Source organism: Rhipicephalus sanguineus, chromosome 11 (genome assembly GCF_013339695.2).
Source record: "Rhipicephalus sanguineus isolate Rsan-2018 chromosome 11, BIME_Rsan_1.4, whole genome shotgun sequence".
Lineage (NCBI taxonomy): Eukaryota > Metazoa > Arthropoda > Arachnida > Ixodida > Ixodidae > Rhipicephalus > Rhipicephalus sanguineus.
In genome coordinates this window covers 51,862,150-51,934,238 of record NC_051186.1, presented here as the reverse complement: position 1 = coordinate 51,934,238, position 72,089 = coordinate 51,862,150, and the positions used below count along the sequence as shown (strand labels likewise).

Below are 72,089 nucleotides of genomic sequence, written 5' to 3'. Positions count from 1 at the left end.
TGGAAGCATTCAACAACTCACTCGTTGCGCAATTCGCATTGAGTGACACTTGGTTGTTATTTTACTCTTCTACCACGCTACATTACATATGTTAATGTGGTTCCTTCCCGATATGAAGACTGTATAGGGTCTTTTTGCAAGGCAGTTTCAAGCACCGGCATGGCTCAAAGGTTGAATACTGGGCTCCCACGCAGAGGGCCCAGGTTCGAACCTTGTTCCATCGTGGAATTTTTTTCTTATTTCGTTTTTTTTTCTTATTTCGAGCGATAGTGGTTACGGACACCGGCGGCGGCGGACAACTACGGCGCCAAAAACGGCCGGTGAAATGATCTCATAACAGCTTTCGCTGTAATATAACCGACTAAGTGTCGGAAACAATTCGAAGGAAAAAAGGGGCAGTTACGCACTAATGGTGCCAAACATGAGGAAAGGGCAGCTGGTGACGTTGCCCTCCTCCTCTCCCCCTCCTGACCCTCAGATTCCTTTCCCACAAAACTACGCTATGCTTTACCCTCTAAACACCTTTCCCTCCTCCTCACTTCTCTTTCCGACACTTTGCTATGCTGTACTATACAAGGCTATGCTTGTCCTCTCTTTTTTCTGTCCCTTGTTGCGTCTCTCTATCTCTGTCTCTTTTTCTCTTTCTTTCTCTCTTTCTGTACTCATTATCTTGCACGTCAAAGTCATTGCATCCCACGACAGACAAATCGGTGTACGTGTTATGGGCATAGGCGTGCGCAGAGTTCCCCCATCAGGGGGGGCGAAGGTTCATCGAGCGCCCCCCCCCCTACTAAGTCAATGTATGGGGCAGATTCTGCGATCCCCCCCCCGCCCTCTTAGGTGACTAGAAAGGTCAATGTACGGGGCAGATTTTGCGCCCCCTCTCTTAGGGGATTAGGGGGGGGCGGCCCCCCCCCCCCTGTGCGCACGCCTATGGTTATGGGAGCGAAGCAGAATATGAATAAGGGGACGAAGAGGAAGGAGAGGGACGAGGAGAGCGCGTGTGGCTTCATGATGATGATAGTTATGCTACGCCACGCGGCGTAATGAAAAGCTGAACAGCTCCGTGTATAGTGACTATAGCTCCGTGTAAAAAACACGGGGGCCGCCATTTTCTCAGCAGGAACCCTGTATACAGACGGAGCAGACGGAAGAGTCGGAAGGAGACGGACGCTCCCCTGAAGACGCAGACGCCATCTGGTTCTTGAGGTACACGTAAGCGGCGCGAATTTCTCATGATCGCTGTAACGCAAAATGACAACGGATAAGGTAAAAACAAATATAAATATCTCACCGGTGTGTGCGGCGTCGCGTCTCGAAGCTTGTGCTTCCCGTAGAAAATGAAGTAGCTTTTTTTACAGCTTAGCTGTTAGGGTTTTCGTTATGCCGTTACGCGTTCGCATAAACTATCATAATCATGGATGGCCTCTACTTTTCCAGCGCGTGCAGCGCAATAACTCGGCCGGCGTGCTCTCTTTTCGTCCTTTTCTTGATTTTCTGCCGCACTCCCCGAACATGCGCGCCCGGCGAGCGCTCTTCCACTTTGCCGGTTTGCCGGCGTGGGACGCAATAACTGGGATGGGCGAGAGAACGAGTTGAGAGAGAGAGAGAAAGAAATATTCTGGGCGAAAACATTTTCTTGACGAGGCGGGATTTCAACCCGCGTTCCCACGATCAGAAGGCGAGCATCGTAACCACTTTGTTATCCAGGCACGCTAGCAGAGCAAAACATAGCCTTGTATAGTATAGTATAGTATAGTATAGTATAGTATAGTATAGTATAGTATAGTATAGTATAGTGTAGTATAGTATAGTATAGTATAGTATAGTATAGTATAGTATAGTATAGTACAGTATGGTATAGCAAGGGGTGGGAAATATAAGTGAGAGTGAGGAGGACAGATGTGAGGGTGAAGACGAGGAAAAGGAGGGGACGAGAGTAACGCGTTGCATGTAAAGAGAAAAGATAAAAACAGAGATAAAGAAAGGGAAGAACAGATAGAAAGATGGATATACACAGAAAGAAAGAGAAAGTGAGAAAGAGAAACGTGAGCATAGAGAGTGCGTGAAAACCTTATTGAACGTGTCCGGTGGTATTGGGTGGAGTGGGGCCGCAACTACCCCGGCCACGGTGGTAGAATAACAGGTGGCACGACGCGCCGCTCCGCCAATGCGCCGCACGTGTCACTGAGGTGCTCGAGTTGCCGCCGCTTTTCCGCAAGGTGGCAGCAGGTATACTCTGGACCGATATCTCCGCTCCGGCGCATTTGAAAGCATGTGGCCAGCGTGCGTCGCGAGCATTTAAACTGCAATTTACATCTTTAACTTTTGAGAAAGAGATCCGCGGTGTATTTATTGCACCAGAGAGGCCTTGAGCAACACTGAAGAGTTGCCTTCGCTTAGAACGGACGCGCCACTAATGAAAGCATGCAACGCAACCAGCGTTGCAGCGGCGTCTCTTCCTTTCTGCTTGGTTTAGTAAGAAACGGAGAATCTTTAATTAGAGAATCCTTAATTAGAGAATTAGAGAACAGCGAATTAAAGTGTCCTCGTAAGAAACGTCACGCAAGACGCGTAGAGAGAGTGCCACTAGAGAGCCCTAAGCATCAAATGCTTCCACCTCCCGTTGTCGGCGGCCTTGAAGTGACGTTGAGCGAAATACCAGCGCCGTTATCCGGACACTTCAAACGAGACATCCTGGCAATCACACGAGAGCCTACGGGTCGTCAAACAAGACATGATGAGACCAGCCGGGCATTTAGCCAAAAGTTAAAATAGCGTGGTCTCTGGCTTATTGCAGGCCACATCGGAGCGTAGAGTAGTGGGATCTGCCCACCCAAATTCTGTGGCAAACACTCGTTCATGATGATGACAGTTTTTTGCGGAGCGGGGACGTTTTCATGCCGTGCCAGGGGCGTAGCCAGAAATTTTTTTCGGGGGGGCACCTCCTTGATCTGAAATGGGGGTCCGGCAGGCAGAAGTGATCGAGTGTCATTTATCTAAACCACTCGAAGGCGATAGCCATCTTCTTTTTCTTCTCAGCCGATGTACTGATCTGCCCCCCGCCACCCCCCGAAAGCTTTCTACACCTAACGTGGTATTACATTGCCTCCAGGATCGGAGGCACCTCACCTGGTTGTGAACTGCCTCCGTGATCGGTCCAGCTTTGACCAAGCTGGATGTCACGTGATGACGCAATCAGGTCACGTGACGCCACAGTGACGTCACAGCGACGTCACAAATTTTGGCGATATACGACGTCATAGCGACGTCATCACGTGATAATGGTTGTTTGCATCACTAGTATTGTCCCCGACGCCGCGGGACACCGACGCCGACGGTCAATTTTCGCGTTTGACGAGGCATCTAAGGCTTTCGCCTTAATAAAAAGTGAACATACGATTGGTCACTATGGCAGAGTCGAAGGTTCATCGCAGCGCCCCCCCCCCCCCCCACGCCCTACTAAGTCAATGTATGGGGCAGATTTTGCCCCCACCCCCGCTTAGATGACTAGAAGGGTCAATGTACGGGGCATATTTTGCGCCCCCTTCTTAGGTGATTAGGGGGGGGCGCCCCCCTCCCCCCCCCCTCTTTGCGCACGCCTATGTGTGCAGGAACTTTGTGTAAAAGGTGTACACTGTCCGTGCTGCGTTCTTCCTGTTGCCGTTTTCATCTTCCTCAACACTGCAACCGCCTTTCTTCATCTTTGTTCCTTCTCCGGTGAGAATCTTTTCTGCTAGAAGTGTAGTGCAGAGTCCCTGCACTAACGTCTTTGATATTCTCTTCCTGTGTGTCCAACAGTCAACGGCATCTGACGCGGAAATAAACTCTCACAGAAATTCGTCGCGTCGGAAAGAGAAACTGTGGACGCGGCTCATGCCACCCAAGACTTACAGGCGGCAGCAGCTTCCGTGTTCTTGCCGGATTACCTGAGGTTATTGCATCCTGTTCGCGCTGCTGGATGTTCATCCTACTGCATGAACTTGGAATGATAGTGCCTGGAAGCTTACACGAGTTAGTCTCATTGTACGCGCACACAAAACGCATTAGAAGCGCAAAGATCTTCAACGCTGTCCTCTTTGCCCAAGCACAATATTGGGAACGTACATTAAAAGCTCACCCATATATCAATCCTTTAAGGGACACTAAAGTGAGACAAGAAATTAGTTTAGACTGATAAATTATGCTCTGTAGACTGTAGTGTCGTTAATTTCACCACCATACGTTTATTTATAGATGAGAAAATCAATGCCAAAAGATTCACTTTTAAATTTCCAGCCGAAATCTCGGATGTTGACGTCACGGATTTCACAACGTCCTTTTTCTTTTTTCACTTTGTCTACATTGGCTCGACGAAATTTCCTGAAACTTGATATGTTAAGTCATGACTTTCTTGTGCTTAGATAGCAACTTACAAGCTAGTCGGCAAACAGAGCAGCGACTCCCGTCGATCACAAAAGCGAAAAGCAAAAGCAGCTGACAGCACAGCGTGTAAAGAATTGTCATGTTAACCAGTCAAAGCAATCCCAATAATTGTTTCTGAATAAAAGTAATATACTTTGACCAAGAAAGAAAAAAACTTTTGAGATACTAACAGGCATTTCATTCCAATGAAACAAAGTTAGTTACAGTTAGTTAAGTCGGGTTTTTTGGCAGTTAAGAAGTTAAGAAGCATACATTTTTGTGCATAGGCGAAATAGGCGAAACATTATAAAGATCTATATTAACAAATTCGCGAATGTATGGAAATATCTTAACATACATTTGAAAATATCGTATCGGATGCAATTATTGCCGTACTACCTTGTATGTGTATCTCAAATACTTCTCGCCTAAATACTTCTCGCAATCGTCACGGAACAGGCGTCAGTCGTGAAGCACAATCTTACTGCAATTGCCGCAACGACTTGTGCTTTCACCGCAAAGTTTGCTTTGAAGTTACAGAGCGTACAAAGGTCACTTCGGTCGCTGCAGCGGCCGCGTTTGCGAAAGGAGTGAGCTGCTAGCTAGGAGCTAGTTGGTTGTGCATAGTCGACACTTGCAGCGCGCTGCTCAAACACAAAGCAACAACTGTGACATTTGTTACTTCGCGCTTGTCCTGTGTACACCTGTGCGTTCTTTTCGAGCGTCCTCCTTTGCGTTTGAGCAGCGCGCCGCAAGCGTCGAGCTCTGGCAGTTGTTAGTTCGCGCTCGTCCTGTACGTGTTCTTTTCGTGCGTCCTTTCTGCTTGAGCAGCGCGCTGCAAGTTTCGAGCTGCTTGCCGTTCTTCGTGTTACATCGCAATTATTTGCTACCGCATTCATTTCAACGCCCTTGTGGCGAAACTGGGACCTTCTTTTTTTTATTCATTGCGGAGATCGTTTTCTGTCGGACCCGACCAACGGAGATGGGTGGGGAGGGGTGGGGGAGAGGAGGGCGCTGCCATGAAACTCCCCCCCCCCACTAGCAATTGAAAGAGGTGTTGCTTTTCAATGTCCGCGTTCTGCGCTGTTTCGGTAGTGCATTGACCAGATGAGCACTAGTTCCTCTGACCAGGTGGTGAGGCTGAAGAACGCTGATTTTGCGATGCTGTCATCCGTTAAATAGTCCAGAAGTTGAATAAGAGAGTGAAGATAAAGACAGACAATCAATTTTTTCATCAAGTATACCGGAGCAGAAAAAAATGCAGCTGTGCTTCTTAATGCATGTACACAAATTGCCGCATTACCCAAAAATTGTGGCCATCCGGTTTGCTGTTAGAGTGGTTTTTACAGCGAAAGCTGTTATGATATCATTTCACCGGCCGTTTTTGGCGCCGTAGTTGTCCGCCGCCGCCGCCGCCGGTGTCCGTAACCACTATCGCTCGAAATAAGAAAAAAAAACGAAAAAAGAAACAAATTTTAGGATGGAACGAGGTTCGAACCTGGGCCTTCTGCTTGGGAGCCCAGTATTCAACCTCTCAGCCATGCCGGTGCTTTAAATTGCCTTGCAAAAAGACTCTATGCAGTCTTCATGTCGGGAAGGGACCACATTACCATATGTAATGTAGCGTGGTAGAAGAGTAAAATAACAACCAAGTGTCACACAATGCGAATTCTGTAACCAGGCGTCACACAATGCGAATTGCGCAACGAGTGAGTTGTTGAATGCTTCCAACCCATTACAAAGAGCTCTGCCATAATTCTTCATCGTCATTAGCCACAGCATCAACAAAGTGCACATAATGCCTTACAGGTGTTTAGCAGATACTATGGTTCTGCGCAGAATGACGAAAAATTGCGCAGTGGCTGCTTCCTTCCTTCACAAAAATTATGATTTATAGCGTAGTGGGTTCCGCGCAAGTGCACTTCTATTGGTTGCCAAGGAAGCCCATAAGACTCCCATGATCCATTTCCTCAGGGTAAAGTTAATTCCCTTTCTCTATCTCTTTCTCACGTTAGCGTATGTTATAAAGTGTGGTGGGAGAATGAAATAACGACCGGGCGTCACACAATGCGAAGTAGGTAACTAGTGGGTCATTTAAAGCTTCCAACCCATTACAAAAGGCTCAGTCATAATTCTTCATCGTCATCAGTCGTCCCATCAAGAAACTGCACATAATACCTTAAAGATGGTACCTCGCTCCTCCGCATAATGACGAGTAATGTCGTGGTGGGTGCTTCCAACTTCACCAAAAATTATCGTTTGTGGCGTAGTGGGTACGCTGCTAGTGTAGCTGTATTAGTAGCCACAAGCGAGTTTATAACGGGCTCTAGAAATGCCGCTATTCGAGCTTTCGCTGTGACTGTGCTGCGCTTTCCGCGCAGGCCTGGCGTTTTTTTTTTTTTTTTACGCCCATTTGGTTATGATCTGTGGGAACGTAGAGGGGAAGCTTTAAAAAAATTGTGTGGCATGAGTTGTCAAAAGAGAGAGTGGGGTCCGGCATGGGCCTTGTGCCTTTTTCACATTGTCATGTTTACATAGGTCAGACAAATACATGTATTAATAGGGACTTTTAGCTTGTACGTATACTTCTTTACGTTACCGTGTTACCGGATGGAATCTGTGCATGCACGAACCTTTACGGAACGTAAACTACTCTCCGGACAGGCTTTACGTTTACGGCCCTATCTCGCAAATCCACCTTCGTTCGTGGCTACTCGCGATATCCACTTTGCGGAGACTCCAGCCGCCGAGCCAAAATAAGCCGAATTTGTGCGAGCGCCACTCACCTTGTTTCAGCCGGATTACCGAGGCTAGAGCGACCTAGAATACCGAATTCGTAAACGTGAGGGGCCTAAAGCCCCCGACCGGCTGGATAGGCGGCGCCATCTAGCGGGGCCTAGGTGAACCAGGCAACCACAAAATTGTTATTACAGTAACATCGGGCATTCTGCTTCCAATGTAAATGCCTTGCAGCGGCATAATTACGAATGAGTTGCCTTTTCACTCATTTTTCCCTCAAGAACACTAGCGAAAACAAACGTGTCCATGACTGTGGTTACTGGCTGATCCGTGCCTAGTGTGGATTGCTCCCTGCGTCGTCTGGCAGCTGCGGCGTGTTTGCATGTGCGCGTACGTCATGCATGTCCTCAAAGGGTGGTTTGTTCCGCTCTGGTAGCGCAATTTCAACTGATTGTACATATTCCTAGCACGATGTACAGAAGCATTTGGCCTTGCTCGGCTGTATATGCACAGTAATAAGATCAGTGAGTGCACTTGTCGAAAATGCGGTTCATTGCGTCGTATCCTCCGTTCGCCAGAATCATTTCTGTGTGAATGCCGCTTTCTGCTTCAAACACATATAGTAAAGTGCACTTGACGTCGTCCCAAACACGAGGTGTATTAAACGCCGAGTGAATGCAGGGTTTTAGCAACTCGGTGGTAAACAAAATTAGGCCACGCACTTGCGCCTCACACTTGTCAGGTGTATAATTGCGTGACTGTCTTTTATCGGTTACGCGACGAGCTTTGGATGTCCTTAAGATGCCATTTTATGGTACGGTAGTGGTTCACTACAGAGTAATATTTCGGACAAGTGAAGTCTGACTTTTCGGTATACATAAATATTCCCCTAAAAACAATTTAACAGAAAATGGAATGACTCGAAAGTAACTGAGTTGCCGGGCGTTGTTTTAACTTGGGGCGAAATGCATGAAAAAACACCGGTGTACTTTTATTTACGCTCGCGTTAAAGAACCCGGAGGGTAAAAAATTAATCCAGATGGTGTGCCTTAGAATTATATCGTGCTATTTCACAAACCTCATCTTTTTTTTTACATTACCTTTGCTGTTGTGTGGCGTTATTATAGATTGATGGAATGCAGTGGACATCATTGACTTGAAAAAAAAAGACTTTTGTCTCATAAATAAACCACACCTTTGTTGTATGCAGGTAATCAATCGAAAAAAAAGAGCTCTGTGCTGGACTGTTACCGGAATAAAAACAAGCACGTACGTGTGAAACATATTCATAGTGCTGAAGCTCTGTCAGCCACTTAGCTTTTCTGACGAAATTTCTTATCAACTGTCCTGCACATCGCGGATAACTGAGTAAGAAAAAATACGTATTCGTGCACGCAGTGCACAAAATGTATTCGGTCAACAGATGAGCAAGAAGTAAGTACGTAATTAGCTAAGTCGTGCAACAGCAGTGCGCAGTAGGCGAAACACAAGCTAAGCACGTGCAAATAAAACAGCAAAAAACGCCATATAGTGCAAAAACGCAGAATGTCGCCGAGGACGACCGTCCCGTTCATTAGCCCGTTGCGCTTCTCTAATTAATAGTAACGGCCGGCGGGCTTCGTGCATCTATTTGGCAATGGAGAATGTACATACTACCAGTAGGCTACACTCAACGCGTTTTATTCGCTGATAATCAGTTCAAACTGCCCACAACAAAGCGCTAGTGTGGCGGCCGCCTATCCACACTAGCGCGGCGACAGTGCTGCCGCCTGTAGCCTGATCTGATTTTTCTTAGCCTCGTAGCGCGAGTGCCAGCCGCGCCGCTACCAGGAACGCGATATTCGCTCGCAGCGCTGGACGAACACCTGGTGTTTGGGGGCGGTACTAAAACATGGCGGCGCATTGCAGACACGCACTGGGGGACGCCATCTTAATGAGGAGTGAGGATCCGAGTGGCGGGGGGGGGGGGGGGACGCTTTAGCGCCAAATACAATTGGGATGCACCAGAAAGCGAAATTGAGCGAGTGGAAGGTATTCAGATGGCGAGCGCGCGACCTTCTTACTGTTGCGCAACCTGCCACATGATCAAAACGGCAATCGTTGCGTTCTGATTGATGAAGGTTTGCCCATCCACCTATTTCTGCATCACTTATTCTAGGTAAGACTTTGTTTTTGTTTACGTGTACACATAAATTAGACAAGAATAAAGAGCAGAGTTTGTTTGAATGTTTATTGCCTAAGCGTACCATTCATAAAGTAAAAACAGAACTTGAATATCTTACGTTTTTAGTCGCATACAAAAGTCGCATCCTGATACGCCGTGCAAGCGCAGAAAAACCAAACGAGCAGCATGCAGATCGTACCTTTCGTCCGCCGGGATCCGAAAGACTTTTATGCCGGTGTGGCGGGATGAATTTCGACACCACTCAGCACAGCACGATTTGTGATGGTGACGCGAATCCATTCATGCGTCTGATTCGGTGAAGCTTGCAAGGGTTTTGCTGAAACAAACTTTACGGTGGTAAAAGCGGTCTTTGGGACACCGTAGGGCGTAGCATACATGGGCGCGCGACGAGAAACGCCCCTTTTTCGCCGTGAGAGAGAGGACGGCGCAGTTCCCGTTTTCCACTCCGGGTGGCGCTCGTATTTTCGCAATCTCGAACTGCAACCTTTAGGTTCACTTGCGTATTAAAAACTCCGGAGTTATTAAGTAACCTGCTAATAAATATAAAATGGAACAACAACGTTCATTTATGCTCGATGGTAGTACAGCCCCCAAACATTAGAATCGCTGCGGTCACGGGACAGAAAAACCGCGAAGTTTCATCCCCGTGCCACTACTAGGGTGGCCACCCTACCCTACTCTACTAGGGTAGCCCCCCTACCGCTACTCTCGACACCAGGCACCGCCTCGTGGTGCAGAAGACGGCGGGGGCTGTTGATGGCGGGAGGTGATAGCCGTGCTTGCGTGGCGTGTTTGCTTGTGTCAGTGCTTTCAGAGCTGTTAGAAAGTAGCGGTCTCAGCTGCTTGCTTGCCGCATACTCGGAGCGGCAGGGCAATGTATAAAAATTCGTCCGGGTGGCACTGCGCCGTCGTTGGGTGCCCGAACAAAGATCGAAAAAGGAAGCGGCTGATGCAACAGACGTGCGCGATGTTCACGGGAACACGAGAGGCTTCTGTTTGTGCAGCGTGTATTCTAGACGTTTTCAAGGCACTTGATTTCGACAAGTATAATAAGTGAGCTGGTGCTCTTGCTCAGGAGGCCATATTTTCTACCTATTCAAACGGCTGCACTGCAAGCGCATGGGTTAAAACAGGACCGCCTGCCGGATGAAAAAAAAAAAGAATTGAATTACTAGAACGGCAACGACGAATCTTGAAATGAGAAAGACAGTATCCATGCACATCACCAGATATTTTCTCAAACTGCGAAGCCAATTAACAAATCTTTCTCAATTTCGTCTGAAGACTTACAGGCGCCACCGCAGCTGCTGAGTGGAAAGAAGCTTCAGTTATTAACATGCACGGAAATTTCAACGCGCGGGTGTTTAAACTTGCTTCCGAAATCTAAAATGCGGCCACCTTGGCTATAAATTTGTTCAAAAAGGCACAGGTAAACCTCGATGTAACGAACTGTTTCAGTTTTTACAACTTCATGTTCATAGAACGTATGTATTTTGAACCTCACAGCCGCGAGGCATGCCTACCTATGGTTTCATAACGACGAAGTTTTACTGTGACAGCAAAGGAAGGCCGAGACGATAAATCCTGATTCGGCTCAATCGTGATCGAAAGTGCCCGTGTGACAGGGATCTTGTCATTGTAGGGGCGGTCTTTTAATTGCAGTTAAGTATATCCTGACCGAGGCATATCGGGACAGAAAGTGCACGCGTGTGCTCCGTTCGGTCAGGATCGAACCTAATCAATACCAGACTCAAACGTAATCTTCGTCGGTTTTGATCGTGATTCAAAGCACCTGTGCGACGGGGTGATTTTGCAGACTCTGCTCTTTAAGAAAACAGAGGTTGGGGGCCGGCATGAAAGCTACGTCTAGCTTTGCTACAAGAGGCTTCGGACGTACTACGCCGGGCCACGATTTCGCAGTAATCTCGCTTAGAAACCGCACGTAATCTCAGCTACAGCGTTCTGCGTTAAAAAGTGAAATAATCGCCGAATTAAATTCATTCCGTTGCGTTTTGACAGAGAGCACCAAACAGCCATCGTGCAGCACAAAGTCGGACGGTAGCGCGGCACGAAAATATCTCGCTCCTGCCTTTCAGAAAAAAAAAAGAAGATACAGCTTACTAAGTTTCATCTGGCCGTTAGCATACGCAAATGCGTAAGTTTAATACGTTTCTTGATATGATACAGTTCTAAAAAAATTTCACCATCTCCCACTAAAGGGAATCATGTGGGAATGCGAAGGAGCGCATAGGTCGACTTAAAGTTACGTTCATCACAGGCACCTTGCCCGATGTTAACGCGTCCTTGCATGCGGAGCACACCATGAATTCACTGTAGTTGCTGTTGCTGTTACTCGTCCCGAACTCTTGTTGGAGCACGCCACGCGGGTTCACCGCGCGTCTGCAGAATCTCGTTCCCGGACGCCATCTGATGGCTCAGAGAGTGTAAGGGGGTGAGGCCACAGCGTCTTACCCAGCCCCTTGCACAGGCCCGAACGCGCTAGCGCGTGCCAGCACGCGCGGTTTTGTCTGCGTTACGCCAAGCTAGGGCAGCATACGGAGCCCGGACCCCTAAAGTGCTCTGCACGTGTCATCATCAAGGTGGTCGAAGAACAAGACGAAGAAGACTTCTCCATGGCGCGAGCGCACACTCTGCACGTATCAGCATCAAGTCGGTCGAAGAACAAGACGAAGAAGACTTCTCCTTGGCGCGAGCGCGCGCTCAATGTGTTACAGATGGCTATGGTAGGTTTTAGAAAGCGGACGGTCGCCAATGGAGCTACGAACAAAGCGCAGCGCAAAAGCTGCTTCGCATCTACAAAAAAAAAAAAGAATGGACAACTGCACGGTGTTGCAACTAGTCAACCCTTCGTGACGATGTTGCTGGACGTTCTCGCGATGTTTGGCAAGCTCCCTGGAACAATTCCACGGTTCCAAAATGTCGACGCATGAAAGAAGATGCACGTTCCGACATTCAGAGACGACTGAGCGGCTGCAGCGATTGCGAATCTGCCATCGCCCGCTACTGAGAGCCACAAGCGTGGTGCACCGTGCTGTGTGCCAGCGCGTTTCATCAGCCCCCAAGCAAACGCTCGCACCGCGGCGCCTCGGTCGGCCAAACATGGCGGCCGCCTACGAGCGCTGGAAATTCTGGTCTATACCGGGATACTGCACACGCTAAAAACTTCTCTTATGATTTTGCCGCAGCGTAATTCAATATTATCTAAATTAAATTTAGTTTAAGTGCAGTTATCATCACTAGAGTTACTGTATATGCTAACCTATACAGTAGCTCTAATCATCACCATTTAGTGGTTTGCGCAAACGTAAAGGTATACGTTTACGTACTTACGTAAACGTTTACTTATGGCGAGCTACAACTTTTCTAAAACATGCGTTCCGGTAACACGGTAAACGCAATCCGGTATTCCGGTAACACGGTAACGTTAAAGAGTATACGTGCAAGCTAAAAGTCCCCAGTGTCAGATTGGAACGCATAAGCGTTCTTTGCAGGGGAATGCGCACTTGCATGTATCCCAAAACGTTTTGCGATGCCATTGCTCCCCTGTTTTAACAGCAAAGCTGTTCTTGGTCGAGCCTTTCATGTCCGGGATCCGTGGTAACGCTTGCGGGCATCATAAACGGGTATGCGCCACCGACATTGGGTAAATCCCACTACTCACCGCTGCTTCACTAAAAAAATGAAGGCAACAGTTAGCCCGACAAACGGGTATGTGCCACAGAAATCTGTGCGGCCTATCAGAAAACTATAACCATCATAAACGCATTTGTGCCACAGAAATTGCGTAAGTACCACTACTCACAACTTCCGCTGAAAAGGAAGAAGGCAACAGTTAGCCCAAACAAATGGCGTGCGCGTTACCACAGTCAGACAACGGTCACGTGATACTTCGTGGTTATAAAAGGTGGTGACTATGCTGTCACCTCAAAGCTTAACCGAGAGTGTTTAATAAAGAGCGGTGATACAACATATTGGAGCATCTTAAGCGAAGGCTTCTTTGTAAACCTTTGTATATGAGTGATACGGTCAAGATGCAATAAAACTATATCACCACCTCAAAGCTTAACAAAGAGTGTTTAATAAAGAGCAGTGATACAATATATCTGAAAGACTTGCAAAACATCGAAATGTGCTAGCCTAACGAAATGAATACCACCAGCTTTACTGTTTGATCGGTGTCCACGAAGCGGAGCAGGTTGAATTTTTTTGATGAACCTGATCTCGATGTCTACGCATCGAGATCAGGTCACGAAATAAATAACTGAGGCTTTTAACAATAATAAAAGGGGCGAGTAATGTGTCAGTGTGCCCTCTGCCGGTTTGCACAACAGCGAGTATGCATTTTCGGAAAGCGCGCTATCTTCACATTTCCGTATTGGGATGTACACGTGCTTTTGCCTGTAATTTTTTGAAATCAAGATGGGTGGTGATGTCGTCTTTGGTGTTTTCTGGTCACATGGGTAAGTGGGTGGCAGTATTTATCTGAACATGTTTTCCAATGAACCTTCAGTTGCGAGTTCAGCAGTTGCAAGCACCTAGTGCCAGCCTCACAAATGTCCGCTGATATTTGAAGTGCAGTCGAGACTAGAGATAAGGTCTATAGTCTCGAGTTCACTTCAAATCTCATGCCCAACGTCGACTTAGCAAATGTTAGTCCTGAAGCCGTTAGTGTTTTCCCAATTCCCATTACTTGTTTCAACTTATTAGTTATGTATGCTTCATTGCTAGGTTCATTGCTATAATGCATAGTGCTCTATGCTTTATTCTGACCGTGTTTTTCTCGACGTTCGCTTTGATTTCCTCTTGATGTTATTCCAAGTACCTCTTTTCTTTGATCCGTACTCCTAGATATTTCTGCTGATCTACCCCTGGCATTTCATTCCCCGGTATTCCAACTGACTTGTCCGTTGTAACAAAAGAGCAAAACGTTTTTTTCTCGTATTAGTAAACTACTCGTTCACGATACCAAGAACACCACGCTTGCTGCGAGAAGACACTTAGTAAGCGAGAAAACTTGCAAGAAAAAATGTGGGTGGCGACCCCGTCTTCAAATTTCCGCACCATTCGCCGTCACGTCACATAATTTGACGGCGCCTACTAGGGCCTACGTAGTTCCTAATCGGTAAAAATGAAGTACGTTGGCCTCTGAGGGGGGCATAGACTTAACGTAGCAAGTTTGAAGAAATTTTGTTGAGCCAATGGCGCCAAAATACGATAACTACACTTTGAAATCCCTGACGTCACGCACGGAGATGTCGGCGCCATATTTAAAAATAAAACTTTGAACTTGATTTTATCGTCCAATATAAACCTATGATGGTGAAACTGACGACATTAGAGTTCTCAAAGAACAATTTATCAATCTAAACCAATTCATTGTTTCTCTTTAGTGTCCCTTTAAACACCATGAAACCAGATTTCTTAACGCTAAAATGAAATTCGCACTCTCCACTTCTCTCCACATAAATCCTCGAGGAGCTGGTTCATCTCCTTACTAGATATCCACTGAAGTGTCATTAGTTAGTCTTTTCAATTATATATTAAATCAGTTATTTGAATATATTATTTCTAGGAACTGAGCGGCGCTTTCTCCGAGGCCTTCATCTATTATGATGATCCACAGAATATCCCTTTTCACGTTATCGTATGCGCCGCTGATACGTAGAAAAGCGAAATATAGTGGCCTCTTCTCCTCCTTGGTTATTTTCATACACTTTGTGCCTACAAGCAGGTTATCATCTATGCATCTAGTCACTCTAACACCTTTCCGATATGAGCCGATCACGCGCTATGCGTGTAGGCTGTGGAATCGGGAGTACATGTGGCCGCCTGTGACTATAGGTAGCAGGGAAATGGCGGCGAGGGTCTTGGGACAACGCGAGCGCTAGAGTCCGAGAGTGTCTTGCGTACTGCGCATGCCTCCTGGCGGCTCGCAAATTTCTTGGGTCCCCAATTCTAAAACTCTCTAGTGTTTCACCGGAGTTGGGCTGCGCGCCTCCGACTTGTAGTACTTTGACATACAGGGCGTGGTCGACCGTGCTTGTGCGATTATCTCTTGAGGGGGCATTTTGTACGTCTTGTGCTTTCACCGCAAAGTTCGCGCTGAACCTACTACAGACCGCACGAAGGTCACTTTGCTCGCTGCACCGGCCGCGTTTGTGAAAGGAGTGAGCTGCTAGCTCGGAGAGCCAAGGTAGGGGCTAGTTGAAGAAACTACCGTGACAGGTCGCGCTAGTCCTGTGTGTACATGTGCGTCCTTTTCGTGCGTCCTTCTTTGTGTTTGACCAGCACACTGCAAGTGTCGAGCTGCGAGAGTTAGTTCGTACTCGCCTTGTGTGTTTTCTTTTCCTGCGTCCTTTGTGCTTGAGCAGCGCGCAACAAGTTTCTAGCTGCTTGCCTTCCCTCCTGTGACATACCAATTTCTTGCTACCGCATTCATGGCTTCGCCATTGAGGCGAAACTGCATCGCGCGCTTCGGAATTTTTTCTTTGAATTATTTTTATTTGTGGATTTTATTCATATATACGTACATATACATATACGGGACATGACGGCGACGGCAAAAATCCTCCGAATGTCCATGTAATTGCTATCGCAATAAAAAAATATGCGCAGGTTTCTGTCGAACAATTAACCAATATGTCAAAGAGAATCTTCGTGGTACAGTTTTTCAATATTGAGCTGTTTATGGTTCTCATTGGCCAAGAAAACTCACTGCGATAATAAAAGCGTACTCTAGGTGCTTTAACGCACGTAATTGTACGTTTAAGCGGCGACGCGAAATACCGCCCTCATTCGGCTGTTAAAGCAGCTGCTAGGTTGCCTGGTGTAACACTTTCCACAGCTGAGCGGAATCTCATATACCAAAGGAGAGAAGGAGAGGGGAGGGGGAGGAGGAGAGGGAGGGAGAGGAGAGGCCTGCTGCCGGCACGAGACGAGCCGAGCATGCGAGGGAGGGAGAGGAGAGGCTTGCTGCCGGCACGAGACGAGCCGAGCATGCGCAGTGGGGGTGTGGACGGCGCCGCCGACGCCGCAGGTGCGACTAAGAAATGCTCCGCATTTAAAATCGATGCCGCTTCAAAGGAAGCTACTGTCGTCAGTAGCAAGTGCAAAATAAAAAAAAAAAGCTACAAGGCTGTTACGGGTGATGCAATAACAGCCAACCCTCACGGAATGGCGTTGATCTCCTTTGAAATGAAGGGCGCAAGAATGCGATGGAGACACATACGGATAAATTAATTCGTTGGGCGTATTTCTAGCTCTTTCTATAAGTGATGGGATGGAATATTTCAATTGGCGCACACTTCTTAGAACTGCGAGCTGTTTTCTTCAAACACTGCAAAGCATATTCAGAGAAGCTAGCCTTGAATATGCATAAAAAAGTCACAGCTTCGTCGCAAAGGCGAATCAATGAATGCGATAGCGACAAATTACAAAGTCACAAGAAGGACACCAAGCAGCTCGGTACTTGCAGCGCGCCCATCAAGCGCAAAGGACTCACGAAAAGAACACGCACAGGATGACCATGAACTCACAACGACAGCAGCTCGACACTTGCAGCACGCTGCGCTGCTCAAACACAACGAACGACGCTCGAAAAGAACGTACAGGTATACACAGGACGAACGCGAACTAACTGTCTCAGTTACTTATTCGTGTTTGAGCGTCACACTACAACCCTACGCTCTTAGATATTTTAGGGGCGAAGCTCCTTAAAGCGGCACCCGTTCGTCCCTCGTAGTAGTGCGTAACCAGTCGTAACGCTAGTACCAGATCTTGACCTCCAAGGTGGTGCCGGTGGGAGATTTTTCCTGTGCGTTGTTGAACAATAAAAAATTCGCAGCGTGCGGGTTAACTAAAAGCCGAATTCTTCTGTCTCTCATTCCCCATTAGCAGCGATTGGCATGTTCCAGTAGGAAACGTTAGTAGAAGTAGAAGTGTAAGTGTTAGCTAAAAGCCGACTTCTGTCTTTCATTCCCATTAGCAGCCATTGTTTACCTCCAAGGTAGTGCCTGGTGAGATTTCTCCTGTGCGTGATTAAACAATAAAAATTTTGTTCAAAACGCCGTTGATTGATGAAATAAACCAACGAAAGACGTCAGATGTTTTCTAAAAGCAAAACGAAAAGACGTCAGATGTTTCTAAAGCAAAACGAAAAGACGCCAGCTGCTTAACGAAAGACGCCAGATGTTTTCTAAAGCAATGGTTTTTTAAACAATGAAAATTCACAGCGTACATGTAAAATTAAAGTGAGCTGCAAGTCGTCATAACTCTCATCGAACCTTTAGTATAAACGCGCCCGATCCCACGTCGGTGATGATGTACTGGGCTGAATTCACGGAAGATTCACGGTTTACCGATGAACCTCCGCAGCTTCGCCCACTCATCATCATTCACTCCGTGGATATGCTGCGATTTTTTTGTTTTATTGAAAACTGCGGCGCATCAAGTGGCACCTCCGCGTCTCTTGCCGCGGGGTGGCGTTCGACGCATTGTTTAGCAGGCGTTCCACATCGCGTGTGGGTGCAGAAATGGGCCACTTTTAGTGCGCGTCTCAAGGGCAGTTTTTTTTTTTCAAACAGAAGCAAAAGCTAGGAGCATTAAAGCCCAGGAGCATTGCTTTCAAGCGCGCCTTGCGGGCAATCTCGCAGGTGATACCGCACAAGCGCAAGCACCCCCGAGATCTTCATACCGCCAGCGTTGAATGGGGTATATAAATAGCTCGCCGTTAGTATTTTACACAACCGGTGGCGCGTGGCGGAGTTGTTTAGAGCAGCGCGCTTAAGAGCGAAGGGTCGCAGCAGGGGCGTAGCCAGAAATTTTTTTCGGGGGGGGGGGGGTTCAACCATACCATACTTTATGTATGTTCGTGCGTGCGTTTGTATGTGTGCGTGTACATACACACAAGCAAAATTGAAAAATTTCGGGGGGGTTTGAACCTCCCCCCCCTTGGCTACGCCCCTAGGCCCTGGGTCGCAGGTTCGAATCCCGGTGGCGCATTTAAGAAATTTCGTTCTTCTGATTTAGTTTTCTTTGTTGGTTTTATTTGTATATACATACATATAATATCCGGAACATGACGGCGACGGCAAAAATCAGCCGAGAGTGTTCATATAATTGCTATCTCAATAATAATGTAACGTTGATTGAATGAACTATACATACACCACTTCCCGTGATGAGAAAAATTGCGTCGTTTCCCTGATATTGAGGATAGTGGTAAATACACAGTCGTGAGAGGTGTGGCAAGAAAGTTTCTTCTAAGTTGACGAGTACCCGATGGGCTGTAATGACATATAAGTTTAGCAATATTGATTCACCTGCCCGATTTGGTGAAGATGAGAGCTACGCTGCGTATGAGAAACTCTGCACTCATGACGAGGTTACATATGGTACCTTGCGCGGTAGTTGTACTACTCAGCTCTTTTTGGACGGCTTTGGTGATTCTGCGCAACTGTACTCTGTCAAGGGAACTTTCGATTGTGACATGTTTGCGTTATAAACGATATTTCCGGTGTACGCAAACTCGATAATATGATTGTTCACGCTGTCCGCACATTGGCGTATCAACCAGTGGCCACCTTCTGGGTAGTACACAACCGAGGATGTCTTCAGGTGCTCTCGGTTGAACTCGGCTATGGGCGTCGTAAGATAGCGGTCTTTTTCGCTCCACATGATGAGCGTAGGCACCCTGATTTTGTGGTAATTCAGCTTCATGAACTGGTCGCTGTCGTTATTAAATGCCCGGTAGTAGCTCAGCACGCCCGTCAAGGCCCCTGCGAAAAGTCGAGAACAAAAAAAAAAAAAAAAACCACAGCATAAAACAGGAGAAACTTACGCAGGTTTTTTTTTACGTTTTCACAATGTCTACGACATCAAAGATTTTCTTAGCTCAAAAATCTGTCTAGATTCACAAAACTGCAACTATACGCAAAATGTTATTTTAGCTCCTTTGTTCCAGCATTTCAGGGTCGCCAAACTTGGTGCATGGGTCTACCATAGGCGTGCGCGGGGTTCTCCGTCAGAAGGGGGGGGGGTGGAGGCATGTTTCACCGCAACGACCCCCGCCCCCTCTCAGTCGGTCGAGTCCGAAAGAAACCGAACTAATAAATAGATTTTAAAAAAGGATAATGAAGCGGCCACGTGCTTCTTACAAAGGCTTGCCATCGGTTTCTGGCTTTCCGGGGTGAAGATGGGAAGTGAACAGCTCTTCGAATGCAACATCAGAGGTGCCTCGTCGCCATTATCGTAAAAAAAAACATGTGTAGCCATAACCCTCCGCGTTAAAAATGACGTGAAAGAACCGACTGCGTCAAGATATGGAGCAGACTTGGCGCTCCCCTTTAGATGATTGGGGCGGGTGACGGCCGCGCCCCCTGGATACGGGCAGAGTGGGCGGAAAGAACGTCCTTGCCGAGGGTAAGTTCATGGGAGGATTTCACGAGCACGGCAAGTAGAATGATTGTGGAACGGTGAACAACATTTATACGCCCAGGGCACATCCCAAGCACGGGAGAAGTTCCACCTTCGGTGACCTGGATTAGCGCACCGTGTGCGGTGTTAAAGCTTTCCTAAGGCGGCGACGAAGCTCCTAATTAATCACGGATACGTGGGCTCCTGTGTCTGCAAGAGCGACAACGATTGCGTCGTCTACTTTGACATTAATAAGGTTACGTCTATCTGCAATGTGGTCAAAGGATTTGGCAGGCAAGTGGCCGGTGCAGTATCACCTCCGGGAGCCGCATCATGTGGTATTGCCGAGGCAGGTGCTCAGTCGGCGACATTAAGCGCGGCCAAATCGGTGCGAGCGAGATGATGGGGGCGGGAGAGCGGCGAACGGGACTGGTGACCATGCGGGGATGGAGAATGGTGACACCACAGCATGGAAGGAACGTCGTCATTGGTCATAGGTCAGCAAAAACTGTGGAGCTCACCCGGACTCACTCGTGAAATATATTTTGCCCTTAGAGCTCACTCCGACTCATACTAAGCAAAATTTTCCTCGCACTCACTCGGACTCAGACTCACTAAAATTTTTCTCAGCCGGACTCACTCGGACTCAAACTCACCAAAATATTACTCACTCGGACTCAGACTCACGGCTCTATCTGAGTCTGAGTGAGTCGACTCATGAGTACGTTAGCACATTATTAGCTTTTTCAACCTTTGGGACGTTAAACCCCAGATATTATTATTATAGCTTTTTCAACCATGATGTCAGTGCCAATATCTCGCATAAATGGTGCTCTACTTAGCGCCGTTCAATCTCGCACCTTCAAATATAAGTTATCAGTGGTTGCAATCCAGTAAGGACATGTTTATTGAAATAGATTACCCTGACGAGATATTTTTATCAAGAACTACCTGTGAAAGAGCTGGAGGGGAGTGTCACCTGTTCTCCCCCCACCCCTCCGTAATCACGCATCTAATCAATAAATATTGAGCTGGGGCATGAACACTAGTGCTTTGAAGTATGTGTGAGTCGACGGGAGTATAAACGTGAGCCGACATAAGGCTGATATTAATGCTGAAGTTGTTGAGAAAGAACCATAGGCCGGCAAAAAAGTGCGGAGCTCACTCAGACTCACTCAAGAAATATATTTTGCGCTTAGGGCTCACTCGGACTCAGACTCACTGAAATTTTTCACAACCGGACTCACTCGGACTCAAACTCACCAACATATTACTCACCCGGGCTCATTCAGACTCAGACTCACGGCTCGATCTCAGTCTAAATGAGTCTGAGTGAGTCGATTCATGAGTGAATTTGCCGACCTATATCATTGATGGCCTTGGTGGTCCGCGGTAATCTTTGAGGCGTTCATGATCAACCTCTGGGCGAGGGTTGTACTGATAGGATGCCTGATTCCAACACCACCGGCTGGTGCAATGTCCGGCCACGTGACCAATACGTCAGTTAAAGAAAACGGGACGGTCATCAGGAATCCTCCACGCGACTGGATTGCGAGTGCGCACCGGAAGGCTCTGACCTGAGGCATATGAAAGTGGGCACGATGGCGGTCCATCGGCCGTGAGGGAGCCGTGGTGCACACAGAATAAAGGTCAGCATTGAAAACCTCTTGATGAATGATAGCGTGCATCAGTGACACCATCTGGGACCTAGTCACACGCACGGGAGCACGTGGAAGCAGGAAACATAGCTTCAAGCTCAAGTCGGATTATTTTCATCACTTGCTCGGCAGTTGCCTGCAAGGCACGTACGTCTTCGCACGACCATGTCGCTGCTGTGGTCGGAAGTCGAGCGCATGATGGGCGATACGCCGACTTTCTGCGGCCTCAAAACTCTGGCACTCCTTGATGATGGCGTCCACAGTGTCACAGTGCTTGCATATGAGAAGAATGAATGCATCATCTGCTAAACATTTTACTATGTGCCCCACTTTCTTGGTCTCATCTATACCGTTTTCTGCTTTGCGGCAATGGGCGAGCACGTCCTGTATATAGGTCAGGTACAATTCTGTCGATCTTTGCGCACGAGGTGCCAAATCCTTTATGGCCGCTGCCTTTCTACAAGCAGACTAGCCGAACAGGGAGAGCATCTTTTCCGCAGAAAAGCGGACTCCTTTTTCTGCCATTGCGGAAAAAGCCAAGCGTCGACTGCTGTGGAGCTCCGTTGTATCGTGTTGTTACCTCGCACCTCCACCAACAGTCGCGGGGGTGATATCATAAAAAAAAGAAATGTATTTACAAAATATACACCGAGAGAGACAGAAGCAGCTGCACTCAAGGTGGAGGAACAGCAACAAAACGAGCACTGCTGCATTCGCCGTCTTCATCGCCTTTCTGTAACATTCTTGTTCCTGATGGCTTGCAAAAATAAAATAACTTTAGGCGCTAAGAACACACAGACGTGAAGGGAGCACAACGGCACAGTGTGCCAGCTCGCGCGTGCGCAGCAAACACATACTCAAGCATGCAGTACGACGTGATAATGCGTGCGAGGTTAACCTTTTTGTGGTCGTATGCAGTGCTATGAAAATATCATTCACGCAAGAGCTACCGTATGTCTATGAAAGCCAGTGGCCCGCTCTCTCGCCGTCTTCTCGTGCGGGGTTTGTGTTCTCAGCGCCTACAGGGTATATAATATGACATTTTACAGCTGCACATTCTTTTTGTTTTTTTTTTTTTCGTAAAAAGCTCTTAGGGAAGAAAAACGTCATCGCTTACCAGGCTGAGAATACACGTATTTTGTTGCATTCACTTCTTCCTCAGTCGAAGAATCCCAGAGTATGTAGTCGAAGAATGAGAAGTCCTTGATGGTCATGTACTGCTCCGGCAACGAGGGAACTCGGAACGCGACCGTGTACCTGCGAATATGCCGAAAACGCGACATCATGTCCTGTTCAATTCGTACCAATTAAGGTACAAGTTAGTGAAATGCATGAGGTAGCGCCATTTATTTCATAAAAAAGAATGTGATGGCTGAAAAAAGTTGGAACAACTACGCACTATTGATGCGAACACTGCGGAAGTGGTGGAGCTGGTGGCGATCCGCTCCTTCTTTCCCTCCTCCTCACCCACACTTCCCTTTCCCAGCCCTTTCTATACTATGGCTATTCAATGCTTCATTCTCTCCCCTCCTCCTCACTCTCACATCTCTATCCCAAACCCTGGATCTGCTATACTGGGCGGCCTTCCTTGTTTCTTTTCATTTTTCTATTTTTTGTTTGTTTCTTTGCTGTCCATTGCAGTAAAGCCACACCCAGAATTATTTTGCGCTGTTTGACGATCACGCCGGATTTTCGGTCTGATGAGGCATATGAAGCTTTCGCCTTAAAAGCTTACAGAGCAACGAATATTGGAGGAAAGGAAGCGCCGTGAACAGCGAGAATGACTTTGATATTCTGCGAAGCGAAGCTTCGCCTAATGTAGATTTCAACCGGGCATGCTCCATCTGCTACCGCATATTTTCTCACAATACTAAAGATTTTTCTACCAGTACCCGATCCCAGAAGCTTTAACCTTAGGAATTATACAACGTAAAAGTTGACTACAGCGCTAGCTAAGTATCCTGGCATACGATAACCTGCGGGTGATTGTCTTACGGACTTTTCCCGCTACACACTTTTGCAGTCATATTCAAGTGTATGTTTAGTGCTAAAATTCTGTGCTGCAAAAAACGAAAATATCACAGGTTCACCGCAAGGGTGAAGCAATGAATAGCGCAGAAACGCAGAATACATAGCGCAGAAAGAAGCACAGGCAGCGCCTCCTCTATAGGCACTGGTACACGACCAGAAGACGATGGGACGGTCCCGTCGTCTTCTTGTCCAGTGCTTGCTTCTTCCCTATGCATTCTGCTTAAACGATGACCAACAGCACGCCCAAACCTTATCCCTTTTGCAAAGCTATGAATGCGGCAGCAACAAATTGGAATCGTACACGAAGTGAGGCTAGGAGCTCAATCCTTTAGTGTGTGACCTAGCGTAACTACAAAACGATGGCGTAAGTGAGTACGGCTGTTCTACGAGCGAAACGGCTTTCGCACTATCTGTCGCTTCGACGCGAAGGAAGCGGTCAGAGCACAGCACTTACAAAGGTATGAGCCATCGGCTAATCTCCGCCGAGATAGCATGGGCCATCGCGCCCCTTTGATCAAATTTCTCAGTTAACGAGGCGCAGCCACCTCCCCCCCCCCTCCCTGCCCCTGGCACGCCTTGGTGTTCCTCCATTCGACGGAGCCGACCGGCGCGCTGCGTCGCCGTCGGCAGGCTTCGCAAGCTTTCACTCACACATAGAACATAGGACGCGCAGGGCGATGTTATCAATTCGAACTCTATACGGAACATGACGGAGACGGCGAAATGCCCTTCGAGTGCCTATATACTTACTATAGCGGTAAAACGTGAACACTTTTTCGCGTTGTAAATGTTTTCGTTGTTTTTTGCCCTGGTAATTACCTATACAATATGGCGTTTTTAACTATTTCTACTTCGCACACATTTACGGCATCTGCCTATCTCATTTGCTCTTTTATGAGCGCGTGTTTCGATTACTGGGGTGCTACACAAAACCATTTTGTTAATATCATTCATCTATTCCTGCATGTCATGTCCAGGCTGAAGCAGTACCGCCAAGAAGTACGAAGTGTTTCAATTATCACCTCCTCGTGACATAATTTCTTGATTAAATGTGCTCTCTGTTCCAGCTTCAAGCTGACCTAAATACCGAAGATGAGTTTTAGGTAAGAGGAATTACATGTTTTAGTAGGTGTGAGACGTTACGATTAATGTACGTTGAAGTGATGTGAAAAAAAAAACGAGAGACACTGCATGTTCATCGATTATAAAAATGGCTTCTTACCAAGACATCATCATTTGTACGAGACTTCGTCGGAGCTGCTTTACGAAGGCCAAAGGATGGTAGCTGTTAATGACGATCATGCGGTACACCAGATCTTCGTATAGCGTAACGAAACAGAAGCCGATCAAGCCTCCCAATCCGTGCCCGACGAAAACCAACCGCCTTGCGTTGTTGGGATCTGCACGAGAAATTAGAAAGATTGCACTAGTCAATATTGCCTAGCAAACAACATACGTCCATTAGCAAGATGGGTAGCTTGGCTAAAGAGCTCACTTTGGCAAAATAATTAAATAAATAAATAAAATAAACCTGACTGCGGCATGCTATTATTAGTATATTTCCGTATACATCGTCAACACGCCGGCAAAGGTGAATTCCGAATGGAATTCGCCTTTGCCGACAAAAATTGAGAACAGAAGTGGACTTAATACTCCCTCTTGATGGACAACATTAGTTGATTTGTTCAAGAAAGACGTTTGGCCGCCAACAAAAATTGAGAACAGAAGTGGACTTAATACTCCCTCTTGATGGACAACATTAGTTGATTTGTTCAAGAAAGACGTTTGGCCGTTCACGGTTGCATAACTAGAACTATCAAGAAGATAGCTGTGGAAGTGATTGACCACTGAAATTTCAACGTCAGAGTGCATAGCATTAACCATAAGAAGTGGGCGGCTGGCTACGACGAAAGCTTTGCAAAGGTCACACTACATGGAGCCAACCTGCCCCCTCCGAAACACATGCGTGGAGATGTGTCATAAAATAGCAATAGTCGCGACAGTTTTGTGAGCAGTGACAAATTCATGGGGATTCAGAACCAATGAGTTTTTCGTACTTAAGAATAATGTTCAAGGGGGTGGTAAGCTGGGCTAGTTGGTATGCATTCACAGTAATAAACAGCGCGAAAAACTAGAGACAAAGGGAAGAACAACAACGCTCGTCTCGTGTTGTTCTTCCCTTTTTTCTGTAGTTTTTCACGCTGTTTATTACTGTGAAGAATACTGTGTTGTCAAAAGCAAGCTCAAAGATCTTTGATATGGCACACAGAAGGGGAATAGGGCAATAATTCAGGATATAATTTACACCCAGATATTCATGCAGGACAAACACGAGCAGATTTCAACATACTAGATAATGTGGAATTGTTGAGACAGTTATTACCATCGCTGTCAGCGATGGGATACACTCCCATGCGCTTTTAGAATAGCGGATCGGATGCCATCAGGGCCACATTGAGCCGGTATCAAGATCTTGAGGCAACTACGGATAACCAATTTACCTCACTACACACCACTAGTCGTAGAGAGAGAGAGAGAGAGATAATAAAACGAGAGAAAGGCAGGGAGGTTAACCAGAATTGTAGCATCCGGTTTGATACCCTATACTAAGGGGAGGGGGAAAGGGAAAGAAAGACTCTCCGCTGTCCTTTCCACTAGTCGTAGGGAGTACCTTGCGCTTTTGACTAATGCCTGTGCATCTGCGAATAACCTCATTACCTAACAGCAATCATGGGTCGTAGGAACTATCTAGCGCCTTTGACTAATACATGCGTTGAAACCTGAGGCATTCTATGACGATATGATATGTGCAGCGATACAATCAGCGCCAGCTCGGACTTCTATCGTACGTGTGTGCGTCTGTATTACGTGTGTTGGGGCTCTTTCATATAAAAATACAATGTGTGAGCAGGGATCCCGTTTGTATGCAGACATTTTCCAAGACTGAAGCAAACGAAATATATATTGGTTGAATAGACAGGAATAGGTGCCTCAAACAGGCTGACAGATATTTTGATAAGTGGAAATATCTTTATCAAAGGCGTTTTTTCATCTTTCACCTGCTAGTTTGTAAGGGGGTTAGTAGTTGACGTCACGTCACGTGGTGTCGCTTCATTGGTAGCAAAGTACTCCAATGCACTCCCAAACATAAATAGTGTCCTCCGTAAGTACTGTCCAATATCAGATATCAACAAGCGCCTTAGAAAAGCATTTCCCGAAGTACCGAGGGTAACCTGTCGCCGTAAAAGAAACATTAAAGGCCTGTGACTTGTGGTGCAGTCTCGCACGCTGCAGTGAATTCCCAGTTTTTGTTCCAATTTCTTCTCTTTCCTCGATCCTCTCTCTGTCTCTCGTCTTTCTACTCCCCTTCCCTAGTCCCCCAGTGTAAGGTAACCAACCGGAAGGTTTTCTGGTTAACCTCCCTGCCTTTTTTTATTTCACTTTTTCTTTTTCTCTTTGCTCCTTCTTTACTACACCAGCCTCATTGGTCCCCTCTTCCCCTTTCCTTCACCTCCTCCCTTAGCGCACATGCCTTCTCTTCTCCTCCTCAACTCCTGAGGTTGAGAGAGAGCGAGCATAACGTACAGAAACCCACTGCCACAGAAGAAAGCTTGTATCCCTGACGACGATATGTTCACCTGTATACAAACATTAGCTCAAGCGACATTTCCTGTTTAAGAATTTCCCTCACTTCAAATCACCATCTTGTAACCTTCATAATAGTTCAGGATATTTCCCGAAAATATTTTGAGCTGTAGACTACAAATTTGATCATTGCTCATATTCAATCGTATTTCAAGAATAATGTGTACTTGCTTATAGCAGTGATGAATTCACGGACGTCCTCTATAATATTTGTAATCATGTAGTCCGAGGGATGCGGCGGCCGTGAGGTGTTGCCGCAGCCACGCAGGTCCGGCACGACGACGCTGTAGGCAGGAGGAATGAGAGTAATCATAAGAAAAGTCACAGTAACCCTCTTGAAACGTCTCGTTTACCATTCCAATAACTAAGCATGTTTCCGTCATATTTTTACGAAAAAGCTATATGGCAAATATATAAAAAACTATATCTACTCTATATAGATTCGGTTCGAAAGCATACGGAATTGATCGAATGGACTACGGAGCGTTTGAGTAATTTTTGCTCCAAAAGATCGACATGACGCTGTTAAAAGCGACGTGACTGTGGTTCGGAATGCATATCAGTGTAAGAGGCCCAGAACTCACCTTTCGCGGATGCACACAGTATAAACCATGTTCACAATAAGACGCACGAATGGCAAAAATTAGTGAAAAAAAATAATAGCTGCTGATCAGCCAGAAAGCAACGCGCTATTGCGCATTACCTCTACACCTGAATAGTGACAGGTAAAAAGGTACAACATCCTGCTGAATATGGCAACGCCTTTCTACTCTTTCAATCTCAGGTGAAAAGTTGTGCAACGTATTTTGGAAGCGCGGTGCACAGACGCTAAATTTACACCGCCAGGCCTTGTTTCGCATGAAACTTGTGAACGAAGTTTAGCACGAGGTTACGCAATCACTGCAGCTCGTCCTGCGGATATTTAGTGCAAGCTTTTCAAAACCTACTGCTTACAATCAATAGAACCGTCACTGCTGAGCATTCGCGCAGTGCCTAAATAGAGAGCCTCGATTCCTCATTTGGAACGTGAAAGTTTTGTGAACGTTTATTACAGTGAGGACTGGTTGCTCGTCATCAGCTTGAAGAAAGCTGGTATGTTCTCGAAGGTCAAGTGCGGCATGGCTTGCCACTTGCCGGAAGTTGATTTTGACCACCAGGCTGAATGCACAAAGAATAAATTGTAGGTGCAAATATGATGTCATTGCAAATATATTCTCTGAAGTTTTCGCCCTTACTTTATGCGACCTGTCCAAAATACTGCAACATACTGGGTACTGCTAATTTATCACCATCGGCGCCTTCAGAAACTCGTCGCAGAAACTCGTCGCAGCTTGGAGACAAAACCAACCGCAGAAAACTGTAATTGTTGCATGATGCACCGATTACGTCTACGTGTGGCGGTCTAATGGGCACTACGTGCACCTCATCGGTAGTGCCGATTATCCACAATGTGATGACTGCGACATTAGTGAGACCACAGACCATATCTTCTGAACGTGAGTTTGGTAAGCTGTGCGAAGGAAATGTTTGAGGTAATTTTTGTTTAACTTAATATAATAATTGTCGAATTTAATATATTTGTTGAATTTAATATCTTAACAGTGTGCAGACGCTCGGCATTGTTGTGCAGAAAGAGTTGTGTCTCTAGGCGGTTGAGTTCCAAAGTTATGCTCTTCTTCGCGGGTGTCCACGGACGTACCTGGAACCGAAAGGGGCATGCCTGGCAAGCTTAATCTTGAATTTTATTGCGCAAGAGCTTGTAACTTTTGAATAAAGCAATCATGTTCAATGAAACTTTCGATGTTTATTTCTTGGACATTAAGCTGTGCAATGAACTAGAATACTGGAAACCATGATAATGTTCAGATTTTATATGCTTTCACTTGAAGTTCAACCACCTGAAACGAGTCCGTTCTTATATTTGGGCGTTAAGATACTTGAAAAAAATTACAGCATATCCACGGGTGAATGATGAAGAGCTTGGGCGAAGCTCCTGAAGCAATCATGGTCTGGGGATCCGCTTCTCGTTGAGCCCGTTTCGCAGCGGCGTCCTTGGCGCGCACCGTCTCGGGATCTGCGCATCGTCCATGCTCCACCAACGATCCGACACGTACGGCGACGATCCAGGAGAATGAGAGAGGCGCTCGCTCCCCGCGCATCCCCGCGCAGCCCGCGCAGCAGCTAATCGGAGAGCAGCGGCACTTCCAGCGCCATCTAGTGTCGATTCACACAAGCGCATATTGCACACAATTCTATTGGACCAACGCCATCTAGGAAATGAGACGAGAAGTGGTGATGACACAGATTGTGTACAGCGCCATCTAGAATATCGTCCCTGAACTGCACTTTGTATGTACTTCTATGAGACAGCGCCATCTATTGCATTATACGGGAGATACTGCCGTTTACGCCGGTAACGCCGGACAACGGAGACGTGACAAGGTTAGACTAAGAGGAGCTACGCCCCAATACGCCCCTAAAAAGCCGGGCGTCTTGCACTAGTGACGCAAGGCTAAAGGCACAGCGGAGCTGATCGTATGGGGTGACCGAGCAGGAGCGAGCAGTGTCGAGGCGAGGGGGGGGGGGGGATACGAGTGCAGGTGCGCCTTGCGCATGCGCAGCAGCGCGCAGCTCGTGGCGGAGTCACGGTGAAGCGGGCGCGAGCAGTGTACGGGTATATTGTGTAAACTTTATCGCGCTGATAGTAGACGAAAGCTACGTAGCGCGATAAAGTTTACACTATCAACAACCAACTGGCCCTGACCCTGGCTCTTCTGGTGTACGGGTAGCGAGCGAGGTCGGGGGCGCAGCTGCGCCATTATGACGTCACGGTGCATGCCTAATAGCGCATAGCTGGCGGCAGAGCCGTGTATGGCTCGGACGGAGCGAGCGCTAAGCGGCGCACACCTGCGTCAGCGGTTTCCAACGCCGGTGCAGGTGGCGCCATGTTCGAGGTCAAGTGTTTGCCAGGCAACGCGAGGTGGTGCCACCTTTTCTTGTTCGTGTTGGACAGATTACAGCCGGCTTAAACAGCTCGGCTGTTGATAATTAAAACAGCGAAAAGACCCTAGTTCATGAGACAGCCTATAGGTACACTCAGAACGCGGCCCAGCCACTTTTCAAAGCGAAGGCCTTAGGTGCCCCATGAAACGCGAAAAATGGCCGTCGGCGTCCCGCGGCGTCGGCGCCAAGACGAGTGATGCAAAAAATCCTCATCACGTTATGACGTCAAAACATGACGTCATAGATATACAAAAATGGCGACTTCACACAACTTGCCGTCACATGATGACGCCATCACATAACATCGTCACTTGTTCAAAGGTGGGCCGATTACGGAGGCAGTAACGAACCATGTGAGGTGCAGAAAGCTTGCAATGCCTCCGATCCTGGAGGCAGTGCAAAACCACGTTGGGGGGGGGGGGGCAGGATGAACGTACCGAGTGAAAAGAGGAAGACGGCTTTCGCCTTTAAGACATCTTAGGCGAATCCAGAAGGGACCCTGTGTGTTTTTCTTTTTTCGGCCTGGTAGGACTGGGAGCTTTAAGTGCTGACGTGATCGGCATATTTCGAGTAATTTTGTTAAGTACATTCTAATTATTTTCATTTTTTTTACATAATACATCTGAGGGGCTTTTTCTTAGTGCCGTTTTTCATGGAACGTCTGTCGCAGTCAGGTGTCACTCCCGTCGATCTGAGTTACGAGTGGTGACACCGGAACATGGAACACAGCGTTCAAGAAGTTTCCACCGAACCGATACCGAGCAGCGCGTGAAACGAGTTCCTAACCTATCTATTAACTACTACGTAATACAACTACGTCCGTTGTGACATGGTCATCTGGGCGTTTGGTGTATTCAAGTAGAGGCACGCCTGCATTCGAGGTACAGGCGCGCATTTATTAGGGTCGCAAGGTGCATGAGGGGCAAATGTGAACCTGTAGAAAATATACAGGGTGCCCCGGCTAACTCCGGCCAGATTTTAAAAATATGACGACGCAATTTATAACGGCGCATGTTGCATGTTGCTTACTATTTGCATGCAGTAAGTCACGCTATTTTTGTGCTTTCCTGAATTGATCAATAGGGCAGGATTAACTGACTACTAAAGTAACAAAGCTGGGCAAAAAATTCCGCTTAGGAAGTTGTAGATCAGTCTGCAAAACGTTTGACTAGGCAGTTTCTCACTTTCTGTCTAGTAAGTGTTAATTTTTTACTGCTTCCTGCAGATGACCGCGAAATACAAAAAAAATACCACGTTACACGCCCAATTGCGCGCCGTAATTTCAGTGATCCGTAACGTTCTGCCTGCAAACGGCCATAGCGTTCGGCCCAGGGTTGCCACTCACTTTCGAGTAAATGTCGCCAAATGACGAGCAAAAAGTCGCCAAAAGTCGCCATTTTTTAATAAACCTCGCCAAAAAAGTCGCCATTCTAGATATGTGCGTCATACCTAGTAATAAAAATTTCCTCTCACGTATAGCCCCATAGAATACAGTACCACCCAAGACCCTTAAATTATATCGACGTTTCTCAATGCCAGTCGTATCGCCCGCTTCACCGTGGGAGTGCATGGTGCTGCTTCTCCGACTAGCCGCAAGATGTGCGTGGTGGCGCAAGGGTGAATGAATGAAACGCTCATGATATCCTTCCATCCCTGTCCGCTCGTTTCGTTGTTTGTAGACAGCTTTACGTACCCTTATATGAATTAAAATGATTACAAAAGGATTGTTGAAGGTAACACGACAGAAGTCTTAGAGGAACCGTTCATTAGTGAGTCTTACACCTTTTCAGTGTGAACTAACATGATACCGGACACTACCGACTCTTTCTTACAGTCACTTATATCTACACGCGTCAATCCGATGCGTTATTAATGAACAGGTAGGCAATGTAAAATGTTGTAAAGCAATCGTCATTGCACACGCTCACCGAGAACAGTGGAAAATGCCTCAATAAATATTTTTTATTGCACAAATAGCCGCGTATCCTCCTCCCTTCGCTATTCCAAAACAGTCTTTACCAGCTGAATTAGGGGGTACTGCAACAGTGAATAAGGCGCCAAGCTATTCAGAACAGTTGGAGCTTTGGCGGAACAAATGGTCGGAACACGCGGCCAACCTGTCGCCTAGCCCCTTCAGAAGCGAAACTTTAGAGAAACTTAAAGCACCGAAAGCTATTAACTTATAGTCAAACACTGCCCCTTTACATTTTGCTAGAATGTCTCTCTGGGGGACGTTCCCGTAGCCCCTGCCTCTAGATGAATTGAGGAGATACACACGAGTTACAGAACGGGCATACAGAATGACGCGTAATGTGCACATTCTACTCTTAGGTCTAAAACCAAGAAAAATACAGTGAATGCTGCCGCTCATTCGTTGCGAAGACACTGAGCTTAGGATGTATAACTCAGCGGAGACCTAAGCCGAAAATCGCCAAAAATTCGCCATGTCGCCATTAATAATTTTAGGTCGCCACGGGCCCCTCAAATTCGCCAATTTGGCGAAAAGTAGCCACCATTGGCAACCCTGGTTCGGCCATCTGCAGTGCTGCGGCTTAATAGGCGACAGGGTAGCGACTATGGTGGTGGCTGTGCGATGACGAACCTGTCGCTTGCGGCAGCTGGGCAGCACAAGCTATAAACGCTGCGCCCGCTTATCATTGCCATGAACCACCGCGAGAGAATCGCATCGTTTGAATGGGGAACGCTATAGGGTGCACTGCAACTAAGGCGCTTGCGCGCCTTAATTGCAGTCTTCCCTTCACGTCACTGGGATCCGAACCCCCAACCTTCGAATTACGTGCTTTCTTGTCCACTTTAAATCCTTTTTTTTTTTATTTGGGCCATAACCCTCAAACTGCAGTTACAGCAGTTAAACACAACAAACGATGTCCCTATCCTTTCCTTGGCTAAATTGTCAGTTGGTTTCATTGCTTGTGTCTCACAAAATAACGAGTCCCTCGAACAATTCCCCGTATTTCGTGGTACCATGCTAGAAGCGACTCAAAATAGAGCCGCCCGTTTTATTTCTGATTATTATAATTGTGGCAGTTAAGATTCGTGGCAGTTATTTAAGAATTAAGATTCGTGGCAGTTATGTGTGTCATCGTACCTTCAGAGTCACCTTAAGATATTAAAAGTGTCAGATCCGTTCGTTCTTCAAAACTCAGAGGCGTTAGTTGCGTATTTAAGCACTCATAACCCGGGTAAATGCAGTTTCTTCAGTATTGATGTGCAGGATATGTATTACAACATTCCGCATGGTCCCCTACTGTCAAGTGTAAGACACTGTATAACAGATGAAAACGATGAGTTAGAGTTCGTGAATAAGTGCGGTGTGTCGGTTGATGCTTTTCTTGAATTGTTATCCTTTTACCTGAGGTCGACATTTGTAATGTGGAACAATAGTTTGTACCGTCAAAAATCGGGCATTACTATAGGCTCGAAAGTAGCCCCGGTTGTGAGCACAATATACTTAGCTAGCCTGGAGAAGACAATAGATTTGAACCTCAACGGACTTGCACTCGGGGTGTTCCGCTTTGTCGATGATTTTTTGGTATTTGTTAAACCGGGTGATTTAGAAAAAAAGAGTAGCAGAAGTTTTAGAAATATTTAGGAACAATAGTCAAGGGGCTGGAATTCACGGTTAAGTTACCAAATAGTGACAAACTGCAGTTTTTGGATGTTGAAATAGCTGCCACAGCTGGACATGTATGCTGGTCGTACAATCCACGAACGGAAAAACCGTTACTTAGCTATAGTTCGGCTCATTCTAAGGTCGTAAAGAGTGGCATAGCATTTTCATGTCTGAGAGCAGCACTGACGAAGTCGTGCCCAGAAAAGATTAGCGAAAGCTTCAGTCAACAAATTGGCAGGTTAAAAAATGCAGGGTATGAAAAACACGTGCTGTGTAGATCAGCAAACAAGCTGATTAGTTACGTACGAGATAACTCCAGGAACAAAATGACAACAAAAAATGAAAACAGGAAAAAGATGGTGTCTATACCATATGCGCACAAGATCGCACATATCTTAAAGAATGTAGGCAATAGGTTTGACCTAGAAGTAGTTTTCTCGGCGCCCAACAAGCTTGGTAAAATATGTGCAAGATTAGACCGCAAGCTTTCCTCAGCAGAAAAGACTAACAACAACAGATGCACGATAAATCACAAAACGAGGTTTGTTAGATGCAAATTATCCGTTGTATATTGTTTACCCCTATCTTGTGGGAAAGTATACATCGGGCAAACGGGTCGGTGTTTGAACACCAGGCTGTCAGAGCATAAGAGGGCCTTAGAAAAAAATGATCATTCCCACATAAAGGGACACTGTTCTCAGTGTGGCTGCTTGCCACTGTTTGATGACACCTCCGTCGTTTTCCATCGTGTAAACCAACTAACCAGGGAAATAGTTGAAGCGTTTCACATTAACCAAAGAAAAGACTGCTGCATTAGTCAACCATCAATTTCATTAAGTCATCGGGAAGTCACCTTCCTGGAAGGGCCTTAAATTGTAGGATTGCTTCTGTTACGCCCTCATTCTTGCTCCTATTTATGTTTTAAGCGAGTGTTGATTTCTTGTTGAACGTCTTGCAATAACCCTAGATTGTGCATGGTTTTTTATAGTGTACAAGCTGCTCGTGTTTCGTTAACTTTTGGTTTTTGTATCACTTGAGTATGCGCAGATAGTTTGGTCCTAGATAAGAATACATGGACTGTCGGTTTGTCTTCACACGTGCATAACTTATCCTTTCACAGGAGTGTGCAAAATTTTGTCTTTAATCAGGTGACATTGAGGGTTGGTTCATTTCTGTGTCGCTCGGATGTGCTTGGGTGCATATATATTGAAGTATTTTTCCTGAAATAAATTCAGTTGCGAGTTTAGCGAGTGTCCTGTCCTTTCTGTTTCTTTTGTCCCCGTCGAAAGTGCGCTACCTAACCATATAGGCATAATGATCAGTCACCAACTAGCCCAGCTCTCAACCTTATTGATAATTGTTAAGCAAGCGTAACGCAAGTCTTTATCTGCCACTGTTAAGTAACCGCCGTGACGTAGCTCTATTATGATCGTTTCATGAATACGCTCGTCAGTTAAGCCACAAACCAAACATTTAGGCATAGAAACATCACCGCACACGTCACGTTGACTACACAATAACCCTAGTTTCTCGCGCATTTACGGTAATACTAACGCACTTAGCTCATCGGCGCTACCACTTGTTTATGGAATAGCCTTCCCGAAAGCATAGTCAGAGAAGTTAACCTAGTAAAACTGAATTTAATTTATAACTAAATATCTTTATAAACACGCGAACAACCTGATAGGTGAGCAACACTGGCGCACTCGCGAGCTGTGGCGTAAAAAGCTGCTCGCTTTGCGAGCGTCTGCATTACGTCGAGCGATTTTGTTCCGCAATCAGCTGCGTGTGAAATTGAGATACTGCAGCTGTATTCAGGTTGGCATTGAACTTGAACGATTTGCAGCGGCTGAAACTCCGGTAGAACACAGCTCCGCTCCATGCGGCACATGACGTCACACATGCTATGGCAATACGGCGGTCGGCGGGCTTTATAGCCGGCGACTTCTAGGGCTCATTTTGTACTGATGTATTCTTTTGCAGTCCATTTTTTTTTTCATATATACACAGATACAATAGGGCCTCTACGTCTATTTTCCACTGAAAACAGCAAGTTTCTGGGTGACCGTGTCGTGTCATGGCCTCTAAAAATAGTCAAGCCCCCATGTATTCTATTTCGGATAGCGTTCCTACTGCTTTGTTATAAAGTGCTTTGCTTTGTTTGCCATCTTTTATGTGCGCATTTCCTGCGAGTTTGCTACCTTTTCTAACTTCTACTAAGCCCCCCTTTTCTCAATGCTCTATTTAGCCCTGATAAATAAATAAATAAATAAATAAATAAATAAATAAATAAATAAATAAATAAATAAATAAATAAATTGTGAGAATTGTGAGAATTGACGTCATGCGAAGCAGACCTTGAGGGCAGACCTTGAGGAGCAACGCATTCCACATTGTTTGGCTTTGAGCCAAGTGTTGCGAGGCGAATCGGTGTGTTTGTGTGAATTCAGTAGTTGCCTCAGTAACGTGGCTTGCCAGGCACAACAACTACACTGTGACCTCTAAAGGGTAGCTTAACGTCGGACGCAATGCCGGCACTTGCGCTACAGAGCATAGACTTTAGTGTGATCGAAGAGTGTAACTCACGTTAGTGTTCGGTGGTGTGCTTTCATAAGCAGCGTTTGCTAACCTATTCCTGAGGGGCCGAGCAACGCTAGACTATAGATAAAAATATGTAATGTTTATCGCATTGCTATTAGAGTGGATAGTAAACACCGCAATCTGAATTTACGTTAGACATGGACCACCAGCACAATTGACAACCATCAGCTGATCTGCTGGTGTACTACACATATGTACTATCTGTACCGCGTGGTTTGTTGCTGAGGGTCGTTGCAGCGTGCTTGTCCGTATTTGTCTGCTAGTGTCATGTCTACGTTAAAATCGCCGACTATGAAAATGGTATATCCATATGGGTGCCAGCACACGAGGGACTAGGAGGACGTGAAGCGGCCCACGACGCTGCCCGCGAGCACGTCAGCCGGGCTGCCTTCAGTTCAGCCCACAGGATCTCCGACCCGCGGCAGACGAGACGGAGGCTGGGCCAAAGAGCCAGTAGTCGCTACTCAAACACTACAGACTAGACCGCCGGGTCTATCCTCAACATCATCCAAAACTCACTAAAGAAGAAAGCGTTATATTAAGACGCCTCCTATGTAACACATACAAGCATGGTATACTATGTAACACATACAACCATGGTATACTATATTCACGCCCCCTTGCCCTTTCCCCGGCACAGGGTCGCCAGCCGGTCGCAGAACTGGCTAACCTCCCTGTCCTTCCGTTTTTTTTTTTTTCGTTTCCTCCTCCTCTTCCTTGGTATACTAATGTACTGCCTCTACCCGACGCTTCCCAAGAACTGCGTACATTGAGCGGCCAGGCGCGGTCACGCGCCTGACCGCTCAAATTATCTTTGTACGTGTTTGGTGCTTACCGCTCAGATGGCGTTGAAGCGATAGACGGCATGAAGGGTTGTTCGCTCGCTGCAGCGGCCGCGTTTCCTTACGTCAGCGTTTTGCTGAGTTACGCCTGGTCGGCCAGCCTTACTTCGTACAACATATTAATTTTTTTGTTATCGTGTTCATTGTTGCGGTGAAACTGGAGCACAATAGAAAGCGTTCGCTATCGTGAAACATAACGGAGAATGCTGCGACCGTTCGAGGTGAAGTGGTAGTGGAGAAAGTTATAGATGTTTCTTGCTAGAAACTATGTTATACAGGGCAACAGCGCACGACAAGAATTAGTAAAAAATGTAAGACATTGGCTCGACTCGCAAGATGTGCGCACGAAATGAGGCCGATTCCAAGACATCAGGGTTGTGAAAATGCCTCCAGCGTCTAAACGCGCTGTTTTGCACGAAAGAAACAGCGCTACAGAAATGGCGCCAAGCGTCTCAACGCACTCGCTTGCATGCGGGAAATTCTCGAAGAGGTATTCCGCTTTAATATGCGTCATTGGTTTCGGGGTTAGAGCATCGGGCTTCGGCACAACACCACACCTCAAGTCCTACCTTCCGAATTCCGTTGCAGTCACCGGGAACCTTATCGACACATTGCGCAGGATGCGGCTGCAACCACATCATGAATATAACAACGTATACATATGGCTCTCTGCAGCTCCAAAAAGGCTCGAATTGTTAGAAGCACATTTTGCCCAAAAGAGCACACGCAAAATAACGTGACCGGGCAGTTTATGCGCTGCGTGAAGAAGCTTGTGAATTCGTTAATAATTTTGAGACTAAGACAATCGTGTCATTAGAAACGCTTCTGAGCTTAGGTGATTTTCGTTTATTTTTTTTCTTCTACTTAGCGATTTGCTGTTTTCTTTTAAAATTTTCTTCTTTCACTGTTTCTCCTGCGTGTGTATGTGTCATGCTTGGGCGAACAATAAACAGTGGAAAGTTTTCGCACACGCTTGTATCGGGTCACCTTCTCGCTCTTTGTGTTAAAAACGCAGCGCAGAATGCGTCACCTATATATATTTTTTTATTTATTTAAAACTCCACGTCACGGCCTCTTCCTTCCAACCTCTGTTCACGGCTGCACATAAGCCGCCGGCTTTCTTTTTCGACTCTGTCGACGATTGAGAGAGCTTACTAACAGAATTACACAAAACTTGGACAGTTTAATCCCGTTTTAGAAGTCATGCGCAGTTCCACTTTCGAGAAATAGGAGGCCATCCTTCGCGGCGATGACGCTTACCTACTTCAATGGCTCGTCGGTCGGGCCCTGACAGCTGTGAAAGCCACTTGTCCACCTCAACCCGCTCCCTAAATCATTCTACGGGCTTACAACTTCAAAAAAAAAAAGGCGGATCTCTTCAGAAGTGCGCACAAGTGAAAAGATTCTGGCTTATCACTTCCCTAGTAGCCCCAAATGTTGATACGTCGTTGCTGCCACATTGAGAAAGCTGCTTCAATTCTGTGGCAACATTGCGTGCTATAGGGTTAGTGACGACTATTCCCAGCACGTGTGTCAAAAAAGAAAGCACTTATAGGAATATGCAAAAGCAAAAAATAAAGGAGTCATGGCCGCGTTGTGAAACTTTCTTTTGATAAGCTTACTACTGACGGTAAAACTTATACTTGGGAGGCTGATGCGCAGGATGTCGCAAAAGTAAGGCGCTCGCCGAAACGCCCATGAAAACAAAAGTAACTTCTTCCCTGCAAAGGCGAAGCAAGGAATGCGATAGTAACCATTTGGAATGTCATAACGAGGAAAGGCTAGCAGTTCGCTCATTTAGCAAACACGGCCGCTGTAGCGAGTGAAGTGACCTTCGCGCGCTCTGTGGCTTCAACGCAAACATTGCGATGACAGCACGACACGTAGAAGGCTATGATCCATCTGTTGAATCGCCCTAACGAGATGAGCGCGCGAACGCAGGCGACCACGCTCTGTAGGTCAAAGTACGAAGCTAAAGGCCGCCAGCCCCTCTCCGGCGAAAGACGGGCGGGGCAACGCCCTAAGCGTGCCCTTTAGACCTTTGCGCCATCTTTCTTTCCTAAAACGAAGAGGCTCTGGAAGCATATGAAACGATGTTGTAGCGCGAAAGTTAGTCCGACAAATCGACGTCATGACGGCATGACTGTTCCCGAGGGCAGCGACAAAGCCACACTTTTCGACGATTTCTTTTGAATCCGCCGCGGTGGTCTAGTGGTTAAGGCGCTCGACCGCTCACCCGCAGGTCGCGGGATCGAATCCCGGCTGCGGCGGCCGCATTTTCGATGGTGGCGAAAATGCTAGAGGCCCGCGTACTTATACTTCGGTGCAGGGATGGCGGGGGCATTCTAATAGAATATAAGTTTAGAGTGCACAACTTGCAGCGAAACGACAACGACAACAGCCAGAACTGAAGAAGTGACAAGGGTATAGCTTATTCAAGAGAGTATATAGTAGTGACGGTATGCGTCTGCAGTTGTCTTCATAAGGTTTTCGATTCCTTCGAATGGGGACGAATGAGAGGAGGTTAAGCGCGTCGAGACGACTTGTAGTATTGACAGATGTCTTTGTATGTCATGGGTCCATCACGCGAGGCGCTTGCCTAAGCCTCCTCTCGTAGTGTCTGAGCGCGGTTCATGAAACCTCGGGCACAGGCTTGGCCGGCTTCGTTGCCTGATAGTCCCTCGTGCGCAGGAGCCCAAACGAGTGTGGCATCTGATTTAATCGCGATTTGTGTGCGATAATTCTCTCCAATCAGCCGACGCATCTGGCTCCATAGTCGTACACGGCTGATCTAGAGTCGCCGATGACAGTGGTGGCTGAGGGTATCGTGAAAGCCAGTGCTATAGCTGCCTGCTCTGCCTACTCTGAGAACGGGTTGATATAGAATACATTTTCAAGACTTGTTGCACATAATGCGTGCGGGGCCTGTAGACATGATCGATGAACTTGGTCCCACGTGCAGCGATATAGTTACAATTTCTTAGTCGGGCGCAGCGCTCGTAGCCATCCGTTTTGACGCTTTATCAACACAGATTGATCCTGCCAAGAAACCACTGCAGTTGAGATCATCCCACCACGCGTCGTACTGTTTTCTTGAGGTCGTGGGTACCGAACAGCGCACAGAAAATAGTTGAAGTCAGTATATAGATCTTCAAAGTTTAGCTAAGGCTTCTTTCGCGCAACCATAATGTACCATATGACAGTCGTTTTCTTAGTAAGGTGCCAAAGAAATACGGGTCTTTTTTTTTTCTTACCAGAAGTACAAGCTGAGGTGTGGTATCTGCCTGTTCCACACGAACCAAAAATCGGGAAATCCGTGTAAAAGCAGTAACATTGTGCGGTCGCCGTTGACGTCATCACATCCCTTGGTCATGTAATGAACGGTGATATTCTGAACAAAGAAGAGTGACAATGAAACACTTGTTGTAATTACACGTAAACGTAGAATCTTTAAAACAATTTCCGGTTTTAAGATTCCTATTTAAGGACGACCATTTACTGTGGCTGTAGAGCCAAAAAGTAAGCCTTAAAAACATTTAGAAAAGTTCACAAAATGTCAGAAAGATAGGTTTTAAGCACGGGCTTCTAGATGTGTTCTCTGTGCCATGTAAATTGTCCAAAATATTTGCTGCGCAAAGCAGAGACGTTGCCGCAGTGCACGACACAACGCTAAAAGAAATTCGCTAAATGTGTGGCCAATGTTGTTTATGAAATTCCTTCGAGTTCTGGTCGCCGGAACATAGGCCAAACGGGGAGGTGTTCTAATGAATGGGCTAGGGAGCACAATATTTATGTGGCGATCAACTGCACAAACATCGCCACGTAAGCTCAAATGTCATGCGGTAGTCCCGAATGTGTCTGGCATCATCTCCACTTTCTTTGAGACCAATACCGGGTTCGGATGATCGAAAACTAGAGAGAAAGAAGTGCGTTCGTTAAGTAGAAATATACAACAAATATACACCGCCAAGTGTACACCGAGGAGACCACCAATGTCCTCCAGTGGGTCAGTTGATGGGCGCTGTAGGCGATAGGCCCAGACTAAAGTGGTATTTCACCTTCGCTGAAGAGCCTCTGCAGTACAAACTACACCGGCTCAGTCCTCGCCTCACCCCTAGCTCTAGCTCAGGTCTCGTTTTACCTGGTGGCGAACATCCTTATAAAGCAGAACATGAGGGCAAGATTTAAGATTGAAAAGTTAAAAATCCTTGAACAGGTAATGTAGCTGGAACTAACGTTTCGGCAAGTATACTCGTCCTTAGACTTGTCTAATTGTCGACCCTTTGGCTTCAGCGACACCCCATGTTCAAGGACTTTTTAACTCTGGGCCCAGACAAGTCACTGACAGCTTGAAGGGGTAGGATGCCACCCTGATCTTCTCATCTCCGTGGTGTCAAAAAAAAAAAGAAGTGGGGTAGCTACGTACTAGTGGTGCGAAGACTGAGGAAACAGTGGGGCTGGTGGCCTTCCCTACCATAAACTATCCTATACCCTCCCTCCTCCTTTCTCTCCTCCTCAGCCTCACTTCAGTTCTCCTCACTCTCACTTCCCTTTCCCTCTCCTTGCTATGCTATACTATATTTTTTCCTCCTTCTTTCCTTCCTCAGCCTCGCATTACTTATTGTCACCCTCAATTTCCTTTCCGGCCACCTTGCTATACTATACTATACATGGCTATGCTGTGCTTACCCTTTCCCCTCCTCTTTTCCTTCATCCTCAACCTCAACCCCTCTCTAAACACTCCTTATCGCTTGATTTTACTATGCTTTTCGGTATTTCCTCTCTCTTAGCTATTCCGTCGACATTCCTACTGCCTCGACGTGATGAAGATAGCTTTGATCGGTTACACCGCACGGGCGGACCTCAAGCTTAATTACCTCCGCTCTTATAGTCCGCAAAGTGCTTCGTACCACAGAAGCCTCTCTAAAGTCGTAGCTTCACCGAGATGATGCCGATAATTTTAATACACGAATATCAGTGAACTTTCATAGGGCAGGAACTAAGCGAGCATATGGCACCGCTTTTACTTTGCTACATGTTGTGCCTCGTGACTGGCTCATCATAGCCTTGTCACTTTTGCGCCATAAAATTAAGCAAAATTGATTTCGTATTCAAGCGCGTCTACAAATTAACGAATACGCTGTTGCGTTGCAAGTGAAACGCTTGCAGGCCCACCGCTGCCCACTGCACACCAGACGAGTATTTCTTGCCGGCTTTCGTCACCCTATGTGCGGTTATCTAGCGGTAACATTATCGCATATTGGCAGGACTGACGCTAGGATAACTCCAAGATCATGAGTTCATGGCGTTGCTACAGTTGGCTGAAGCATAGCCGAGAGCGAACCATTGAAATGCTTCGCTTAACCTCAAGTGCGCCGTAGACATTGGTGCGAAGGTTCGCTCACGCTCTTTGCAACGTCAAGTAAAACGTCGCGTTTCTTGCGTCAAGTAAAATGCTGTTTGAATTGTTTTGAGGAGTCGATTACTTAAAATTACGCCCAATGAGGAGCGCCTACGCTGACACAATGGCAAGTAGTCAAGGTTAAAGTTGCAAAAGTAAAGGCGACCGCTCGTTTGGAATACGCATGCACAGGAGAGAAATTTTGGCAGGCACGATAAAGAATAATTGTTATTGCGTTCGGCAAAAGTGCCAGTGCTAAAGAGAAGCATCGTTTAGCAAAAATAACGACAGAACGCAGGGAACAGAAATGTACCACTTCTCTGTGTATGTAGCCATTAAAGTAAATGTACTTTTTGTTTTGTAAGTCGTCGCCTACTGTGAAGACATTTGTAAAGAAGCCAAGTGACGTCACAAACAATACAGCTGCGAACGCATAGTGCAGTGTAAAAAAAAGCAGTATTAGAGGACATTGTCCACATTGCGCATGTCGAAGTTGCGCTGAATGCCTGAGCTCCTGGGTTGCACACGTTTCTTTCGGCACCTCACAACAGTTACGCACACACCCGCGAAAGCGGCCGGCAATCTCCTTATCTCGGTACACCAGCGTGTTTGTAATACCGCAGACTGTGTCATTCCCCTTCGCGCAATAGTGGCTAGATGAACGAACACGTAGAAAGAGCGCAGCAATAAACCGCGAATTTCAAGTAGCTGAAGATTTTAAAAAAATACTGAATGTGACACACGACTTCACACACCACTCGTTTCACAAATAGATTCGTGCCATCTATTTGAAAAGGTTGTACAAAACGGCTTGAAGCTTCTATCACGCGCAGCAGCGGCAGAGGATCGTACTTGCATAGCTCCGTCGCCTGTAGCTGCTCGTCCTGTGAATTAAGAAAAGGAGGTGTACGATGGTGCGTTGGCGTAGCAAGCCACCACCGAAATCTGTAACTCATGGAAGCTTCGCTTAAGATCGGCAATCTATTTCTTCTGAGCACGTAAATCCGGGGGTGCCATCCACGTGAGCGGAGGCCAAGGAGTTATATGACCTCCGCCCAGGACCCTATAAATCCAGGCAGTCGGCACGTTCTTCACCAAAGGGTTCCTTTTACAGGTTTACAGACATCCCAGAGGGCCAATACAGTGTAGATGCAGACTACGAACGTCTTCATGCATGCAGTTAGACGTCGAGCAGAACGTCACTTTCGCCGCACTGTAACGCTAGAACATTACAAGGAGAGTCAGGCTACACATGTCAAGTCTAATCGACACTACCAAAAATTGCGTCAGAAAAAAATGACGTGATTTCTGCACCCCGCTGACCCTATTTACCCCGCTTCCAAAAATCTGGAAAATAATCACTGCCTTAAGCCATCCAGTATCCTAGCGCAGCCCACTGAGAACATTGGCTATATCTCTTGGATTTTCCAAACTTGATGTTGCAAATGAGTTTTGTTCAATTCTGACTGGAACTAAAGAACTTATTCAGAATACTAATACACGAACTAATTCTGTAGAGAAGCCAATTCAAGACGCTTGCGCATTACCACATATTCAACTGGATAACACGTGTTTTCTACTAGAGCTACGTGCTGGTTTATCACTAACCCGCGTAACAACAGCAACTGACTCAGACAGCGTTCTGAAAGATCTCGGCCCCATAGGCATGCAGTTCTTCTAGAGATATATAACGACGTGTGGATGAATGCATATGTTTCGTCGTGTTGGAAGATCGCGAACATTGTGCTGCTGCTGAAGCCCGGTAAATCACCGCTATCCCTTGGCTCATTTCGCCCAGTCAGCCGCTCTAGCGGCATATCAAAAGTGAGTGAACACAATGATTGACATTAGGTTGCAGTGGCAAGTGGACCTAACAACACTCTTCAAGAACAGATGGCTAGCTTCAGATGACGACAATGCACTATGGAGTGCGTCTTTGACCTGGTCACATTTGTGGAATGTGAGATGAACTGTGGAAACATCGCTGTGGCGGTTTTAATAGATATAAGAAAGGCATTTGATTTTGTCAGCTACCCATCTGTGCTGTACGGGCTTACCTCACTTCGGATACATGGCAGTATGCCTAAATGGATCGCCAACTTCTTCCATGATGGGCAGATTTATATTTCTACCAATGATCAGAGATGTATCCCAAGGAAGCGTTTTAAGTGCGCTTATTTTCAATGCAGCAATGGTAGGGCTTTCGGAAGTGCTTCCGGAAGCCTTGAACATATCTATATATGCAGACGACTCATGCATATGGACGTGTCACGAATCTCTAGAAGCTGTCAAGCATCGTCTTCAGCAAGGAATAAATGCAATAAGCGAGTACCTCAAGAAGCGAAGCATGCGAAGTTTCCACGCCCAGTCTATAGTTCTACCGTTCACGAGAGAGACAGTGACCAACTTGAAGCTTTTTGTGGACGGCCAGACAGTTGAAATCGCACGAAAACACCGCTTCCTTGGTGTTACTTTAGACCGCCAACTCAGATGGAGTCAACATATAGCCGACCTCGAACACCAAGTCAACAGCACCATAAATGTTCTCCGTCGCATAGCGGGAACAAAATGGGGCGCAACATCGGCGCCACTGCTCCACGTTCATTGCGCTCTTATCCGGCAGAATACTGCCTACCCCGCGCTGGTTCTGCATACCATACCTAAGACGTCTCTACACCAACTTCAATTGCTACAAGTACGTAGCCTGCGCGTATATCTGGAGCTTCAACAGGCAACATCAAGTTCCCTGACTCTAGCAGAGGCACGAGAACGCAACTTCAATGTGATCCGGAATGTGGAGACCTGTCGGCATCTCTTTCGCCTATTTACACGGCCCCCTTCACATCCACTTATATCTCAAATTGGAAGTCGTACCGGAGCGCAAATACACCATTTGTACCAACAGTACATTTCACAGCTTCCTTCGTCGACACACTGGCAAACGGATTTAAACTACTCGCCCTAGTAACTGGAGCTACCAACTACTGAAACATCGATAGAAGGACTTCGCAGAAACCATGACGTACCAGCCGTTGTCGCACTGCAGTTGGCCTCGCATCACGTGTTTGACATGTACCAAGGCTATACTCATGTGTACACTAATGGCTCCGTCATCAAAGAGACCTCGACACCAGCATTTTTCATTCCTTAGTTACATAAGAATATGCGTGTCGGCTGGGTGACCTTTCCTTTTCAACAACACCGGAGCTTGCAGCCATTTTGCTAGCAATCAGCTTCATTAAACTGTCAAAGACGTCTAGAAAGTGGGTCGTAATCACTGATTCCTTGGCGGCTCAGTGAACAGGGGTAGCTGCCTCCAAGAAATGGCGACAACAATTCCTTCATTAATTCTTTTATTTGAATAAAAAAGAATATTCAATCATGCCACAAGTTTATTTGTTGTCTCAATTTGTCCTCAGAACGTATCACTATACGGTTCAGCTTTCATACTGATCATCTTGAAATGGTCTTAACTGCACTGAAAACACGGACAACAGAAAATGAGACAACAGCACGTTCTCGTCTTCTCTTGCCTGTGCCGTAGCGCAGTTAAAAGCATTACAAGATGAACTTCCACCAACTAGCCCCATTTGGTGTTCTACTTTTGCACTGATATTGAGGTTCCAGTCACACACCTGCTGCTGATCTGGTGATTGGAACAATTCTCAATCAGCTATGTACAACAGCACGCAGCTACGTATCACATGCAGGTATGTAGGTGCATTTGGAAAATGGCACATTTATGGTTGTTGACGTTGTGCTTCGTACTTTGTCTGTACTTAAGAACGAGCATATATATCTGCTATGCCGGATTGCTCTCGGTTGTGCACTTTTTTGAGCTGCTCTAGCGTCATTACTTTTGCGTGTCCCTCGGTAGCTAAGGCCTGTTTCTACAAAGCGTTGCTAATTTTAAAAACGCAGCTCTAGATTACACAGGTTTCGGCAAAGAGATATGTATTTTGAGCATTAGTCATGCGGAAATCACGCTGTTTCCGTGCTCATGGTATTTCACAGTCATTCAGTTTGATGATTAAATAACAAAAGCCAAAGTTTACTTTCCAAAGCCGGCAATGAGAGGCATCGCTGTGCTGGCTACCTATGCCTCCCGGAGCTGCTATAACGTGCAGAGAAATCTAACTGCTAAAGCTGCTAGCACAGTCGGTTAGCGAACCTATGCTGATGCGAGTTACATGCCTGCAGGAGAGAAACGACTGGGTGGTATGGAAGCGCCATCTCGTTGAAGGTGAACAGTATGTGCAAATGGTAGCGGTTAGCACCACGGGTAATTTTATTAACACGACGGTGTGCTCGACGGCGTCACTGATTGCGTTTTACACAAAACGTATGTTTGATGATTTGCACCCGGTAAACAATCAACACTGTAAGTTGTCCATTACACAACAGACTTTACTTAGACTAACCAACGGAGAGTTCGGGAAAGAAAACGTCGATTTTATAGTTGAAACGTTAGATGATGTTTGACTACAAGAATTGGTGACAGAGAACAAGGCTGTCGATTGCACACGATATTGCACTCTTTCAGTGAATAGGCAATGACACTTATCTGCGTGAGTACGCGCATGTCATGGTATTTTGCTAGAAGACAAAATTTACTGAAGTTATGCCTCAAGGTTGAATTATTCCGAAACACTTAACGCAGAAACTGACAGAGTCCTTGCATATGGCACAAGGCATGTGTTATTAAGCGGCTGTGATTGGAATCATGGGCATTCGCACGACTGTAAATACGTGGAATTTCTGCCTGATGAATTTCGGCCGACACCGGGCATCGGTGTCGGTTGGTAGCGTATTGATAAAAAGGGTAGGCATTCTTATTGGCAACTACAGTAATGGACATTTGGCGCCGAAGCAACACAAGAATGGTGTCACGCCGCGCGTATTCGTGACAAGGAAAGCTTATTTTCTAGAACATAGACATCGTAAGCTTAGAGCAGCTTCCTGCCGCAACATAAACCGCATACTTATGCATGTGTGACACTTACGCTTAGCTTCACGTATCGGTGTTCACCAAATATTCGACTCCCAAATTCTGGTGGCGGAGATCGGTGCTTCGGCTTCATGATATCTTCACCGTTTAAATATATTTGCAGCTTCACGTATGCTAACATTGTAAGCGTCATTAAAGTACAGATGACGAGGAATGCTATCCTGGCATCAGTCGGTAGATACAGCATGTCGACGGCGAGTTGAGGCGCGGTGTGTCCCGTAAGACGTCTGAAAAAAGGAGACAAATATAAATTGCACACCCGAAGTCGGAAAACGTTTGAGTGCACTAGAAACATGGCACACCTGGCCACTATGAACTCAAATATTATCCTGCCTTCTTATGATAGTTCAGATATCTGCTTGTCAAAGATAAATGTGAAGCTATATATTTTTCGCGCCGTTAGCTTATTACCTCAGTCCTATATGTGGCATGATTTTTATATAAGGGATCGCTGATGATGATTTCTTATTTTAATATACTCTACGCACTGTTACATAGGCCCACCACGGCAGTGTGGTGCTCGGGTGTTGACCCGAAGGTCGCGGGTTCGATCCAGGCCGCGTCGATCGCGTTTCGATAGAGGAGAAATGGTAGATACTTGTATACTTAGATTTAGGTACAGGTTAAAGGACCCCATGTGGTCAAAATATCCGGATTCCCAACTACTGTGTGCCTCATAACCATATCTTGATTCTCGCACATAAAACTTGAGATATTATTACCGGTACATAGATTTGACAGTCAAGAACGAGGAATTTCCGATCGATAAAGATTTCGCGGCGCCGGTTGGCGCCTTCTTCAAGAAACCACGCCACGTTGCGTGCGGCGCACCAGCCTGCTGTCGCGTCGGCCGCATACTCTAGGCAAAGCGCGAGATTTATCTTAAACAGTGACAGGAAACAATGGTGTCCGAGTGCACAGTGTAGTGTGCCCTTGCGAACGTACCCAAGATTGTGGCTAGCATACCCTCCAAAAAGCTGCTTTGCCGTTAGGCATTTCGTGCTTACATCTACTCTCAAACACGGGAGAGCCAGCCATTTTTAATCACGTACTATTATTTTTATACTACAATAACAATTACATGCGTTATGCCCCACCAACAAATTTCCGCCCCTAACCTACCCCTATTTCCAAGTTCGCCCAGCCTCAAATTTCAACCTGGCCGACCTCCAAATTTTAAGTTGTTCGACCAGGAAATTCAAAGTTGGTCCAAAGCCATTTTTTTTTCGTTGTGTCCCACTTCCCGCACTCCCCAGCAGGCTGACCCGTCATATTTCTCGACTCGCCCCCCCCCCCTCCTTCCCAAATTTTGAGTCGGTAGTCTGTCAATTTTCAAGGTGTCCCACTCCGACAATTTTTAGGTTGGCCCACCCCTCCTATGTTTTTGCTGGCCCACTCCGAAATTCTTCTAGTGCCCACCACAAAATTTTAGATCGGCCCACACCGCAAGTTTACTAGATGACCCACCTCCTTTAAACTCGGCCGAATCCAAGATTTTCAAATTGGCTCGCCTCACTATGGGCTTCCCCATGTACATGCTGTCATTGTACAGTGCTGCGCGGCATCGAAGGTACATGTATCTTAGATACTACTTTATATACAGTTACATACACTTTGGGTATGTTGTACCTGTATGACGATACGTCTTGCAAGACGTGCATCAGTATCTGTAAGGCCGACACATGAGAGAATGTATCGTTTATACCGGGTGTTCAAAGCTAAGCTTTTTGGTTTTCTTAAAATTCAGCACTGGGAAGAACATAAAAACCTCCTTTGCAGATAAGTAATTTATCCAGGGGGACACAAAGTGAGACCATAACTATTGTTGTCAGTCGCCAAATTAACTAAGATTGAATAATGAACTTTTTAATAAGTGCAGCAAGCGGGCATGTTTGTACTGAAAAGTCGGAGGCAGTCGCGTTTCTGCACAGTTCCACTTGAAAGAATTCTTCTAGCATGTCTGTGCCCCAAGATATCCTGCTGCAAAGTTTAATTGCGGTTTGCGTGATTACGTATGCTAGACAGTGAGCACTGGCACAAAGCTCCTCCCCGATGTGCCGCGACAGTTGCGTGCGGCGTTCAATCTGACAACGGGTCGAAGGCGTAGGCAGAGATGATAATGGCTACCCTTTTGCTACCGGCTGGCGATAGCAAGCACTGACTGCTCGTCACTGACAACGATAATTATTGACTCACTTTGTGTCCCCCTGGATAAATAACTTATCTGCAAAGATGGTTTTTACGTTCTTCCCAGTGCTGAGTTTAAAAAAAACCATAAAGCCTAATTTTGAACACCCTGTATAGTAGGATACAAATACTTCTATAGCAACACCACCGCGCGAAACCATAAATGTTCGCGGAATTCCGCTTGTCAAGTTGATACTTCTGCTACCAAGCCACCTGAATAAACAAGCATTTACCTAACAGAGTGTATCTTGGCGTACTGCATCTTTATTCTTCGTGGTATCTTCATACAAAGAGCTTTTTAAATCATAATTTCATTCTTGGCAAAAGAGCTCCCTCAGGTGCCTTTTTTGCGTGGGTCTCCATCTATTTCCTGGGTCTCTATTTTATTTCCTTTCCGCTTATTCCGATAAGTGTTTTTAGTGCATTTACTGCTTTATTTTTATATTTTTAGAATTGCATAAGTCAGTTCTGACATTCGAATATTTATATTCCGCTTAAGTTTACCTTATCTCCAGGTGATGTTACGGAAAAAATAATCTGGGTCTGCCTGGAGGATACGGTAACAAAAACTCTGCTTACGACTCGGTGAAATGGCAAACTTGAATGGATTGTAATAATGGAAAATTTTAAGAAGCCATGTTAAATATATCAAGAGGGCATTTCTCTTACAAAAATATCTGGTAACATTAAGTTAACGGTCTAAAGACAATTGTTACTAGAACCTACCAACAATCAAAAGAGTGTCTACAAACTGTCTTTATACGTCTGTACCAATGATCTATCAACGCTCTGGCTGCAATTGGCCACCAACTTTGAACAGACTCATGTTCATAGGCTGTCTGGTGACCTCGTAGTAACGAACTATCAACAATGTTCCATAGACACCCTAGTAACATTCTCTCAATAGAAAGACTGTCCATGAGCAGTCTGTTAACCATCCAGTAACTTGTGTCTTAATACACTCTGCTAGCAGTCGGTTACAATAATTTTATTGAAGCATGCTTATACACGCTCTGTTAACGATTTGTTGGTTGGTCCACGGGGTTTAAGGTCCCACAGCGAGTCAGGACGCCGGGTGGAGGACTCTTGATAACTTCGACCGCTTCGGGTTCCTTAACGTCCATTGACTACGCGCAGTACACGCACCTCTAGCATTTCTTCTCCGCCGAAATGCGACCACCACGGCCAACACCGAACACCCGTCTTTCGGATCAGCAGTCGGGCACCTAGACTAAGTCACCGCGGCGGTTACGAACACTGCCTACAAACCCATAGAACGATTATGATGACATATTCTATGGGATTTTTTCCATGAGTGCCTACTGGAGCCATTTTAAGCTATTTTCCACAGGTACGGAATGTTTTATTGTGTGACTTTAGCAGTGGAGATCGGTTTGCACGAAGCTTACCCTACGAGGCATGCGACGTTCCTCTACCGCCGCCGCACACAAGAACGCTACGGCCGCGTGTGTCAACCCTCCGACACGGCGCATAAAAGGCCCTCGAGACAGGTTGTCAACAAGCACCGGTTTACTAACCCAACATGCATCACCGCACGACAATCACGGGACTGCGGGCCGCACAGGGTAACTCCGCAAGACCGCTTGCGTACGCTTGCCTGCGGCACTACAGCTGTCACACAAAGGGAGCAGCCGAGCGCACGGACGAGAAGCCGCCGGCTAAGACAGCCCGTGAACCTCTCGCTGCAGGCCTGAGAGCATCTCTCGCGGTGGCCAAGCCCCAGCCAGAAGCGAGCTCAAGCGGAGAGGTGAGCCCGGGGGCTGTCACTGGCGGCCAGTGAGGACGGGCGTGGCACAGTGACGTAAGCTAGCGTGCCGTTTGACGTGCGGCGCCCGGGCATCTGATGGCCAGGGAGAGAAGAGTACGGCTTGCGCCGGACAAAATGGCCTGGCGTCGTAGCTACCGCCGCCATGTTGCCGCTTAACAGCGGTTCCCGGCAATCGAGCCGCGCGGGGCTGGCACAACGCGCTAGCTGGTGAACGAGGCGCGAAGTGGAGGACGCTCTCGGTTGCCACGACAGGTAAGTCGACAATAGTTCATGCTTAAATGCCATAATAATTAGTGGTGCCTCATACATCGTGCTTCTACGTATTCACCATGAGTGTGTGATACATAACCGACTTTCTATTTTACTTAAATTTCTATTTTACTTAGATGTGTGATACATAACGACTTTCTACATTACTTTTCTGTTTAGCTCACCCAAAAATTTCCTGCTATTGCAAGTAACCGTAGTCTCAATAACCGCGGTAACTGTAGTGTTAACAGCTCTGTACCCCGCGACGCATTGTGCCATTACAACCCGTATGAAACGTTTCTGGGCTCCACGCGTTTTCTCGCACCAGAAGAATCGTAAAATGATTGCACTTTAATGGACATATCGCTAACGAATGCTTTACGCCAGCAGGTAAGTAAAACATGAAATATCTTTGCAGCGTTATGTTATTCATTTGTACATAATGCGCCACAAAAAATATAACTATTACCGTTGTGTTTGCCGTATACCTGCCCGGGGATTCGCTATTGAGTAAACGGTTAATTCGCTGACGGGAAAGGTAGAACTTCCGAGCGCTATATGCGCCGTCGTGGAGAGGCTTCTTATTGTTGTTGTTGCACTTAGATTGCAACCCGCTCACTTGTCGGCAAGCAGACATTAGTAACAACAGCCGCGTATATACAGCTCCCATGTTATGCAGCTAAAACAATCCAAAGAAATCGTTTCGAAATAAAAATTCCATACGTTGAGCAAAAATGACAAACGTTTTCAGATACGGTCATTCCATTCAAATGAAATAAGGTTCGTCGAAGTGAAGAAATGTCCAAGCAAACGTTTATGCGCGTATACGTTTGCCTCTACATCGTATAGATCCATAACAAGAAATTTTCAACTGTATCGCAGTGTCTAAAGATACGAATAGAGGATATCGTACGGGATAGAATAACAGGAAGTATCTTGCATCTGTATCTCAAATACTTGTTGCCTGAGTACCTTGTATCGTATTATCATACAGTTGCAAGGTATCTTTGGCCATCCCTGTATATCGTGAGGAGGAGGGACAGGGGCGTAGCCAAGGGGGGGGGGGGGGTTGGGGGGTTCAACCCCCCCCCCCCCCCGAAATTTTTCAGTTTTGCTTGCGTATATATACACGCACACATACAAACGCACGCACAAACATACATAAAGTATGGCTGAACTCCCCCCCCCCGAAAAAAATTTCTGGCTACACCCCTGAGGAGGGATGTGAAGATCAGGTGGAAGGAAAGGAGGTCAGAGGGTAAAACATGTTCAGTATAGCACAGCAAAGGATGGGAACTAGAAGTGAGGATGAGGAGTGATGCGAGGATTAAGAGGGGGGAAAGAAGGAGAAAAGGCTATAGAAAGAGCTAAGGAAGGAAGGAAATATGAAAGAAAGAAAGGAATAATAAGAAGATGAAGAAAGAACTTAATCTGCATTCGCCAGGTGGTGGCTTTCGCTTGCCAGCCCCGCTGTCTACTCAGATTTCACAGGCGTGCAACTGGCTTTCATTTTCTACTTAATAAATATCACAAAGTTAAGTTTTTATCTTGACGTTTACTAGTACTGGAGGCGAGGCCTACCAACAGAAATGGTGCTGCCGTCAACACGACGCAGCATGTCGGATCACATTGATGCAGTTACCACGGTGCAGCTTCATGGGTCTCGTCTCATGTAGATGAGCAGACCTGAGAAGGAGTTTTTCAGAAGAAGACCGCGTGAGCCGTGAACAATGCTACCGTCCAGCTCAGCGAGCGTGATAAATAATGTGACCTTCAAGGATTAAGAAAAAAAATAGTAGGTTCTTGCGTAGTGTTCTCGGAAGCAGATGCGCGTAGCGAAAACATTCTCTAGCAGTTCCCGAAGGTGTTCATGCCACGATGATCGCGTATGTGCTATCAGGTGTTCATATGCGGTATATTAAAGCACGAAACACGGTGTGTATATATAGGCACACGACTCATATATCGCGCAACTGTAGCGAAAATAAATATTCAGAGCAGACTTGGTAGTAGAATAGAGGCTGTGTTTTGTCTTCTTACGTATGTACCTGTTTTTCTCACAAGCTCGCGAATATGACAGCTTGCCGCCGATATGGAACTTAGATAATTTCGCAACCTAGAATATTTATATCTAAAAAAACACTCTGGTCGAAAGTGCGCAATAGGACGGGACACGAAGGAAGGCAAGACAAACTGCGCTCGTTTGTCTTGCCTTTCTTCGTGTCCCGTCCTACTGCGCAGTTTCGACCAGAATGAACCAACTAGCCCAACTCTCCACGCCAAAAAAACACATTTGTACGCTGGCTCGAACGTGTAGTTTAGATTGTTTTAACTGAGTTATCAGAGGAAGCAGATATAAATAACATACACAATGCAGACAAGCACGATATTCTGCAATGTCCTTGTTGTAAACAAAGAAAGTAGCAAATTGATTTCTCGATTACTCGCTGCCTCTTTCATACTTAAACCCTGAGATTTTGCAGCAATGAGGCATTTTCTGATCAAAAATTTAGTATATTTTTTTACCTCTTCGAGTTTTGTTAACACCCTTTTTCTAATATCTTGTAGAAATACTGCAATACCAACCTACAACTTATGGTATCTTAAAAGCGGATAGCATTAAAACGCTTACAGTTTTAGGTTTTCATCAAAGTAGATGTAACTTCACTAGTTATCACTTTAAATTTCACAGCTTTTATTTTGTTTATCGCTTAAGATGTTAGTGGACATTTAAATGCGAAGCATTTCTGAGCGAACCTGTGGCACTTTGAGCCTATCTATCTATCTATCTATCTATCTATCTATCTATCTATCTATCTATCTATCTATCTATCTATCTATCTATCTATCTATCTATCCATCTATCTATCTATCTATCTATCTATCTATCTATCTATCTATCTATCTATCTATCTATCTATCTATCAGCCGCCTACGTCTGGGTGCTCTCATGATCGCCTCCTTAACTTGGTGTAGACCAAAATTGGCATGGGAGGGTAAGAGTATTTGACTAATATGGCTGTCAGGTCATGACATGAATAACGTGAAAATCCTGTCGCGTACGTCGTCAAACCCTTTCATCCAGGCACGCGTGGCACATACCCGTTTACCACGGGCCGCGGTGTACGGGTAAGCGAGTGACCAGGGATTCGAACCTGCGACCCCTCGCTCCACAGCGTGCCGCGTTAGGCAACTGTGTCACGGAGCATACGTCCCTCAGCATACTCGGCGAGCTATTTATTGTAAAGAAGTCAGCGCAATCACGACGTAACACGACAGAACAAGACGGAGCTATTTATATACACCATGTACCACTAGAGGCACGCAGAGCTCGGAGGCACATCAGCGTGTTCTCTTCATCACCCGCGAGATGGCGCGAAGGGCGCGCGTTAAAGGTCGTCGCCCCGTACGTTTACTGCCGGCTTCGCGATGCGAGCGCGCTTGTGTAGTGCGGGGAGGGGAGGGGGTGTGCGTACGGCTTGTGCTTTCACCGCAAAGTCTGCGTTGAAGTTACGAAGCGCACGAAGGTCACTTCGCTCGCTGCAGCGGCCGCGTTTGCGAAAGGAGTAAGCTGCTAGCTAGAAGAGCCAAAGTAAGAGCTAGCTGACTGTACATAGTCGACACTTGCAGCGCACTGCTCAAACACAAAGGAGTTAGAACTTTTATAGTTGTTAGTTCGCGTTCGTCCTATGTATATCTGTGCGTTTCTTTCGTGAGTCCTCCCTGCGTTTCCTTTTCACCTATTTCACTCACTTTCGTGCGTCCTTCATGTTTGAGCAGGGCGGTGAAAGTGTGGAGCTATGACAGCTGTTAGTTGGCGCTCGTCTTGTGTGTGGTGTGTTCTTTTCGTGCGTCCTTCGAGTTTGACCAGCGTGTTGCAAGTTTCGAGCTACTTGCCGTTGTTCTTGTGAAATTCCAATTTGTTGCTATCGCATCCATCGCTTGACTCTTGCGGCGAAACTGCGACGTTTTTCTATCTTTCTTCTGTCGTGTCGTTCTTTCTCTCTCTGTCTTTCTATCTTCTTCTCTCTTTCTTCCCTTTCATTCTCTCTATTTTTCTGTGTCTCTTTCTTTCTTTCTCTCTCTCTCTCTCTGCAGTCGTTCTCTTGACCATTAGTTATTGCATCCCACGCCAAACAAATCGGCGCACGTGTTCTGGGAGCGAAGCACAAGAGGAAGAAGAGGACAAAGATGAAGAAGAGGACGAAGATAGCGCGTGCCGGTTCATGGTGATGATAATTTTCTATCTACGAAGCACGGCGAACCTCGAGCATAACAGCTCGGCAGTAAAAGGCCAGGTTGACACCATCGTTTGAACGTATAACTATAGAATATCTTTGTGCCACAACTATGATTGAACGTTTGTAAAACATTCTCTGGTTTCAATTTGTCTGTACAAGTTACATAGAAGGAACAACTTTCTTCACTTTAATTGCACAAGCAATATGGCGTCTGCACCACGTGCCAATAGAGCAAGAGCAGCCAAACTTCAAGGGGTGTACTGCACCGTTGCTCACACCACGTCAATGAGGCGGTACAAGCAAATTGCCCCGGTCTAAATTTTGAGGGGTCAATATCGAATTTCACAATAGTGAGGAAACGTTTCAAATGGTCAGAGCAAACCCCACGTAGTTCGCGAGCTCAAAGAACCTGAGAACAACACTCACACTAACGCACATACAGCCTCATTTTAACTGTCGAATGTGATGTACTTGTGGACTTTCGGAGCACTTTTTCGCCACATGTCACCGAATTCCCACCATATTCACCACCGTCTCGCCAAACGCACCACCCTCACCTTCGGTACACGTAAAATACCTGCATATCTCGATGTGACTTCCATCGAAGTCAGTGTCACACCCTACATCCCGATGCAGAGAAGATGTTCCAAATGCCAAAGGTTTGCTCACGCATGCTACTCCTGCAGAGGTAATGAAACTTGTGCATAATGGGGTGCCAGTGATCCCTCATTCGACGACTGCGATTCCTCGCCATGGTGTGTGTATATATAGTAAAGGAGTTCACCCAGCTTATTCGTAGTCCCGCCCTTGCTAAAAATATACTAGTTGCACTGGCAGTCAAAGAGAAAATCTCCTTCTATAGCAAAACAACGGTTGGCGTGCCTTTCCAGAAGTTATGGCGATGCGGCACAGGTGCTGGCAGCGTCACGCATTGGTTTTACCTTAATACTTTTCACACAGAAAAAAATGTAAGGCATGAGAGAGTTAGCGAATCATCTGATGAATCCCCGCAAATTATCTCGATGACGAGCACGTCACAAATGTGCGACAAATGCTATTTCAATAATATTATCGAGGGTTTTATGCGCCAAAACCACTAGTATATGATTATGAGGTACGTCATAGTGGAGACTCCGAAATTTTTACCATCTCAAGTTTTTTGACGTGCTCTGACATCGCACAGTACACGGGCCTCTAACATTTTGCCTCCATCGAAATGCGACCGCCGCGGCCAGGGTCGAAGCCGCGACCTTTGGGTCAGCAGCCTAGCACCGCAACCGCTACACCACCGCGGCGGACCAAATGCTTTTTCAAACAGGCGAATTAATTTAAGGGGGCAACTTCACCACGTTGAACTGTAGCTGTTTTACTAAACGACTCAAAATGCGTATTATGTTAAGTGCACAAGTGAACGTCCGAGCCATACCAGTCGTCCAAGAAGTTCAGACAAGTATTTCGTGCGTCGTTGTTTTTTCTCCCCACGTAGCGCAGGTGTGTCCCCATTTAAGCGACCAGTCACTCTGTGAAATCACCGTTTTGAACATTTCACAAAGTATGGACATTTGCTTTGTGAAACAACCATCTACTTTGTGAAAAACCATCGTAGTTTATGCCAACGGCCAACATCTAAAAGACGGATTTTCATTTCGTGAGTACAGCGGGAAGGGGTACGTAATAAGTATGATCTCTAATGAATTCGTATTTCACAAGGCATAGTAGCAAATAGGGAACTAGTCAGTAGGATTTCGTGAGAGTTATAAAAAAAAACGCAAAGGAAAGTCAGGTACATTTGGTTAACCAGACGCACCTGGTTTTCCCTATCATAATGTGTTCTGAAGCATCACAGGGAACTGGACAAGGGGGACAAAGCACGAGTAAAGAAAATACCAAATCACACGCACTGACGTGTTTTCTTCGCGTTGTCCTGGTCTGTGCTCTGCTTCACAGACGCCTTATGGCGATTGATCACCACTATGTCCCCAGGAATTATTATTACCATCACGTCGAAATTAGCTTGCGTCGACCTTGCTGAACTTGCCACTTTATATCGGGAAAGGTGTGTTTGTAAGATCTATTGCAGTGTAGCACAACGTCTATCGTTTTTCGTTCCATCATTTTTTCATTAAAACCTATACCATCTCCATATTTTCCAGCTAGCTGATTTTTTTAGAGCACCCACACCAAGCTTCGTTTGTCTCAATTTTTCCGATAGGGCAAGGGCTCTTGAACTTTTTTTTACAGCGAAAGCTGTTATGAAATCACAACAGCAGCTGATTTCGGTGCTGTAGTTATCCGCCGCCGCCGCCGCCGCCGCCGCCGGTGTCCGCAACCGCGATCGCGCAAAATTACAAAAAAATGCGAAAAAAAATATCCAGGTATCGGACGGAATTTGAACCCAGACCCCCTGCGCGGCAGCCGAGTGTTCTACCACAGAGCCACGCGGATCCTTGAAAGTCCGTCGCAAAAAAACCCTATACAGGTGTCATGTCGGGCAAGGAATCGCGTTAACATATGTTATCTAGCGTAGTCGAAGAGTAAAATAACAACCAGGCGTCACACAATGCGAATTGCGTAAGGAGTGAGTCGTGTAATGCTGCCAACCCGTTAGAAAGGGCTCAGCCATAATTCTTCATCGTCATCAGCCAAAGTGCACATAATACCTTGTAGATGTGCAGCAAGTACCTTGCTTCTCGGCAGAATGAAGAATAATGGCGTAGTGGGCACTTCCCTACTTCACAAAAATTATGATTATTTATGGCGTAGTGGGTACCTTGAGTGTGCTTGTATTAGTTGTTCCAGGGGAGTTACGACGGGCTTCAGAAAGGCCGCTCTTCCAGCTTTCGCTGTGACTGTGCTGCGTGTACCGCGCAGGCCTGGCGTTTTTAACACGAAAGTGTTTTATGCCGGGGTGCACCAAGACTTCAGTGACGTATTTCCGTCACGGATATGACGTTGATAAAATGGACGCTAATGGTTGAGAAAGAAAAACGATAAGAAAATTTTCCGCCGCCGGGAATCGAACCAACGACCTCTCAATCCGCGACGATAAGCGCCCGGCGCTCTACCAACTAAGTCATCGAGGCAGATGCGCGACAAGCAAGAAACGCGCCTTATATCTCTCATACATTCTCTCTCGCACGGTGCTCTCTGTTGGCGGGGCGGGGTGGCGCCGCCGCCGTCTGTCAGCGGTAAAGCGAAGTAATGCGGCATGACAATTACTAGCGCCGACAGAAAACGATTCGGCGACGAGGCAGTTAAAGCGTGGCCTCCGGGATTGCGCGCTGACAGCTTTCCTCCTGGCGCGCACTCTCGGAGGGCATGGTTAAACACTCTCGATACCAGCGAAAAACACTGGTCGCGCTAGCATCGGGGAGTCGCCCTAGACGTAGCTATGTTCTTCGCTTTCTTCGTGTTAACGTGTGATGGCTCGTTGTCGGAGTAGTGCAGCTTCCACATGCACCAATAGTGTTTCTCCGCCGCCTACTGCGTCCAGTGCGATATCACCGACTGATAAAACTGCTGCAATAAGCGCTGCAGAAAGGCAACGATGTCGACGTGCGATTGTCCTGCCTTTGTGGTGCGAGACAGAGGCCAGCGGAACGTGGAACGCCTGCGCGTTTGCGGCTGAAGCAACGAAGCTCTGCCTCCCGTGTTGCTGAAGCCCAGTGCGGTAGTGTATGCATGAGCACAGGCGAGGTTACCCGATTACTCGGGAGCGCACAGCGTGCCGTTTCTCTCCTTAATTGACGACGCTTTGAAAAATATGCATATCGAGTACCAGTGTTTATTATGCGCCTGTTGATGTCATCATTGCGCAGGATTCGCGATACGCTGTGTCCAGGTATGTGTTAACAACTTCAGCTACTGCAACGGTTAAATCATGATCATGGACGTTAGTCGTCGTGAAGAATATGTGCCACTAGGAGTCAACGTGGGTGCATATGCCTCAAACAGTGCTATAGCTGCCAAACACCAATAGACATTGTACAAGCTCTCAGATCTCATTATACAATAAGCACTACTCCTGTTAAGACACGTTTCACTTTCGTGTTATACCGATTCCTGTGACGGAGGGATCATCCGTGTTTTCTTTATGCACATCACAGCTCGCTCCTTGAGACCCGTTTTTGTGTGGCTGGATGATGTCGTCACCTCGATGATGTTGGATGATGTCGTCACCTTGATGATGCTGTCTTCTCCCCAGGTTTCCCTACACACGTCGACCGTTTCCGCACGGTTCTTCAGTGCCTTACTAAGACAAACCTTCAGCTTAACTTGAAGTGCCACTTCGGAGCTCGGTAACTCACTATACTTGGCCATGTTGTATCAAAGGATGGAATTCTCCCGGACCAGGACAAACTTCATGCAGTCGCCCAGTTTCCGAAGCCGACTACGCTCAAAGAACTTCGGATCTTCGTCGGCTTGCGCTCATATTTTTGTCGTTCCGTCCGTAACTTTGCATCGATAATATCACCACTAACGAAACTACTGGCGGGCCCTGCTAATCTTTCTAATTGGACCCCAGCATGTGACGAAGCCTTCAGTACACTGCGCTCCTGCTTACGTCGCCACCCATTCTGCGCTATTACGACCCAAGTGCTCTGACTGAAGTGCACACAGATGCTAGTGGCGTCGGTCTTGGCTCAGTACTCGCGCAACGTAAGCCCGGCATTCCTGAATACGTCGTCGCATATGATAACCGCGCACTCACAAAAGTGGAGGTCAACTATTCAGTCACCGAGAAAGAGTGCCTCGCAATTGCGTGGGCATTAAGCAAGTTTCGTCCTTACTTGTACGGACAGTGTTTCGACTTCGACTATCACGCACTCCGTTGGTTGGCTTCACTGAAGGATCCTTCTGGTCGCGTTGGACGTTGGGCTCTTCGCCTACAAGAATTTGACATTCGCGTCACCTACCGCTCGGGACGAAAACACTCTGACGCGGACGCGCTCTCACGATCACCAGTGAGATCCGGTGAAGATCCGCGCTCAGACGCTGACTTTTCCATCGCTGCCATTTCCGTCACGAGCATGTCATGTGAGCAGCGAAAAGACCCATGGATTGCCTCCCTCCTTAACATCCTTTCCGACTCTTCAACGTCTGCATACCCCCGTGCCCTTCGCCGCCAAGCCACACATTTTGAGACATGGGACGAGATACCGCAGAAACTACCGAGCGGATGGTCGTAAATGGCTCTTGGTTATACCAAGCCACCTGCGATCTGACGTATGTGCGTATTTTCATGCTGACCCGCAACATGCTCACGCTGGAGTGTTGAAAACGTATCCCCAGCTCCACCAGCGTTACTACTGGCGTGGCGTCTACTGGCATGGCATTCGTCTGAAAATATATTCGATCCTGTCCTTTATGCTAACAACGGAAGGCATTGGCCTATTCACCCGGATTACTGCACCCTCTACCGTGTCCTGCACGCCATTTCCACCGTGTTGGCATTGATCTGTGTGGAGCCCTTCCGTACATTGCGGCTTGTAATCGATGGGCAATTGTCGCCGTCGAGCATGCAACGAGATACGCTGAAACAGCTCCGCTACCTTCTGCTGGTGCTCGTGACGTAGCCAACTTTGTCTTACGTTGCTTCGTCCTGCGTCATAGTGGAAAACAATGTATAGCTACGTTTTGCTCAATTGATGTCCTTAATATTTTCCTTTCATGCTATGCCGCGTAGTCTAACAGCTCAAGGAGCCCTATTTCGTGGGCTGGTTATCTTGTAGAGTAATTGGTTGCAGTAGTTGAATACTATTAAAGGAGCCATGGACAGACAACGGCTCTGATACACCGAGGAGGATGACAGGACAAATGCCATAGTGCTTCTGTCTGTACAAAATGCGCCCCAAGGACTGAAGTAGACAGGACAATGGACAGGTCTAGAAGGCGGGCTTTCTGATCTGGAAGACGCGCAGCGGCTTTGTAAACGGTTGGACTTGTTCGCCAGTCGTGCCGCTATCGACGCTATGAGGCGCAGGACGCGCTCTGTGGCCAGCGTGGTTGGCCTGATTTACGCAATATCACAAATAATAATTGTTGGGGTTTTACGTCCCGAAACCCCGATATGATTATGAGAGACGCCATAGTGGAGGGCTCTAGACATTGCGACCACCTGGGGGTTCTTCAAAGTGCGCCTATATCTAATCTATAGCTAATCTAAGCGCACACAGAGGATGACAACAAGAAAAAAAAATGGGGGAGAAGGGGGGAGAAGGGGGGGGGGGGGCATGCTTGGTGCTTTTCGGTGGAGGCGCTTTCGCCTCCGCCGAAAATGCAGCCACCGCGACCTTCGGGTCAGCAGTCGAGCAGCATAACCACTAGACCACCGCGGCGGATTACTCACTGTCACTGTTATGTACATAGGTAGTGCTGGGAAAATAGGCGATGCCTTAATGAGCGGTTCAAGAAGCACCATTACGTGCGCGCACTGTGATACCAGGACACGACGTATACTTATTGTCGCAGTTATCGTTGCCCGCTTGCGTTTCATTGTTAGGGACTCGATTGCACTTCACGCGTGGAGTTTTGTGTGCGATTCGCCGTCTGGCAACACACCTTTGCCAGCGTCACGTCCTATACGCGCACCTCAAGATAAAGAATCAAGATCATGGAGAGTTTTAACAACGTTTAAGAAACGCGACGAGTCTTCCTTTCTCTGAGATTGCATGCAGCATCATATGGCTTTGGACATCTTCGTACTTGTTTCTACCAAGCTTTTATGTACTTCCCGCCATCAGCAATCAATGTGCTGCCGGCAACCAATACTGCCGGCAACCATCTAAAGGTCTGCGCTGCACTCTGCCATGCGATTTTTCTATTCCTTGCCACTGTGCTTACATTTCAGGATAAAAGTGAAAAGGAAATACAGTTAAAACTCCATCTAATGAAAAACAATTTTACTACGCTCCCGATCTAAAGAAATTTCTATACTCCGGCAGGTGCCCATAGGGTTCAATGTTGTCATTAACCTGAATTAATGAAATTAACTTGGCTCCAAACCCGATTTAACAAAGATTTTTCGGAAGCAGATGATTGAAAATGTGGTGATTTTTTTTTCTAATTTTGACACAGACTACTTTTTCCTCGAGCGGGCGCTGTAACGTTGTCCAGTTAAAACGCGTAGTCGCCCTAGTAACGACCCTAGTTTTATTTTGACGAGGCTGCACGTCGCGCCCATGCGCGAAACAACGGACTCAGCTGTCGGTAGCGCTCTCACCAAATGGTGCTACGGGCGAGAGTGCTTTACTCTCTCTGTAAACGCTCCCACAGGAAAACTAGGAGGTTGCCTTCGGTATTTCATGGTTGATGCGAAACATGTGCGGATCGTCTCCTCGCCACTTTTTTGCTTTTCGGCCTGCTCCCACAATCACTGCATTCGTCTCCCCGACTTTGTATACTCGTATATATCGGCAGCCTGTAAACGCTTGATGTGACCGTCTAACTGGTCTACATTACCCGGGTGTGAGAGCCACAGTGTCTTGGCCATCCAGCGCGCACTTTTCACACGAGCAGGCGTGGATTGGCGGCCGATTTTGGGTTACAATTTTAGATTGTAACCCAAAGCTTTTGGGTTACAATTTTAGATTTCTAAAGACCGAAAAATCGCTTTCCCGATTTTACGCGATTCCAGCATTAACGAAGTAATTCTAACATGGTCATCACTTCGTTAAATCGAGTTTCGGCTGTAGTGGTTTGGCTGGTTCTCGAGTTCATCGTGCTCATTTCACTCGGCCTCTGTTGTTCAGAGAAATAAATGAAGAGTTCCTTTTTTTTTCCAAAAGAGCCAGATCCAGACACCGAAACTGGGCTAAATTTGACGGGGACGTTAAGAACGCCTAGCTGTTTTTCATGTTCATAACACTTTCAATCAAAGCGGGTCGACTCCCGATTGTAATGTGGACTCAGAAGCAGTTTCGAATAAAAAATGAGCCAAATGCTGCACCTGTTTGAATCAAACTGAGCTAGAAGCATTAAACGAGAGCTGCGACTACACCTCGTGACAAAAACAACCGAAATGGCCGCATCCAATCTGTTTCACATGTGACCTATGGTGGCTTTGCTATCGTGTTTTCGCTCCATGAATGGGTGGAGAGAACTTTATGTCATCACAAAGCATATGCTGACGATTTCGTATTGTGTGGTCATCAACCCATGGTTACCGGCGACCTAGATTGTCCACCCCCCGACCCTGGTCTGATGACAGGGTCTCAGCTGCAGCCAACACGGCCTCCTACAGCTCCAAGACGTTAGGTTTGAAAATGGGCCTAGAAATGGAGACATTTGGTACCAATCTATTCCTTGCAGAAGAAGAGGTTCCATACGGCACCGCATAATACCAGCTAAGAAGGAGAAGAGCTGAAGTGTTTTTTGAAGGACTTCACTAGATGCCAACAAAATGAAAATGCTGCCAACTGTCCAGAAAAGCGCGCCTTTGGCCAGTGAGAGCCGCCTGCTCTGCATATCCAATAATCGCGATCACGCCCATGCAACAAATAACGGTACCGACAACAGCATATTAATGTTAATTTTGCCGCAAAGTATCGCGATGCTGTTCATATGCTGCGCCATTTAAAGTTCTCTTGCGTAGCCAATGCAACCTCAAATAACATGTTCCATTCAAGAGGAACCACTTACTGTGTGACATATCTATAAGAGCCATATCCAAATCTTTCTTCTGAATACAAGTCATGCGCAAGGCATGCGCAATACAGGCCATGCGCATTTGAACTGCGATATAGCTTTGAAGTATTTTCGTGGCATGAGTGCACTGACAAAAAAAATGGTAGGAGCAGGCTCCACCACGTTGCCACTAGCAAACGACTACGTTTTATTGCGACAGCAATTATATGGACACTCTCGGCGGGTTCTTGCCGTCCCCGTCGCCGTCATGTTCCTTATAAAGTCCAAATCAATAACATCGCCCGACCCATCGTATGTTCTACGCGCGAGTAAAAGCATGCAAGCGCTGGGGACGAACGCGGCTGAAGTAAACATAAATTTGACCATTAAATAAACACATAAGTAAATAAATAAATAAATAAATAAATTCTGAGCTGATGGTTCTTTGACCGTCCAATCAAAATATGTAACTGCTGAAGAGCGCCGAACTGCTGAAGAGCGAGGAAACGAATTGAACTGCAACTATTCTAAACCGAGAGTGAAATAACAGACGACAGTCCCAGTACCATTATCACTAAAGTGCCGTTCGTGTCACCGCTATCAGTAGACAATTCTCGGCAACGCCGCTTTGCTGGTGAATGACACAGCCTTAATGAAAACCAGCAAATAATGAAGCCAGGGAAGCTATAAGGGAAGTTAATTGTACTGTTTTAAGTGTATTGTACTAAATGTGATATAGAGGTGAAGAAAGTAAAGTGGACGAAAAGACAACTTGCCACCGGCAGGGACCGAAGCTGCAGCCTTCGGATCCAAAGGTTGCAGGTTCGCTGCAGTTTAATTAACGTCCCCTATACCTTCCTTGGCTTCATTATCTGCCGGTTTTCAATAAGGTTTTGTCAAACAAAGAAACGAGCCCTGAAATATTCTCTTCTTTCATTCATTTAAAGCTATAATAACTAACATGAAAAACACACTCGAAATCCAAAGATTTCCGCCTTGCCTCGTTTCATTTTTTTAACACGAAAGTGTTTTATGCCGGGGTCCACCAAGTCTTTCTGACGTATTTCCGTCACGGAAGTACGTCAGCAAAAGGAACGCCATGAGATGGCAAAGAAAAAAACTGAGAAAAAGTTCCGTTGGCGGGAATCGAACCCATGACCTCTCGGTCCGCGACGATGGCTGGTGGGCGGTTAGCATACTGAGCTACCGCCAAACATTTTTTTTATTGCCTGCTTTTGACAAGAAACAAAACACAAGAAGAAACGCTATTTACAATACAAACACTGGTTGCGTAAAAAGGGAGAGGGATCGACAGGAAAAAAAGGGAAGGGCCATACAGGGACTAATGAGGAGGCTCTAAACCTCCTTCATTTGTAAAAGAAGCACTACACGATCTAACCAATCGGGAATATCTTCAAGAAGTTTTTGTTCTTCAACAAAACGGGTTACGCTTTCTTTGAAGTATTGACGTGCCGGACGAGGTACCGCCAAACACATTACGGGTACGTACATTACGGGTACGACATGAACGCGCCTTTTATCTTTCACACTTGCCTCTCACAGTGCTCTTGGATGGATGGATGCTATGAGCGTCCCCTTTATAACGGGGCGGTGACACCTGTGCCACCAGGCTCGAAAAAAAAAAACGCGCCGTTGCAACGACCGTCCCATTCGGCGCGTTTCCAATGCAAGTTTAATTTCGTCAACGCTTTAACACACCGTGAGGTGGCGGCTTTAGCGCAAGCCTCGCTCATAGCATTCATCCATATCGACAAATAGCTCTCCGACGCTCGCCTGGCTGTCGCACCGCGTTCCTCGCTCGCCCTGTGAGAATTAACGGCCAGGCTACAGGGAAGACACGACGCTCGTCGCGTTTCTCTTCGCATTTCACGACGCTTTGAAGGAGTGCCTATGTGCTTGTTGATGCCATCTTTGCGCAGGATTCACCATATGCGGTGTCCACATAAGAACGTCAACTACCGCAAGGGATAAATCATGATCATGGGCGCTTGTCGTCGGTACGGAGATGTGCCACTAGGCGTCAACGTGAGTGCGATGCGTCCACATCGAGCGATGCTGTATCTGCCAAACAACACTAGACCTCGTACATGCTCTCATATACTAATGCACTTGCACTATAAACAGTAAAGTACTTCTGTGAAGGCACGTTTCACTTTCGTGTTATACCGATTCCTATGGAGGAGGGATCAGCCATCTTTTTTTGTAGTAATCCACAGCTACGCTCTCAAGTACTGCCCCCCCCCGCCCCCTTCTTAGACACCATGCATCGACCACGTCAACGAGGTCGGCATTGCGTCGCGCCGTACAAAAACCTACCTGCACTCCTTTATTCCACGTCCTCGTAAAGACTGCAATGGCCTTCCCGTATCAATCGCCTGCATTCAAGACCCTGTTCTTGTTTTTTTTTTTATCACTTATAACTATCACTGCACCATATAAGCAATATTATTCCTTGTTACTATCACATGTCTTACTGCGTTCTTGTTATACCATACTAACTATTATTGTATAATAAGGCAATTATATTTTTTGTATAATCCTTTTACTCCAATGTAGCTCTTAATCTCATATTTACTCTCACATATACCACCTCCCTCTGTAATGCCTTCCCTCTACGCTAATAAGTAAATAACAACATACATAAATAAGTAAATAAAATATATACATTCATGCGGATGTTGAAAAGGCGCCGTTGTGCAACGAAATAAAATTAAATTTCAAGTCAACTTAAGCAAATCGCGAGTAGGCTTGAAAAGAAATGCTTGGGAAAATAAGACCGTCCAATATCCGTTGACGTGACATGTCGCGAAAACATTCGTAGATTCTGTTCGCCAGTAAAGGTATCTAAATAGTCTCACGCATGCAAACCACATGCGACATTGGCTGTTGCTCGATTACGTTGAAGTTAATCCAAAATAGAGCAGTACACGTTAGAGATGCATTTATTTAATGTGGAGCACAATGCTTTTTAATGGACAGAGCATCACGCCCTGTCTCTAATGAATGCGAACATGCCAAAATTCTGGAAACAATAAATTCTATTGTCTAAATCAAGACAGCAAATTCAAAGGCTATATAGAAGCGAGACACTCTCACTGAACTGCTCGTAACTACTTTGCTTAAGTGACTTCCTCAGCGTGTTTTTCGAGGAATCCAGATGCCGACGAAACAATAGCAATACGTCAGCTTTCCTTAGATGAGTCCCCGCTTGAACCATTCTCTCTTCATAGAATGCAGAAACTGCGGTAGCTTATTTTCTCAAGCGATAACTAATACTATTTGAGTTCGATGAAGGTTATATTCCGGTTCGTTTCGAGAATACCGGTTCAGTTTCGTCACAAGTTAAGGCTCGGGTTCGGATCGACACCGTGGCTAGGTTTGCAGTTTGTCCCTGCATGGTTCTGATGCATTTAAAAAAGAGTGAAAATTTAGACAAAGAAAACATTGTGTGCACTTGGAATGCAGAGAACTCAAACCTTTGAGGGCGATGATTTCTCAGGTTTATTGCGGGAACATTAAAAACGTTGGAAGCCACTTGGAGATCACACTATTCAGTCACTGTTTATAGAATCTATGTAAATATATATACTCACGTATCAAGTTGCTTGAACAGATAATTTTGACGGGTGACTTCAGTCTACCCAATATTCAGTGGACAACGCTGTTTCATGATTACAGTGCTGGCCCAGCTTCTGAAATTTAAAATATTTGCGGTCAGTATGACGCCTGTTGGGCAACTGGTAGTTGTAAAAGACTACGATTTAAATGCTAGGCATGCGTAACATTTAATTTTTCACTGATGTAGTGAGGAATGGGTATTGCACACTTTGCCAGCGTATTTAACAGGTAAGATTACGCTCTTACCTTTCCACAGTTTTTCGCTCGTACCTACGGGCACAGGTCGGCAAGAAAGGTGGAGCTAACTCAGACTCACTCGAGAAATATATTTTGCGCTTAGGGCTCACTCGGACTCACACTCACCAAAATTTTTCTCAACCGGACTCATTCCAACTCAAACTCACCAAATATTACTCAGCCGTATTCACTCAGGCTTAGACTCACGGCTCGATCTGAATCTGAGTGAGTCCGAGTGAGTTGACTCATGAGTGCGCTAGCTTTTTTGATCCTGGCGTCAATGTGATTTACGCCAATATCTCACACAATCGTTGCTCTAAGTGGCACCTTTTGATCTCGTACGCTATACGAGTTATCAGTGGCTGCAGTCTAGTAAAGCAATTTTTATGAAAGATGCTATTCACATGAGATATTTGTATGAAGAACATCTCATGAAACAGATTGAGGGTGGAGGTCAAGGCAACGCACCGCCCCTCACGCCTCTGATCAATAAATATTGAGATGGCGTATGAACGCTAGTGCTTTGAAATACGTGTGAGTAGACTTGAGCGTCAACGCGAGCCGACATACGGCTGATAATAATGCTGAAGAGGGGTATATGGAACCATAGGTCGGCAAAAAAAAAGAAAGACGAAGCTCACTAAGACTCGCTCAAAATATGATTTTGCGCTTACGGCTCACTCGGACTCAGACTCAAGGAAGTTTTCTTCAGCCGGACTCAGATTCATAAAACAAATTTCCCAACCGGACTCACTCGGACTCAACGCACCCAAGATATTACTCACACGGACTCACTCAGACTCACGGCCCAATGTGAGTCTGAGTGAGTCGGCTCATGAGTGAGTTTGCCGATCTATGCCTACGGGGCCTCAAAGCAACCCTAAAGCATTCACGGACTACACATGTATTGGTGAGGCATACAGCCCTCCGCTTAACGCATTTGCCCATTTTCGTTAACACTTTTTTTTTTCTCATATCGGCAAGGTTCTGCGGGCTGCTTGAGGGTAGAGGTGTTAACAGGACGACTTCAATGCCCATGTCAAAGCTGTCGACAGGGATAAGTTTGGCTAGATAATGCTTTAAGCAAATAAAATCGATGATCTGCATAAGCATAGAACCGTCGACACTTCAACTGCAAATAAGCATGGCTCTGGTGGTTAACGTGGGAATGTGCACTTTAACTATGTTGAACAAAATAGCATGCAACACTCACCGGATTTCACAGTGGAATGTATACGAAAGTGTGGCACGTAACGGGCGAGCAACACGGCAGTAAATAACACACCGAAAGCCGCATAAACGAAAGGAAAGACTCTTCGACTGCCCAGCTGTTTGCCTGCAATCGACGTAGACAGGAAGAGCGATCTTTAGCAGAAAGAACTAGCATTGTCGCTGTTGGTCGCCGGGGCTGACAGCAGCGTATGTGGACATACGCCATTTGTTATCGGAACTTCTATTCCAGGCAGCCCTACTTAGAACAGAGAGCAAGTGTTTTGTATTATTCCGCTCGAATGACACTATAGATACAAAACGGTGGGCAGCTCATTTTGTTTTTGTTTTGTTTTTGCCTTCCAGAATTGGAAAAGCGCCGTGAAAACAAAGGAATTGCGAGGATTTGTCAGAATGACGTCATTTGACACTGGCGTAAGATGCTGCTGTAAATGGAAGCGCATGAAATCTTGCCAAACAGTGCGTCATTAGCGAATGTAGGGAGGATGAATACCTCCATTTTATGTTTTAAGGAATTAGGAACGATTTTACCGGTAGAGCAAAGTACACAGAAGCATAGATCCTCAAAGGAGCACCCATACCGTGTGCAAGGTAAATGTGACTGGTAGCGAAGCTTCCTTGGAAGCCGAAGCCCATACTTCAGAAAATGGCGGCTCATCATTTGCTCGTAGGACTTAGCGACGTCTGTGTAATGAGGGAACACTTCCGGTGGAACAAAAATAAAACGGATGTGACGCAACATCCCGTAAACAAGCGACGTCATGTTGTTGGCACTAGCGGGAAATTTGATCTAAAAATAGTTTTCGTAGGCCCCTGATCTCTAAGGAATCGCGCTGAGGCGAGCCGGCGAGTCTTTGACGAGTGCGCTTCAAGTCAACGCCAGCTAAACTAATGTCGACTGATGACTAGACACAGTGGTGTTTAAGTGTACTGCTGTTTAATTCGCCTTGCCTTTACCATGAAACTTATTCTTGGAACTTTTTTTCGATGGAGGCGAAAATGTCTGAGGCCCGTGTACTTAGATTTAGGTGCACGTTAAAGAACCCCAGGTGGTCGAAATTTCCGGAGCCCTCCACTACGGCGTCTCTCATAATCATATCGTGGTTTTGGGACGTTAAACCCCAGATATTATTATTATTCTTGGAACTTTAATTCGGCGTTCATGACATCTTCGCAGATGGATTAAAGCAAGCAGCAGCGCACCTGTCATATATTCAGCGTTGCTTATTTGCTTCGCACATACGCAGGTTCGTTAAGCTTGTATGCTTCAGTTCTAAAAAGAAGAAATGACGCCTTGTCACGCCAGCATTATGACATTTCAGCTTTATACGCTGGTCACAATAACGTAGTATTATTATACTGCACACAATGAGCATTGTTTCTAGGTGTGGTAATAAGTACAAAAATTGCGCGGGCGCTACGTGCACTACGTTTTGCCTTATGCTCCGATAAATTATCGTTTCGTGTGACGTGTACAGGCATGTGAATTGTCGCGCGACAGATACCTTATAATAATGAGTGTTGGGGTTTAACGTCCCAGAACCCCGATATGAGAGACGCCGTAGTGGAGGGCTCCGGAAATTTCGACCACCTGCGGTTCTTTAACGTGCACCTAAATCTAAGTACACGGGCCTCGAGCGTTCTCGCTTCCATCGAAAATGCGAAGCAACGGTCCCCAACAGAGCAACGGTGCGCAACTACGCCAAGGGGCAAATATCGATTGAAGCACTCCAGATCCTTCAGAGGCACGCTATCGAGAGACGATCGACCGAAGCCACACTAGTCTGGTTCCCCGCCCACGTGGGTTCGGTCTGCCTAAAGCTCGCCGAAGTCAACAAGGTGGCGGACTCTGTGGCACGTGCCATGACATGCCGGAGAGGCCATCGAGTTGACAACGGCGAATCGGGACAGACTAGAGCGGTTTACCGAGTTAATGAAGGCATTTACGTGGCTCGCAGGGAATTCCCCCGCCAAACACCAAGCTATACAGGGCGCAGGTTGTCGCTTGGAGACAGCTGCAAACCCGCAGTTACTCTAAACCGCTCCTGTATCATATCATACACCCCTAGGTGTATCGCACCAGCTCTTGTACAATCTGTGAGAATGGTACCGCTGCACTAAATCACATTCACTGAGAATTAGCTTCAAAATCAAAAGGAATTAGTCCCGATGCTCTCTGGGCGAGGTGGGAAGCTGCTTTGCGCATCTCCGAACTCGTCGATCAACTTTGGGCAGTCCAGCAGGCCCGCGAAGCGGCAACCAGACAAAACCTGGACGTACTGACGTGGGAGACATGAGCCCAGGTCA

The 72,089-nt window shown here is 46.4% G+C and overlaps 1 protein-coding gene and 1 long non-coding RNA gene across 2 annotated transcripts; both read right to left on the bottom strand.

The window, feature by feature from the left end:
* Window positions 1-18,425: 18,425 nt before the first annotated feature.
* Window positions 18,426-24,849, bottom strand: LOC119373935 (epoxide hydrolase 4). The gene is made up of 3 exons (XM_049410748.1): window positions 24,674-24,849; window positions 22,538-22,677; window positions 18,426-19,125 (listed from the first exon to the last, which is right to left on the bottom strand). Exons 1-3 carry the CDS (start codon window positions 24,751-24,753, stop codon window positions 18,767-18,769), a joined length of 579 nt encoding a protein of 192 aa, XP_049266705.1. The 5' UTR covers window positions 24,754-24,849; the 3' UTR covers window positions 18,426-18,766.
* Window positions 24,850-27,261: 2,412 nt separating this feature from the next.
* Window positions 27,262-70,005, bottom strand: LOC125756132 (uncharacterized). Its single transcript, XR_007414322.1, has 5 exons — window positions 69,766-70,005; window positions 68,291-68,389; window positions 47,581-47,812; window positions 40,431-40,567; window positions 27,262-27,380 (listed from the first exon to the last, which is right to left on the bottom strand). It is a non-coding gene; the product is annotated as an uncharacterized LOC125756132 (long non-coding RNA).
* Window positions 70,006-72,089: the final 2,084 nt, after the last annotated feature.

Excerpts from the sequence above, each read along its gene's own strand:
- LOC119373935 (XM_049410748.1), bottom strand. The coding sequence starts at position 24,753 with ATGATCGTCATTAACAGCTACCATCCTTTGGCCTTCGTAAAGCAGCTC. Across the intron at positions 22,678-24,673 it reads GTACAAATGATGATGTCTTG|GTACACGGTCGCGTTCCGAG; the intron begins GTAAGAAGCCAT and ends GCATATTCGCAG. Across the intron at positions 19,126-22,537 it reads ATACGTGTATTCTCAGCCTG|GGGCCTTGACGGGCGTGCTG; the intron begins GTAAGCGATGAC and ends GACTTTTCGCAG.